We start from the raw sequence: 72,089 nt of genomic DNA on the forward strand, positions 1-72,089 counted from the left end.
CCTGATATTTTCTCAAGTACTCCAAGAAAAGTATTGGGTAAGTGGCCTGCAAATAACCAGTCTCATAGGAATAAATTAAAGATAAATGATAGAATTTAGAGAGCAAACCAAATCTAACTTTTTCAAGATCTCACATTCCCCTAGCACTGTGGTAGCTGTTTTTTTTTTTTTTTTAATCACAGTAGTTGATAAGAATGGTGTCTGTTAGTGCTTGGTTTATTTTAGTAACATGTTGTACTATTTGGACACATAATTTTTGATGTTACAACAACTCATTCTAGACTCATTGAAATGCTATGCCATAGATACACCTTTTTCTAATTGTTGACGCCATCTTGTTTTACTTGTAGTCTGTTCTAGATCTGCTATTGACTACTTGCTTGACCTGGGGTAGATCTTTTAGCTTTTTTTGGATTTCACTTTCACATGTGTAAACATAAACAAATATTAGGTGGCCTCCATCCTTCATTCACTCAATAAATATTTATCAAGCATCATAGCTAGGGATGTAAAGATGACAAACACATCCCTACCTCTGTAACGCATACAAGTAACAATTTAATTTTTAAAAGTGTGATTAATTTCTACATAAAGACAGGAAAAGGGAGCTAAGCAGGTATTGGAGGTAGAACTGAGGAATGGGAAGGACAGGGAAGGAGGGGCTGTCCCCAAAGCTCTTTAGCAGGTGTGGCATTGTATCTGAGTCCATCGATTCAGGAGTAAGTCAGGCAAAGGGGGCCTCGTGTTGGAAAGATGGTGAGGGGGATCAGTGAGGACCCAGTGCTGGCTGGGAAGTGTCAGTGCTTCTGCACAGTTGCAGCCTAACTGTGAGAATGTAGGTGTTGCTGTTTGTTGTTCAGTTGCTCAGTCATGTCCAACTCTTTGCAACCCCATGGACTATAGCACACCAGACTTCCCTATCCTTCACCATCTCCTGGAGCTTGCTCAAACTCATGTCCATTGAGTCAGTGATGCCATCCAACCTAGACAAGCTGGAAAAGCTGCTCAACTAACCATCTTTCTCTCTGAAAATACCCAGCACAAGTGTCCTCAATGTCTAACCTCTGGAAGGTACAAGAACCTGCAAATCAATGGGCAGGTACATCCACAGACTCAGCTCCTTTCAATCTTGTTCAAAAGTTGACTCTTCATGGACCCCTCCATTATCTATTTATTGAATTAAATTTCTTTAATTTAAAATTAAAACTGCCTGACATTATTGACTTATTCTGCTCTATTTTTAAAAAATATCTGTCATATTCTATAAATGTTGTATAATTTACTTATTTATCATGTTTGCTATTTATTTATTTAGTATGTCTTCTCCCAGAATGACAAGCATTATAAAGTTAAGGATTTCTTTTTATTTCTGTTTTGGTGATTTTCTCTATAGCAGTACCTGGCACATAGTAGGTGCTCAGTTGAAAGAATGGTCCACAGATGAGTTCAAACTTAAAGGATATTCAGTTTTTAATAAATAGATATAGAGGAACATTGTGGGTGATGCAGTTTAGGTAAGTGAAGTGAAGCCGCTCAGTCGTGTCCAACTCTGCGACCCCATGGACTGCAGCCTACCAGGCTCCTCTGTCCGTGGGATTTTCCAGGCAAGGGTACTGGAGTAGGTTGCCAATTCCTTCTCCAGGGAATCTTCCAGACCCAGGGATTGAACCCAGGTCTCCCACATTGCAGGCAGTGGCTTTACTGTCTGAGTCACCAGGGAAATAGGTAAGTGAACATACATCAAATTTGGGTTGATGGTTGACCAGGAAGACTTATAAGAGCAATGGGAAACTGAAGGCACTCTGAGGCCTCTGACTGTCTGATAAGAAATTTGGATTTCACTTATATCCACATCATTATGTTTAAGAAAGAGTCTAAATAAAAATTTAGAATCACAATTTGTTAAGAAATTACAGAACTGTAGTTTAATCTGAGCTCTCAGATATCAATGCTAATGGTGAGACCCTTTCAGAATTCTAAATAGACTATCACCTCGCAGTGTTAGGTCAAAAGGAAAGAGATATAAATAAAATGAAAATGTATGGTGCTACAAAAGCAAAATATTTAGGAAAAAGAAAAGAATGTCTAGATACAAAACATCATCTAGGAGAAAGACTAAACAGAAACAAATAAAAATAACATAATTGAACAAAGAAAAGTTTTACAGAATGTAGACTTTGATATGAAAAGGCAAAATGAGAGGATACCAAAAGAGGAACTCCCCAGGTCATTAGGTGCCCAATATGCTACTGGAGATCAGTGGAGAAATAACTCCAGAAAGAATGAAGGGATGGAGCCAAAACAAAAACAATACCCAGTTGTGCATGTGACTGGTGATAGAAGCAAGATCCGATGCTGTAAAGAGCAATATTGCATAGGAACCTGGAATGTCGGGTCCATGAATCAAGGCAAATTGGAAGTGGTCAAACAGGAGATGGCAAGGGTGAACGTTGACATTCTAGGAATCAGCGAACTAAAATGGACTGGAATGGGTGAATTTAACTCAGATGACCATTATATCTACTACAGCGGGCAGGAATCCCTGAGAAGAAATGGAGTAGCCATCACGGTCAACAAAACAGTCCGAAATGCAGTACTTGGATGCAGTCTCAAAAATGACAGAATGATCTCTGTTCATCTCCAAGGCAAACCATTCAATATCACAGTAATCCAAGTCTATGCCCCAACCAGTAATGCTGAAGAAGCTGAAGTTGAACAGTTTTATGAAGAACTTTTAGAACTAACACCCCCCAAAAGATGCCCTTTTCATTATAGGGGACTGGAATGCAAAAGTAGGAAGTCAAGAAACACCTGGAGTAACAGGCAAATTTGGCCTTGGAATACAGAATGAAGTAGGGCAAAGACTAATAGAGTTTTGCGAAGAAAACGCACTGGTCATAGCAAACACCCTCTTCCAACAGCACAAGAGAAGACTCTGCACATGGACATCACTAGATGGCCAACACCGAAATCAGGTTGATTATATTCTTTGCAGCCAAAGATGGAGAAGCTCTATACAGTCAACAAAAACAAGACCAGGAGCTGACTATGGCCCAGATCATGAACTCCTTATTACCAAATTCAGACTCAAATTGAAGAAAGTAGAGAAAACCACTATACCATTCAGGTATGACCTAAATCGAATCCCTTATGATTATACAGTGGAAGTGAGAAATAGATTTAAGGGCCTAGATCTGATAGATAGTGTGCCTGACGAACTATGGACAGAGGTTTGTGACATTGTACAGGAGACAGGGATCAAGACCATCCCCATGGAAAAGAAATGCAAAAAAGCAAAATGGCTGTCTGGGGAGGCCTTACAAATAGCTGTGAAAAGGAGAGAGGCAAAAAGCAAAGGAGAAAAGGAAAGATACAAGCATCTGAATGCAGAGTTCCAAAGAATAGCAAGAAGAGATAAGAAAGCCTTCTTCAGTGATCAATGCAAAGAAATAGAGGAAAACAACAGAATGGGAAAGGCTAGAGATCTCTTCAAGAAAATTAGAGATACCAAGGGAACATTTCATGCAAAGATGGGCTTGATAAAGGACAGAAATGGTATGGACCTAACAGAAGCAGAAGATATTAAGAAGAGGTGGCAAGAATACACAGAAGAACTATACAAAAAGATCTCCACGACCCAGATAATCATGATGATGTGATCACTAATCTAGAGCCAGACATCTTGGAATGTGAAGTCAAGTGGGCCTTAGAAAGCATCACTACGAACAAAGCTAGTGGAGGTGATGGAATTCCAGTTGAGCTGTTTCAAGTCCTGAGGGATGATGCTGTGAAAGTGCTGCACTCAATATGGCAGCAAATTTGGAAAACTCAGCAGTGGCCACAGGACTGGAAAAGCTCAGTTTTCATTCCAATCCCAAAGAAAGGCAATGCCAAGCAATGCTCAAACTACCACACAATTGCACTCATCTCACATGCTAGTAAAGTAATGCTCAAAATTCTCCAAGCCAGACTTCAGCAATATGTGAACCGTGAACTCCCTGATGTTCAAGCTGATTTTAGAAAAGGCAGAGGAACCAGAGATCAAATTGCCAACATCTGCTGGATCATGCAAAAAGCAAAAGAGTTCCAGAAAAACATCTATTTCTGCTTTATTGACTATGCCAAAGCCTTTGACTGTGTGGATCACAAGAAACTGTGGAAAATTCTGAAAGAGATGGGAATACCAGACCACTTAACCTGCCTCTTGAGAAATCTGTATGCAGGTCAGGAAGCAACAGTTAGAACTGGACATGAAACAACAGACTGGTTCCAAATAGGAAAAGGAGTACCTCAAGGCTGTATATTGTCACCCTACTTCTATGCAGAGTACATCATGAGAAACACTGGACTGGAAGAAACACAAGCTGGAATCAAGATTGCCGGGAGAAATATCAATAACCTCAGATATGCAGATGACACCACCCTTATGGCAGAAAGTGAAGAGGAACTAAAAAGCCTCTTGATGAAAGTGAAAGAGGAGAGCGAAAAATTTGGCTTAAAGCTCAACATTCAGAAAACGAAGATCATGGCATCCAGTCCCATCACTTCATGGGAAATAGATGGGGAAACAGTGGAAACAGTGTCAGACTTTATTTTGGGGGGCTCCAAAATCACTGCAGATGGTGACTGTAGCCATGAAATTAAAAGATGCTTACTCCTTGGAAGAAAAGTTATGACCAACCTAGATAGCATATTCAAAAGCAGAGACATTACTTTGCCGGCTAAGTCCGTCTAGTCAAGGCTGTGGTTTTTCCTGTGGTTATGTATGGATGTGAGAGTTGGACTGTGAAGAAGGCTGGAGCACTGAAGAATTGATGCTTTTGAACTGTGGTGTTGGAGAAGACTCTTGAGAGTCCCTTGGACTGCAAGGAGATCCAACCAGTCCATTCTGAAGGAGATCAACCCTGGGATTTCTTTGGAAGGACTGATGCTGAAGTTGAAACTCCAGTACTTTGGCCACCTCATGGGAAGAGCTGACTCATTGGAAAAGACCCTGATGCTGGGAGGGGTTGCGGGCAGGAGGAGAAAGGGACGATCGAGGATGAGATGGCTGGATGGCATGATGGACTCGATGAACATGAGTCTGAGTGAACTCCAGGAGATGGTGATGAACAGGGAGGCCTGGCGTGCTGCGATTCATGGTGTCGCAAAGAGTCGGACACAACTGAGCGACTGAACTGAAGACTTTGATAGACAGTGTAACAGGAAATGAGAAATCTAGTGAAAAGGTTGGAAGATGTTTGACATTAACAGTACAACAAAACCTATGAGGCAAATTTGATTAAAAGTATTTTGAAGCCATTTTCTCTTTTGTCCCTTTTCCCCACTATATTCATTGGAAAAATGTGACTTTCCTTGTTCTGTGTGTTATTGAATTATAAAGCCTTGGGGGACAAAGACCCTTCCCCTCGTCTTATTTGTTCACTGCAATACAAACTATACACTGGCAACAAGCACAGAAGATCCTCTCACTAAGCACAGACACAATGTCATTTGGAAAGAAGTAGAATAATCTAGTAGATTGATTATTAACCTGAAATTCATAAACAGGTTAATGACCTCCTGGAATTTCATGGAACATTTGTGAGTATGGATATTATTCTAAATGAAGGGGTCTACTCTTTTCATTACAGTTTTGAAAGAATCTAGGGTACCCAAGATGTCCATGATTATTAGAATCTGACCAACTATCTCTGTTTGCCTGGATGCAGAACTTTCAGTTTTAAAATAAGGAAAGATCCCAGGCAAACTGGGCCAAGTTGGTCACCCTAATATTAATAACTACTGTAATCAATATATATATAAATAAACATATATATGTGTGTAATCCATACACATATAAACATATTTGTATATATGGAAACATATATGCGTATATGTATATGGAAACTTAAACCCAGAAGAATGGCACTGATTTCCAAATTTGCTGGAAAATCTGGGGCCTGACTGTTCCTGTCTTTTTCCATGTGACTAGGTAACTCACATCTTTTCCTCTATACCATTTTCTCCTCTAAACTGTTGAATGTGAAAATATAGTTTAGTTGCTAAGTCACATCCAACTCTTCTGCGACCCCATGGACTGTAGCTAGCTAGGCTGCTCTGTCCATGGGATTTCCCAGGCAAGAATACTGAAGTGGGTTGCCATTTCCTCCTCTAGGGGATCTTTTAGCCCAGGGATTGAATCCAGGTCTCTTGCATTTCCTGCACTGAGCCACCAGAGAAGCCCGTGAAAAGCTTACCACAGGCAAAAATATATATTCTAAATTTCTCTATATAATTTCTCTCTATTAGAATGTATATGTTCAATATATTCTCAATTTAGATTTAGAAGTACAAATATTTAAAAGTGTAAGTGAATAGACAGAAATATGGTTTGAAAAGAAAATTTTAGCCAGGTTTTATACTATTTACTTTTTCAGTGCCAACTACTTTAATACTGGTTTACTGCAAAACTAATTATAGATGAACTACAAAATATAGCCTTCACTTTGCGATTAAAAGAGAGTTAAATGACTACTTGGACTGGATATCATTGCAGAAACGAATTTTCACCTACAATGTGAGTTTTAGAGTAAGTTTGAGCACTGTGTAATCTATTGCTGTTAATGGACTCATCTACAATGGCATCCTCTAAATCATATTTAATGGGATATAGTCTAAGTTTCTCAACATGTGTTTTTTTTTTTTTTATTCATAGAGAGACTGTATTATGAAAAATATTATCTTAGAGTAGTAGTTTGGTTGTTAGGCTGACACACATGTGACAGTACTGAGGTTTCAATTATCCACTTGCATCAATCAATCTTTTTGTTTTCAACACTGTTGCCTGCAGTAATGTCACAGCTTTTCTGTCAGACAGAAGAACTTTGTGGGAAATGTTATTCATTACAGCTGCAAATCTGTCACCGTGCCTGGCATGTCTTGTTAATGACAACATTTATTTCAAAGAGCCATGTTTCGCTTTGTTGCAGGAGAGTTGACTTTGTGATCGTAAAGTCTAATGAAATGCCAAGAAGATGAAGTGAACAAAGTTTTCCAAAAATATGCTAAAGTGATCCAAATCTGTTTTTTTAAAAAGGAGAATACATTTACATTCATATTTTCATGCTCTTACTTGTGTTTGCAAACGAGTACCCTTAGAATCAGGAAGGCTGTATTTGGGTGGCTGTAGAAAGGTTGTTCTTCCCCTGTGTTGCAATAACATTTCCGGTGGACACAAGTTAATTGTCCAGGCTTGGATGAAACATAGAAAATGCTTAGTAATGTTGCATTTCTTTCTGAAAACCCTTTGTGAAAGCTGCATAATGACTAGTAGCAGTGCATAATGATTCATGAAAACTAATATATTCTTACTAATTTATGTGTTATTTAAAAAATTGTGTGCTAAAAGTGATATGTGTTACTGAGATGAGCGCTAGAAGAAAAGGGAGGGATATTCCTCAATTTAACTGAGAAGGTTAATTTCTGTTTTTTTTCCAATGGCTAGATTAACATGTAAATTGCTTTGAAGTGAAAATAACACTGCTGGTCGTAAAACTTCTGTTTGGAAGTTAAGTTGAGAAAAGAAGTGTGCAGTTCTTTGCATCTCCTTCCATCCAGGGATGGGAGGTGGAGCCCATTTCTCTACCCCTTGAGACTGAATTGGCCTTGTCACTTGATCAACAGAATGGGAGAAGCAAAGTTGAACTGGTTTTAAGCCTTGAACTTGTTTAAGCCTTAAGAGGCCTTGCACACTTCCTCCTGTTTCCCTGGAGCCCAGCCACCAACCTGGCCTCCCTGGTGGGGGACCAGGTGGATCTGAGATAAGCCACAGTGCTAGCTGAATGATCTTAGCCCAGCCAGCCCCCACTTCATCTTGGCAGCTCACTCTAGAGTTATGAGTGACCCAGCCTAGATGAGCAGTCAGTGCAGAACACCTGTCAACCCACAAAATAGTGAGTTAAATAAATGATGCTTGTTGTAGCCTATGAAGTTTTAGGAACGTTTATTATTCAGTTTTCTTATACGGATGACAAACTATTGAATCAAATGGTCTTTTAGTTTGTTTCAAGATTTGTCTTTTGTGGATCATGTGAACCAAGCTGAAAAGACTATTATTAAAGATTAAGGTTGCAGGTGTGATGTAAAAAGTTCATAACATCTTGTAAGAAATTAAAATATCTAAATGCATATAAGTACTATTATCTGTTCAATCTACATTTTATCTTGATTCTTTCTTTGTTTATACCTCTCTCTGTATATACCTATTTTCTAAAAGCCTTTACTGATTTCCCTCTTGCTGTAGCGTTAATTCTAAGCTCTTTAGCAGGTGAATCTTTTTCTTGCCGTTTTACTGTTATATAATTGACATATGACATAGTATAAGTTTAAGGTGTACAACATAATGATTGATATATGTATATATTACAAAGCAAGTGAATATTTACATTCTTCCCCAAAATTGATATGTCGAAACCCAACTCCCCAATGTGATGGTATCAGGATGGTATTGGACCTTAGGGAGGTAATTAGGATTAGATGAGATCATGAGGGTGGAGCTCTCATGAAAGGGATAAATGCTCTAGTCCCTCATTGCTAGGTTGGTAAAGGATCTACCTGTAATGCAGGAGACCTGGGTTCAGATCCTGGGTCGGGAAGATCCCCTGGAGAAGGAAATGGCAACCCACTCCAGTATTCTCGCCTGGAGAATCCCGTGGGCAGAAGAGCCTAGCAGGCTACAGCCCATGGGGTCGCAAGAGTCAGACATGACTTAGCGACTAAACCAGCAAGAGTCACAAGAAAACTTGCTTTCCTTCACTGCTCTCAGACATGTGAGGATACAATGAGGATACCATGTGCAACCTGGAAGATAACTCGCCAAAAACCCTAACCATGCTAGCATCACATTCTTGGATTTCCAGCTTCTAGAAATGTGTGAAAAAACCCTTTCTGTTGTTTCTAAGCTACCCAATCTACTGTACTGTCTTTATAGCAGCCTGAACTAAGACATCAGGACATATAAAGCACTAGGATCCCCGTTCATTCCTGAATATGCCAGATTTGTCCTCCCTTCTTGGCTTCGTATGTGCTTTTATCTTCCTTGGGAATACCCTCCTCCCTCTTCCTCACCTGATGAACAACTTACTCTTCAAAGCTCATTTGAAATGCTATCTCTTCTATGAAGTCCCTCCTAAGTGTCCTTGTTGGAGATATCTGTTGCATTGACAAGGCTCCACTGCATGGCTTGTGATGTTTTTGTTTGTTTGTTTATATGGTTGTTTCTTCTCTCAGATTATGCATTCTTGCAGAACTTCAGATATTAGGTAGAACAAATAATTACTTTCTACACTGTCCTTGCATAAAGATATGCATCTTAATTTAATATTCACAAATGAGAAGGAGTAACTGATTTGTCTTTTAGATACTATCCAAGGAGATTTCTAAGTTCAGTGTGGATAAAATTCATGTACCACCCTTCTCTATGATCTCATTGATTTGTCTGAAGCATGTTACTAAAACTAAGTGCTAACAATAAAACAACAGTATATTAAAGGAGCCGTTCACTCAGTAGGTTTTTCTTCAGAGTCTTGAACACTGAATATTCTATCGGTAGAAAAATGTTCAAGACTGAAGGAAATCTAAGGTAGCAGCCTCATTGGGAGTACTGTGTACACACAGAGGATACCTTGAAATCATTTAAACACAGAAGATTATTATCAATTGATTTGTCATCTTCCAAGAACTTGAGTTACTGAAACTCTTGAATCATCCCTTGAAAAAAGTGGACAAGCTGCATAATTGTTGCTTGCTAATTTCCTTGGGAGAAAAACATGAACTCACTTTGTCTAGACATGCTGATTGTAATCCATCAAGCAATGATTAAACAGTAATACTTTTCTTCATTATACAGAATGTTAAAAAGACCTTTGAATAACAAGTAGAATTCTTGAAACACAGAAGATAAAGGGTCTCAGCCCATAAACAAAGGCTTTATAGAAACTCATATGCAAAATAAAAGTGAGGATAAATTCTTCATTCTAAGAAAAAGAAGCAACAGCCATGTTGTAGGAACCTGATTCCAAGGAATTTAAAATTAAATATCTCATAATCCAATCTTGGGAATAATTTTAATGTAACTATTTAAGTAAAATCTAATATAAGTTAAAATATATAATTATGTGATAATTATGTATATTTTATATATAAAAAATTTAACACCATGTGGATTAATCATGCCATTCTCTCCAGCACTGATATCATGGGCTCCATACAAATGTACAGATTTTATTTAATTATCTTCTCATTTATTTTTTCTCATATATTTCTTTGGTTTCTTCTGCTGGGTTTTAATCTGTTTAGCAGTCAGAGTATATCTTCTTCTAGGACTTTTGTTGTCGTTACAGCTGAGTTAATGTCTGTCCAGTTCTAATCAATAATGTATTGATTGAAGAAGAAATGTTAGAGAATGTAAATTATCAGTTTCTATTGTTCCTCACGCATATAATTTGTCATTTTATGCAGTTAAACTATCCCCACCAAGCCTTGCTCAGATAATTCCTCCCCCATAAAAATGTTCTCATCTGCATCTTAAAAATGCCGGTCAATCCCAGCCACCTCAACTTGTAATATTAACCCTCTACGAATCTCCTTTTATTTTTTCCAAAGACCATGCATTGCTATATTTATTGTATTTTTCTTTATCTGTTATTAACAAGTGTTTATCTCCTCTTTTTCATTAGATTGGGAACACCTTGATTGCAGAGAATAAATCTTATTTATGTTTCATCTACAGTGCTTTCCTCAATTCCTCTCATATGCCATAAATGGTGCTCAGAAAACATCTATTATTTCTAAAAACAAATGACAATAGCTGATCTATAAATTTTCCACTAACATTTTCATAAATCCTGACCATGTTTATCTCTGCCAGCCCCATTCTAATTGTCTTTTCTTCCAAACTTTGTGGGAGTAGGTTTAATATTACTAGTGTCAAGGTGCTGGTGCTAAGTTGTTTCATTGTGTCTGACCCTTTGTGACCCTATGGACTATAGCCCACCAGGCTCCTCTGCCCGTGAGATTATCCAGGCAAGAATACTGGGTTGCCATGTCCTTCTCCAGGGGATCTTCCCAACTCAGGGATCGAACCCATGTCTCTTATGTCTCCTGTGTTGGCAAGCAGGCTCTTTACCTCTAGCACCACCTGGGAAGTCCAGTATAGGGTTAAAAAAAAATGCTTCTTTCCCTCCAAAATGAGCAGGAATGTGTTTGGGAAGCAGAAAGGTGTCATGATAATAAACATAAGAATTATATATTAATGGAATACTGGATTTTTAAAGTATCTACCATACTTTAAGGTTTGATATATTAGACTAATATGTACTCAGTGATATCAGGAGTAACACCCAGAATAAATGATTTGTTATGGTCCCCTCTGGATACATGCAAGAGTCTGTTGGCCAGTTCCATTGCCTCATCTTTGAGTACGCCTCACTTTAAGACCAGAGCTGCACTCAGGATATGACTGAATGACAGTTATCAACTGTCCCCAGACCATTCAAAAGTGAAGTGCACTTGCTGCCAACTGTCAGTGCCAGATGCAATGGCAAATCACTTTACAGACTGCTGACAAATTGCACTGATATGATTTCTGAAGAGCCTCCATAATTTACACTAATTAGAAGTGGGCCAGTCTGTGAAATATCTGACTTACTTAGGGAATCTTTATAAGAAGTGAAATTTCTTTTAAAAAATAAACATTTGTTTATTTTTGGCTGCACTGGGTCTTCAATGCTGTGTGCGGGCTTTCTCTAGTTGCAGTGAGTGGGGGCTAACTCATTGCAGGGCATGGATTCTAGGGTGTGCTGGCTTCAGTAATGGCAGCTCACAGGCTCTAGAGTGTGGCTAGGTAGTTGTGACGCAGAGGCTTAGTTGCCCTGCAGCAGGTGGGATCCTAGTTCCTGGACCAGGGATCAAACTGTGTCCCCTGCATTGGTAGGCACTGGGCAACCAGGGGAGTCCCCTAAAAATGCAGTTTCTTAACTTTTAGGTTTAGTGAATTGCATGAGCTTGGCTAAATAGGGATTTTAGGGAGTATCAAGGCTTCCCTGGTGGCTCAGATGGTAAAGAATCTGCCTGGAGACTGCAGGAGAACTGGGTTTGATCCCTGGGTCAGAAAGATCCTCTGGAAAAGGGAATGGCAATCCACTCCAGTATTCTTGCTTGGAGAATTCCATGGACAGAGGAGTTGACGGGCTATAGTCCATAGGGTTGCAAAGAGTTGGACATGGCTGAGTGACTAACTTTCTCTTTCAGAAAGTATCAGTGTTGATGAGTGATTTATCAGTGTATTCATAAACAAATGGAGAAATGATGCTGGGGGAATGACCAATATGACAGAATTAAAAATATAAGTGACTTTTGATAGGCTGAAATATTGAGTAAGTATAGTAAAATAAAATTCTTTAGGAATAAGTCTGTAGCTTCCTTTCTACTGGAAGGAAGAAATTCCTTTCTGCTGTAATTTTTTGAAAAGCCCGCAAATTGAAGCAACATTATTATATGGCTGCCTCTTCAAAGTAAAATGATGAGATATCTTAACAGAAGATTACTATCTTCTTCAATGCAGAAGTAATAGTTTCAATCTCTGCTCTGGAGAGACCTTAAAACTCTAGTTTTAAATCTAGTTTTTAAGTTTTAAGAGACCTTAAAACTCTTGTGTCCAGTGGATAACACAGAGGAGAAGAGATATTGACAAGTAAATGGAGGTCCAGAGGAAACTAACTGATAGTGAGAAGACAGGAAACCATAGCCTACCATGCAGAACCTGGAGACATTTAGTCTAGGCCAGAACTAATTTAGGAGTGGTAAAATATTTTGACCTCTCATAAGGAAGAGTTGATTAGATGTCTTGTCTTTGTCTCCATAAAACAGAACCATGGCAAATGAGTAAGAGTAACTGAGAAATAGATACCAGCCCAGTAATTAGAGTAATGGAAGCACACAGGTGCTTGGGATATTATTCAAGACCTTCATCCATGGACTCAGATCCTTTTCAGCCATGAGATGTGGTTATTGTAATAGTTTCAAAATTGTGATTTATTAATCAGACCAATATTGATCAGATTCCTTTCCATCATTTTATATTTATCTTGGCTGTAATAGAAACTTCCTGCTTCACGTTCTTGCTGCCTCTGATTTGCCTGCTTGCAGGCTCTTTGCATTCATGCTCTTCTCTCATCTAAGGTGGGGTCTGTAAAGCTCTTGGAGCATGTCTTACTGCTAGCATCTCTGTGTCTGGGGTAGCTTAATCTAGGAGAATAGACATCCTATTTCAGACTCCAGTATCAAGCTATTTTTCAATTCTACTTTACTCATAAGGGCCTTGTTCTTGTATTATTAAGATTCTACTGACTGGGAGAATAGAACTGCGGTTCAGTTTCGGAATTGAAATGGCTGGTTTAAACTCCTGTGACCTCAGGCAAGTTTCTTAACATCTTTGTACTTCTGTTTTTATTTTCATTTTTGTTCTTTTCACTTGTAAATAGGGAATAATAGAGGTACTTATGGGTTTTGTGAGTATAAAATGACTAAATTTATGTAAATCACAGTGAATCAGCCTGTCACATGCTAAATGTTAGCTATTATTAATATTTTAGACTCAAAAGTTCAAATTTGAATTGGAAAAACAGTTATAGAAAGAAATTAAATAACTGTACTCTGTTTTGGATGTGACGTGGGAGGCCAGAGTTAGTTTATGCAGAAGATGATTGTTATCATTATTGTTCAGTCACTAAGTCATGTGTGACTATTTTTGACTTCATGGACTATAGCTTGCCAGGTTCCCCAGTCCTCCACTGTCTCTTGGAGTTTGCTCAAATTTATGTTCATTGAGTCAGTTATGCTATCTAAGCAACTCATCCAATTGAGCCCCCTTCTCCTTTTGCCCTCAATCTTTCCCAGTATCGGGGTCTTTTCCAATGAGTTGGCTCTTTGCATCAGGTGGCCAAAGTACGGAGCTTCATCTTCAGCAACAGTCCTTCCAATGGATATTTAAGGTTGATTTCCTTTAAGATTGACTGGTTTGATCTCCTTTCTGTCCAAGGGACTCTCAAGAGTCTTATCCAGCACGACATTTTGAAATCATCAATTCTTTGGTGCTCAGCCTTCTATATAGTCCAACTCTCACATCCTTACATGACCACTGGAAAATCATAGCTTTGACTATATGGACCTTTGTTGGTAAAGTGTCTCTGCTTTTTAATTCACTGAGTTTGTCATATGAGAGGATGATGGATGATCTTAAATTGTGAGTAGCAGTTTTTCAGGCAAAATGGGGTTGTGAAATGCCCTTTCCATCCAAGTAGGGTAGAAAATATGGTCAAAGACATGGACTGCAAAAGGACAGGGCAAGTTCAAGGTGAGAGCACAGGCAAGGAGGTAGAGGGGAACAGAAGGTGCTAAAGAGCGCTGCACTTTGGGTTGGCTGCCCTTTGCCACACTTTGTCTTTTGGGATGTTGGTCCTTAACTGTCCCAACAGTACAGGAAGAAGTTGTGTAAACCAGAGGTTGGCAAACTTTCCCTGCAAAAAGCCTGAGAGTAGTTACCTAGGCTTGGTAGGCCACTTAGGTTTCTGCTGCATATAATGTTTTTCAACCATTGAAAATGTAAAAATCATTTTTTAGTTCAAAGGCTACCCATAAACAGGCAGTGGGCCAGATTTGCTGGCCCCTGTTCTAGACTCTTGAGTCAGTATGGCTTCTCTATCCTTAGAAAACTTGGTTGGAGCAGAATATATATGTCAGGAAATGCCTTGAACTGGATCACAGGATTGTCAGTACTGATGCTGGAAATCCAGAGCAACAGAAGGATTTTATCCTGGGGCAGAGTCGTGTCAGTGATCTTTGAGAAAGATCACTCATTGCAGCACCAAAGATGAATGAGATGACGAACTGAACTGGGATACTGAATAGTTCGGATGATGCCACCAATCAGTTCAAGGGAGTCCGTACCCCTGGGACTTTGATCAATAGAACACAGGAAGTATGAGCAGTCAAGGAGATCAGATCTTCTTCCTTCTTCTCTCCTGTGTGCTACTTGGAGGGCAATTTCTTCTGTCAGCCGTCCCAAAGAGTCTCACTTGCCAAGTCAATGCACCTACTGCTCTTGGTCTTCATTGCTAGGAAGCCTTAGAAAACAAACAAACAAAAAGCAACTCTCTCTAACTGGACTTGTACCTGCTGCTGCTGCTTGCTAAGTCGCTTCAGTCATGTCCAACTCTGTGTGACCCCATAGATGGCAGCCCACCAGGCTCCCCCATCCCTGGGATTCTCCAGGCAAGAACACTGAAGTGGGTTGCCATTTCCTTCTCCAATGCATGAAAGTGAAAAGTAAAAGTGAAGTCGCTCAGTCGTGTCTGACCCTTCGAGACCCCATGGACTACAGCCCACCAGGCTCCTCCATCCATGGGATTTTCCAGGCAAGAGTACTGGAGTGGGGTGCCATTGCCTTCTCTGAGGACTTGTACCACTCAAATAGAAATAGCACTTTAAGCCTTGCCTCAACTTCCTTTCCTGGAAAACCAGATTAAGATACAGGTGGATGAAGAAGGAAGAACCTGAAAAGATCTGAGAATAAAGGTTAGCAAGATGGGAGGAAAAGTAGTAGAACACAGATGGGAGCAATAGAGAGAATTTCAATGAGGAAGTGATGGGAATGCCATAGAGAGACTAAAGGAGGCTTATGTAGCTCAGTAGTTGGGAGGCCGTGATGCTCTTGCTGGAGTAGGTTCTTGGTGAGGTAGACGTGTCACACTGCAGAGGATTTAAGACTGAAGGGAAGTGAGGAAATGGACATGAGCTGCATGTGGACTTGTCTTCATGAAAGCCGGCTTTGAAGGCAAGGAGAGACAGTGGGTGGTAAGTTCAAGGAAATGGAGTTTTAGAGACACATTTCAGTTTGGAGTTTTATGTGTTATAAGTAACAACACTATTAGGGAAGTCATCTAACCATGTTTAATCTACCAGTTACTATCCTACATAAAAGTAACATCCCTTCTAACCTTACCCCCGAACTTTGGCATTTTCTGTCACCTTAACCCAGTATTATTTTCCCCATTTTATTTTTCTAGATACAAACTATATTTTTGCAGTTAAATTTTTTATTTCATATCTCTCTCCACTCAAACACAATCTCTCTAGGGGCAGGGTTTTTGGCTTACTCTTTTTGCTTGTTTGTTTATTCTCAATACCTAGAGAATTTCTGGCCCACAGGAGGAATACAGTATTATTTTTGTGAAATAAGCAGTGGCCACAGGACTGGTAAAGGTCAGTTTTCATTCCAATCGCAAAGAAAGGGGATGCCGAAGTATGTTCAGACTAATGCACAATTGTACTCATCTCACATGCTAGCAAAGTAATGCTCAGAATTCTCCAAGCCAGGCTTCAACAGTACGTGAACAGTGAAATTCCAGATGTTCAAGCTGGATTTAGAAATGACAAAGGAACCAGAGACCAAACTGCCAACATCCATTGGATCATTGAAAAAGCAAGAGAGTTCCAGAAAAACATTTATTTCTGCTTTATTGAGTACGCCAAAGACTTTGAATGGGTGGATCACAATAAATTGTGGAAAATTCTTCAAGAGATGGGAATACCAGACCACCTGACCTGCCTCCTGAGAAATCTGTATGCAGGTCAAGAAGCAACAATTAGAACCAGATGTGGAACAACAGACTGGTTCCAAATAGTGGAAAGGAGTAGATTAAGGCTGTATATTGTCACCCTGATTATTTAACTTTATGCAGAGTACATCATGTGAAATACCAGGCTGAATGAAGAACAAGCTGGAATCAAGATTCACTTCAGTTCAGTCACTCAGTTGTGTCCAACTCTTTGCGACCCCATATCCCTGTCCATCACCATCTCCCGGAGTTCACTCAGACTCATGTTCATCGAGTCCGTGATGCCATCCAGCCATCTTATCCTCTGTCGTCCCCTTCTCCTCCTGCCCCCAATCCCTCCCAGCATCAGAGTCTTCTCCAATGAGTCAACTCTTCACATGAGGTGGCCAAAGTACTGGAGCTTCAGTTTCAGCATCCTTCCTTCCAAAGAAATCCCAGGGTTGATCGCCTTCAGAATAGACTGGTTGGATCTCCTTGCAGTCCAAGGGACTCTCAAGAGTCTTCTCCAACACCACAGTTCAAAGGCATCAATTCTTCGGCACTCAGCCTTCTTCACAGACCAACTCTCACATCCATACATGATCACAGGAAAAACCAGAGCCTTGACTAGACAGACCTTAGTCGGCAAAGTAATGTCTCTGCTTTTGAATATACTATCTAGGTTGGTCATAACTTTTCTTCCAAGGAGTAAGCGTCTTTTAATTTCATGGCTGCAGTCACCATCTGCAGGGATTTGGAGCCCCCAAAAATAAAGTCTGACACTGTTTCTACTGTTTCCCCATCTATTTGCCATGAAGTGATGGGACCAGATGCCATGATCTTCATTTTCTGAATGTTGAGCTTTAAGCCAACTTTTTAACTCTCCTCTTTCACTTTCATCAAGAGGCTTTTTAGTTCCTCTTCACTTTCTGCCATAAGGGTGGTGTCATCTGCATATCTGAGGTTATTGATATTTCTCCCGGCAATCTTGATTCCAGCTTGTGTTTCTTCCAGTCCAGTGTTTCTCATGATGTACTCTGCATAGAAGTTAAATAAGCAGGGTGACAATATGCAGCCTTGACAGACTCCTTTTCCTATTTGGAACCAGTCTATTGTTCCATGTCCAGTTCTAACTGTTGCTTCCTGATCTGCATACAGATTTCTCAAGAGGCAGATTAGGTGGTCTGGTATTCCTATCTCTTTCAGAATTTTCCACAGTTTCTTGTGATCCACACAGTCAAAGGCTTTGGCATAGTCAATAAAACAGAAATAGATGTTTTCCTGGAATTCTCTTGCTTTTTCCATGATCAGGCGGGTGTTGGCAATTTGATCTCTGGTTCCTCTGCCTTTTCTAAAACCAACTTGAACATGTGGAAGTTCACGGTTCACATATTGCTGAAGCCTGGCTTGGAGAATTTTGAGCATTACTTTACTAGCATGTGAGATGAGTGCAATTGTGTGGTAGTTTGAACACTCTTTGGCATTGCCTTTCTTGGAATTGGAATGAAAACTGAGCTTTTCCAGTCCTGTGGCCACTGCTGAGTTTTCCAAATTTGCTGCCATATTGAGTGCAGCACTTTCACAGCATCATCTTTCAGGATTTGAAACAGCTCAACTGGAATTCCATCACCTCCACTAGCTTTGTTCGTAGTGATGCTTTCTAAGGCCCACTTGACTTCACATTCCAAGATGTCTGGCTCTAGATTAATGATCGCATCATCATGATTATCTGGGTCGTGAAGATCTTTTTTGTACAGTTCTTCCATGTATTCTTGCCACCTCTTCTTAATATCTTCTGCTTCTGTTAGGTCCATAATATTTCTGTCCTTTATCAAGCCCATCTTTGCATGAAATGTTCCCTTGGTATCTCTAATTTTCTTGAAGAGATCGCTAGCCTTTCCCATTCTATTGTTTTCCTCTATTTCTTTGCATTGATCACTAAAGAAGGCTTTCTTATCTCTTCTTGCTATTCTTTGGAACTCTGCATTCAGATGCTTATATCTTTCCTTTTCTCCTTTGCTTTTCACTTCTCTTCTTTTCAGAGCTATTATTAAGGCCTCCCCAGACAGCCATTTTGCTTTTTTGCATTTCTTTTCCATGGGGATGGTCTTGATCCCTGTCTCCTGTACAATGTCAGGAACCTCATTCCATAGTTCATCAGGCACCCTATCTATCAGATCTAGGCCCTTAAATCTATTTCTCACTTCCACTGTATAATCATAAGGGATTTGATTTAAGTCATACCTGAATGGTCTAGCTGTTTTCCCTACTTTCTTCAATCTGAATCTGAATTTGGTAATAAGGAGTTCATGATCTGAGCCACAGTCAGCTCCTGGTCTTGTTTTTGTTGACTGTATAGAGCTTCTCCATCTTTGGCTGCAAAGAATATAATCAATCTGATTTTGGTGTTGGCCGTCTGGTGATGTCCATGTGTAGAGTCTTCTCTTGTGCTGTTGGAAGAGGGTGTTTGCTATGACCAGTGCATTTTCTTGGCGAAACTCTATTAGCCTTTGCCCTGCTTCATTCTGCATTCCAAAGCCAAATTTGCCTGTTACTCCAGGTGTTTCTTGACTTCCTACTTTTGCATTCCAGACCCCTATAATGAAAAGGACATCTTTTTTGGGTGTTAGTTCTAAAAGGTCTTGTAGGTCTTCATAAAACCGTTCAACTTCAGTTTCTTCAGCATTACTGTTTGGGGCATAGACTTGGATAACTGTGATATTGAATGGTTTGCCTTGGAGACAAACAGAGATCATTCTGTCATTTTTGAGATTGCATCCAAGTACTGTATTTCAGAATCAAATTGCTGGGAGAAATATCAATAACATCAGATATACAGATGACACCACTCTTATGGCAGAAAGGAAAGAAGAACTAAAGAGCCTGTTGGTAAAAGTGAAAGAAGAGAGTGAAAAAGTTGGCTTAAAACTCAACATTCAGAAAACTAAGATCATGGCAACCAGTCCAGTCCCTTCACTTCATGGCAAATAGATGGGGAAACAATGGAAAGAGTGAGATACTTTGTTTTTGGAGGGCTCCAAAATCACTGCTGATGATGACTGCAGCCATGAAATTAAAAGATGCTTGCTCCTTGGAAGAAAAGCTATGACCAACATATGCAGCATACTAAAAAGCTGAGACATTACTTTGCCAACAAGGTCCATCTAGTAAAAACTATGGTTTTTCCAGCAGTCATGTATGGATGTGAGAGTTGGACTATAAAGAAAGCTGAACACTGAAGATTGATGCTTTTGAGCTGTGGTGTTGGAGAAGACTCTTGAGAGTCCCTTGGACTGCAAGGAGATCCAACCAGTTCATCCTAAAGGAAATCAGTCCTGAATATTCGAAAGACTGATGCTGAAGCTGAGATTCCAATACCTTGGCCACCTGATATGAGGAACTGATTCCTTGGAAAAGACCCTGATGCTGGGAAAGATTGAAGGGAGGAAGAGAAGGGGACAACAGAGCATGAGATGGTTGGATGGAATCACCGACTCGATGGACATGAGTTTGAGCAAGGTCCAGGTGTTGGTGGTGGATAGGGATGGCAGTCCATTAGATGGCAAAGAGTTGTACGTGACTGAGTGACTGAACTGATCTGAACTGAACTGAATACTTATGATAGTCTAGCATATTTACTGCCTTTAGAAAGATAAAATATTTTAAAAAGAACTAAGGTATATCAGGTTTTTCTAGATATAAATAGCTGGGACAAAATGTGGGTATAAGATTTATTGAGCTAAGCCTGATTCTTCTGATTAGAACAAATGAAGGCCAATTTGCTGAGAAGATTTTTACAACCATATGGCAGTGACAATAAATGTCCTTTTTTGTAGTCTGCATTGTATATTCCACTCCAGTTTCTTCCCCTAAATTCCTTAAAATGCAGAAGTCCATGTGCCTAATTTTTATCTAACAAATTAAATTTGCTAGGCACGCTGTATAGCTGGAAGAAAGGGAGAGGCTGCATCAAGAAGTTCATATGTACATACTTATGTTTTCAAATTATTTGTGTAGACCCCGCATCAAAAACTTGGTTAAGCATTGGTGAACTTCATTTCAGCTCCAGGTGCTAAATGAAAGTTATGGTTATTGTAAAATAAAGAGTTAAGAAACTGAAAGGAGAAAATGGGTACAGAAAAAAAAAAAAAAAAAGAAGTGGTGTATAATCCCTGGCTCCACAACTTCACATTAAATGAGGAGGCGAACAGTATATAATGAGAGAAAAATCAATGAGGTAGAAATACTCTTCCTCAGAAAGTGAATGAGGCAAAAATGGACTCTTTTCCTTTTATTGAATTTGGGTGCTGCTGGGATCTTGTTGATTTGTTGATGTTAATTTTATTAGCTTTCAATATCGATTTATTTACTTATTTAATCAGGATCAGTGTGTCTCACATGCCTGAGCGTAGAGCCCAGAGTGACCAGGGACCTGAGGATGACAGAGTGTGGTCTGTTAGAGGTCTGTGAAATATGGTGAGTCACCCAAAGAAGGTAGGAGAGTGTACCAATTACCTCTGATCTTCTTAAAATGAACAGTTATTTAAAAATGGAAAGGACTTTTTCTCTCTTTTAAATACATGTTAATTTTGAAAAAAAGGGAAGGTATGATACTTGATTATCATTTATATTTCCCACCTAGAGGTAACTTGATCAGGACTTGGGTGCATACTTTTGTGGACTCTTCAGCGCATTCACACACATGTGTATATACCCACATACATTCAAGCACGTGTAACTTCTTCATGCTAAAAATGCTGGGATATAAACTCCCTTTTTACTTTGATGTTGAACTGAAATAAATAAGATAGCTCTTTTTATTGGGAGCTAAAATTTAGGAGGATGTGCTGCAGGTGATCCTAGTGGTTGATCTAATCAGAGGGAAAGATTGGTTTACAGTTGGGAGTTAGTGACAGACTGCTTAATGTTTTGGCTAGTGCACTTTCTAGGTGGTTCTGTAGGTGGTCATTCATGTTTGGGAACATATTATTTAAATCTTATATTTTATTGTGAAAAATAGAAATGCTTAAACCAGTAGAATAAAAGAACATGACTTGATCATTAAGAAAAGTATATATTTTTCTTTTTCTTAAAATTTATTTTATAGAAGTATAGTTGATTTATAATGCTGTATAGTTTCTTCTGCATAGCAAAGTGATTCACTTATATACTAATATATATGTTCAGCTTTATATATGTATTATTTTTCATTGACAAACCTAGACAGCATATTAAAAAGCAGTGACATCACTTTGCTGACAAAGGTCCATATAGTCCAAGCTATGGTTTTTCCAGTAGTCATGTATTGATGTGAAAGTTGGACCATTAAGAAGACTGAGCACCCAGGAATTAATGCTTTCAAATTTTGGTGCTAGAGAAGACTCTTGAGAGTCTCTTGGATTACAAAGAGGTCAAACCAGCCAATCCTAAAGGAAATTAACCTTGAATATTCATTGGAAGGACTGGTGTTGAAGCTGAAGCTCCAATAATTTGGCCACTTGAGGTGAAGAGTTGACTCATTGGAAAAGACCCTGATGTTGGGAAAGATTAAAGGCAGAAGGAGAAGAGGGTGGCAGAGGATTAGATGGTTAGATAGCTTCACTGACTCAATGCACATGAATTTGAGCAAATTCTGGGAGATAGTGGAGGACAGAGGAGCCTGGCATGCTGCAGTCCATTAAGTTGCAAAAAGTCAGACACGGCTTAGTGACTGAACAGCAAAATTCTTTTTCCTATTCTTTCATTATGGTTTATTACAGGGTATTGGACATACTTCCCTTTGCTATACCATAGGGCCTTATTGTTTATCTATTCTATTTATAATAGTTTGCATCTGCTAATCTCAAACTGCCAAACCATCTTTCCCCACCCCCTTCCCCTTGGCAGCCACAGGTCTTTTCTCTATGTCTGCGAGTCTGTTTCTGTTTTGTGGAAATTCATTTATGTCATATTTTAGAGTCCACATATAAGTGATATCTATAACAGATATGGTATCTGTCTTTCTCTTTCTGACTTACTTCATTTAGTATGATAATCTCTAGGTCCATCCATGTTGCTACAGATTGGCATCATTTGTTCTTTGATATGGCTGAGCAGTATTCCACTGTGTATCTATACCACATCTTCTTTGTCCATCCGTCAGTGGACATTTAGGTTGCTTCCTTGTCTCAGCTGTTGTGAATAGTGCCACTATGAACATAGGAATATGTGTATCTTTTTGAATTATAGTTTTGTCTGGATATATGCCCAGGAGGGGATTGCTGGGTCATATGGTAGTTCTATTTTTAGTATTCTGAGGAACCCCCATACTGTTTTCCATAGAGGCTGCACCAGTTTACATTTCCACCAACAGCATAGGAAGGTTCCCTTTTCTCCACACCCTTTCCAGCGTTTGTTATTTGTAGATGTTTTAATGATGGCCATTCTGACCAATGTGAAGTGATACCTCATTGTCGTTTTCATTTGCATATTTTCTAATAACTAGCAATGCTGAGCATCTTAAAAGAAGTGTATTTTGGTCAACAAGCTATTTGGAATCACATGAATAGGAAGATGTGAAATTCTTGAGACTGTCAGAGAGAGAGGAACTAGAATGTGGAATGTGCAGAGGACAAACACTGAGGTTCTGTGGGAAATTATTTAGGTCAAGGATACCAGAGCTGGTGGCATTCTGGTCACTGATACACCTGCTGTTCCCACAAATGATGTAACTAGAACAAACGTTTCTTTCCCTGTCCTTGTTAGCCTAACTATCTGGAGGAAACCCAGATAGTGGGGGATGATGGAGTTCATGTTGTTACCTAGCAATTCATCACATAATCTTTCTATGTCATTAACTTTTTTGATGTTGTTTTTAATGATTGCCAAGAAATCATTATAAGATTATACAATGGTTTATTAAGTAAAACCATTCTTGATAGTCTTAGGACTGTGGTAGGCAGAATAATGGTGCTCCAATTATGTCTACATCCTTATCCTGGGAACCTGTGAATGTTATTAGTTTACATGGCAAAGGGAATTACAGTTGCAGATAAAATTAATGTTGTTTATCAGCTACATTAAAAAAAGGAGATTATGCTGGAATATTAGGATGGTCTCAGTGTAATCACATGGGTAGTTAAAAGTGGAAGGGGAAATGTAGAGAGAGTTAGAAAGGTGGCAATATGAGAAGTGCTTGGCCAGATAGTCTGTAGTTGCTGGCTTTTAGGATGGAGGGAGGGGGCCATGAGCCAAGGAAAGCAGGCAGCCTCTAAAATATGAGAAAGGCAAGAAACTGATTCTCTTCTGTAGTCTCCAGAAAGGACCCCAACTAGATCTTGGCCCAGTGAGGTGCTTGTCAGATGGTGACCTATAGAACTATAAAATTATAAATTTGTGTTATTTAAGCACCAAAGTTTTGCTAAGTTGTCACAGCAGCAATAGAAAATGAATGCAAGGTCTAATTATATCTCTCTAGAGGCTTTCCAGATTTCAGTCTAGAACCAATCCAGTTCTCAGAGTATTCTTTTAAAATGTAAACTTCTTCACTTTATAGTTATTCTTGAAACATAACATTATAAAGCAATTATCCTCCAATTAAAAATAAATTTTAAAAAGTAACAAAAAGACAGAAATAATATATTAAAAATTAAAAAAAAATCAAGTGCCTTCAAATTGCTCTTGAGCATAAAATTTAAATTTTGCAAGAACCTATAAGGCCTTGCATGAACTAATACCTAATAATACACTTCCCCTACCCTTCAATTCATTTTTCTCTTCATTCTCTTCCCTCGTCTTATAATACTTAATTAAATTTCTTAAACAAGCCAAGCTCTTTCTAAGCATAGATGGTAGGCATAGTGGTTAAGCACACAGATCCTAGAACCAAAGTGCTTGAGTTTGAATCCTTAGTCTCTTGCTTACCAGCGGTGTAACCAAAGCAAAGTCACTTTACCTCTCTCTCTCTTCTCTCGTCTGTTAAACTGAAATAAATATACATTTATATATTTACAAAATGTGGAGCTGCACCTGGCACACAGTAAGCATTTTGACATTATAATATGTAGAAAAAGCATATGCTTGCAGCACTGATCTTTCTGATCTTTGCATCGATAGTTCTTTCTCACCCATCAAATCTCACCTTGAATGTTATCTCAGAGGGGTCACCCCTGATAACCTTGTATAATCTGTTCTCCTCCTTGTTATTCATCATCCTGTTTCCTACAAGTACTATTTCCTTCAAGTTACTTATCACCATTTGAATTATTTCTGCATTTGTTTTTTTATGTATAAATTATGCTTCTGCCTTTATATTATAATTTTTTTGGAGTTGAGAGTTATGTCTTTTCTTTTTTTCAACTTTTGTTGACTTTTTTTCAACTTTGACTTCACCTTACCACCTTACCTTAACTTTGGTGAGTCCAGTAAAGAGCATGTAGTTGGTGTGGGGCTGTTTTCTTGTTCTTCTTGGACACAAGATGTTTATCTTTATTCAGTTCAGTTCAGTTCAGTCACTCAGTTGTGTCCGACTCTTTGTGACCCCATGAATCGCAACACGCCAGGCCTCCCTGTCCATCACCATCTCCCGGAGTTCACTCAGACTCACGTCCATCGAGTCACTGATGCCATCCAGCCATCTCATCCACGGTCGTCCCCTTCTCCTCCTGCCCCCGATCCCTCCCAACATCAGAGTCTTTTCGCATGAGGTGGCCAAAGTACTGGAGTTTCAGCTTCAGCATCATTCCTTCCAAAGAAATCGCAGGGTTGATCTCCTTCAGAATGGACTGGTTGGATCTCCTTGCAGTCCAAGGGACTCTCAACAGTCTTCTCCAACACCACAGTTCAAAAGCATCAATTCTTCGGTGCTCAGCCTTCTTCACAGTCAAACTCTCACATCCCTACATGACCACTGGAAAAACCATAGCCTTGACTAGACAGCCCTTTGTTGGCAAAGTAATGTCTCTGCTTTTCAACATGCTCTTTAGGTTGGTCATAACTTTTCTTCCAAGGAGTAAGCGTCTTTTAATTTCATGGCTGCAGTCACTATCTGCAGGGATTTTGGAGCCCCCCCAAATAAAGTCTGACACAGTTTCCACTGTTTCCCCATCTATTTCCCATGAAGTGATGGGACCAGATGCCATAATGATCTTCTTTTTCTGAATGTTGAGCATTAAGCCAACTTTTTCACTCTCCTCTTTCACTTTCATCAAGAGGCTGTTTAGTTTCTCTTCACTTTCTGCCATAAGGGTGGTGTCATCTGCATATCTGAGGTTATTGATATTTCTCCCAGCAATCTTGATTCCAGCATGTGCTTCTTCCAGCCTAGCGTTTCACATGATGTACTCTGCATATAAGTTAAATATGCAGGGTGACAATATATAGTCTTGACGTACTCCTTTTCCTATTTGGAAACAGTCTATTGTTCCACGTCCAGTTCTAACTGTTGCTTCCTGACCTCCATATAGGTTTCTCAAGAGGCAGGTCAAGTGGTTTGGTATTCCCATCTCTTTCAGAATTTTCCACAGTTTATTGTGATCCACACAATCAAAGGCTTTGGCATAGTCAATAAAGCATAATAGATGTTTTTCTGGAACTCTCTTGCTTTTTCTATGATCCAGCAGATGTTGGCAATTTGATCTCTGGTTCCTCTGCCTTTTTCTAAAACCAGCTTGAACATCTGGAAGTTCATGGTTCACGTATTGCTGAAGCCTGGCTTGAAGAATTTTGAGCATTACTTTACTAGCATGTGAGATGAGTGCAACTGTGTGGTAGTTTGAGCATTCTTTGGCATTGCCTTTTTTTGGGATTGGAATGAAAACTGACCTTTCTCAGTCCTGTGGCCACTGCTGAGTTTTCCAAATTTCCTGGCATATTGAGTGCAGCAATTTCAGAGTATCATCTTTCAGGATTTGAAATAGCTAAACTTGAATTCCATCACCTCCACTAGCTTTGTTCATAGTGATACTTTCTAAGGCCCACTTGACTTCACATTCCAGGATGTCTGGCTCTAGGTGAGTGATCACATCATCGTGATTATCTTGGTCATGTAGTTCTTTTTTTGTACAGTTCTTCTGTGTATTCTTGTCACCTCTTCTTAATATCTTCTGCTTCTGTTAGGTCCATACCATTTCTGTCCTTTATCAAGCCCATCTTTGCATGAAATGTTCCCTTGGTATCTCTAATTTTCTTGAAGAGATCTCTAGTCTTTCCCATTCTGTTGTTTTCCTCTATTTCTTTGCATTGATCACTGAGGACGGTTTTCTTATCTCTTCTTGCTATTCTTTGGAACTCTGCACTCAGATGCTTACATCTTTCTTTTTTCTCCTTTGCCTTTCACTTCTCTTCTTTTCAGAGCTATTATTAAGGCCTCCCCAGACAGCCATTTTGCTTTTTTGCATTTCTTTTCCATGGGGATGGTCTTGATACCTGTTTTCTGTACAATGTAAGGAACCTCAGTCCATAGTTCATCAGGCACTCTGTCTATCAGATCTAGGCCCTTAAATCTATTTCTCACTTCCACTGTATAATCATAAGGGATTTGATTTAGTTCATACATGAATGGTCTGGTGGTTTTCCCTACTTTCTTCATTTTCAGTCTGAATTTGGCAATAAGGAGTTTATGATCTGAGCCACAGTCAGTTCCTGGTCTTGTTTTTGTTGACTGTATAGAGCTTCTCCATCTTTGGCTGCAAAGAATATAATCAATCTGATTTCGGTGTTGACCATCTAGTGATGTCCATGTGTAGAGTCTTCTTTTGTGTTGTTGGAAGAGGGTGTTTGCTATGACCAGTGCGTTCTCTTGGCAAAACTCTATTAGCCTTTGCCTGCTTCATTCTGTACTCCAAGGCCAAATTTGCCTGTTACTCCATGTGATTCTTGACTTCCTACTTTTGCATTCCAGTCCCCTATAATGAAAAGGACATCTTTTTTGGGTGTTAGTTCTAAAAGGTCTTGTAGGTCTTCATAGGACCGTTCAACTTCAGCTTCTTCAGCATTACTGGTTGGGGCACAGACTTGGATTACTGTGATATTGAATGGTTTGCCTTGGAGACAAACAGAGATTATTCTGTCAGTTTTGAGACTGCATCCAAGTACTGCATTTTGGACTCTTTTGTTGACCATGATGGCTACTCCATTTCTTCTGAGGGATTCCTGCCCGCTGTAGTAGATATAATGGTCATCTGAGTTAAATTCACCCATTCCAGTCCATTTTAGTTCGCTGATTCCTAGAATGTCGACGTTCACTCTTGTCATCTCTTGTTAGACCTCTTCCAATTTGCCTTGATTCATGGGCCTGACATTCCAGGTTCCTATGCAATATTGCTCTTTACAGCATCTGACCTTGCTTCTATCACCAGTCACATCCACATGGGTGTTGTTTTTGCTTTGGCTCCATCCCTTCATTCTTTCTGGAGTTATTTCTCTACTGATCTCCAGTAGCATATTGGGCACCTAGAGACCTGAGGAGTTCCTCTTTCAATATCCTATCATTTTGCCTTTTCATACTGTTCATGGGGTTCTCAAGGCAAGAATACTGAAGTGGTTTGCCATTCCCTTTTCTAGTTGACCACATTCTGTCAGACCTCTCCACCATGCCGACCCATCTTGGGTGGCCCCACAGGGCATGGCTTAGTTTCATTGAGTTAGACAAGGCTGTGGTCCTAGTGTGATTAGATTGACTAGTTTTCTGTGATTATGGTTTCAGTGTGTCTGTCCTCTGATGCCCTCTTGCAACCCCTACTGTCTTTCTTGGGTTTCTCTTACCTTGGACTTTGGGTATCTCTTCACAGCTTCTTCAGCAGGCGCTGCTGCTTACCTTGGACGAAGGGTATCTCCTCACCGCTGCACCTCCTGACCTCGAGCATGGAATAGCTCCTCTAGGCCCTCCTGCACCCGCACAACCACTGCTCCTTGGACGTGGGGTAGCTCCTCCCGGCTGCCGCCCCTGGCTTCAGGTGTGGGGTAGCTCCTCTCGGCTGCTCCTGTCCTGTCGCAGCCTGGCACTCTCTGCCGCCCACCCTGACCTCGGACGCGGGGTAGCTCCTCCCGGCCACAGCCCCTGACCTCCGACGTGGGGTAACTCCTCTTGGCCACCACCCCTTGGGCATGGGGCCCTCTTGGTTTCTGCCCCTGACCTCAGACGTGCGGTAGCTCCTCTCAGCCGCGCTATGTGTGCCAGTTGCAGCCGCCCGCGCACATAGGTTGGCCCCAGGTAAATAACTGTTTATCTTTATTAGCTCTCTTAAACTGGGAAAAAGCCATCTTCCAGACAATGGCAGCAACAACATCATAATTGCTATGTGAGACCCTCCAGGGTGGAAAATCTTAAAAGTAATGTGTTGGGCTGAGGGTGCCATAAGATGGAAACAGCCTGAAAGGCCAAGCCACTGCTTAGAGGACAGCCTCCCTGGAGAGTGCAAGAGAGATTGTGTGTGAGAGAAATGCCTCTTGTTGGAATAAAATTCTGCGGTGATATGGGTTTCATCCGTTATTGCAACATAACCTAGTCTATGTCACTCATACAGGTGGTGATTGTATTAGTTTGCTAGAGCTGGTGTAACAAAGGACCAAAAACTGGGGTGGAGGTGGGGCTTAAACAAGAAGCATTTGTTGTTTCACAATTCTGGAGAATGAAAGTCTGGAATGAAAATGTCAGTAGGCTTGGATCCTTTTGAGGGTTATGAGGGAAGGTTTTCTTCTAGACCTCTCTCCTTGGCTTGTGCATGGCTGTCTTCTTCCTATGTGCCTGTCTCTTCATATCATTTCCCCTCCTATGCTTGTCTGTCTCCAAATCCTTTTTATAAGGACACCAGTCATATTGGATTAGAGGCCCAGCCCACTCCAGTATGATCTTACCTTCATTTAACTAATTATTAATACATCCACAATAATCCTATTTTCCAATAAGGTCACATTCTAAAGTGGTTAGGACTTCAATATTTGAATTTTGGGAGATACAATTCAAGCCACAACAAAGATGATTATATACACACACTGAGTGGATGACTAGATAAAGGTTTTCTTTTTTTTAAGTATCTCTAATTCTTTGCTTTCTTATAGCTTATTTTCTCCATCATAACTAAAATTTCTAAAGAATAGAAGTATGTCCTTTCAGATATCAAAAATGTAGAAAAAAATTAACCTTTTTTTGAAAGAAGCCTGTCCAAATGACACTGCACACTCAGGTTTGCTTATCTCTGAAGACTGTGTTCTAAAACATTAAGTTTAATGCCCTTCTCATCCTGTGGTCAATGTCTGATTTCTACCTTTTCCTCTATTGTTAATTCTTAGTGATTTACTTATTTTGAACTGGGGACTAAATGGCATGATTTGGGGCTAGTTATTTTTTGAATCTAAGATTTTAAATCCACAGCATAAAGACAGTAACACATCATAGAATTTTTGTGGAGATGGAAAAGAGATGATGAATCAAAAGCATCTAACACAGAGGTATGCACACAATGGATGCCTGAATGCTAGCTATCAATACTACTACCATCAACAACAATAATCACAATTGCTAACATTTATTAAATGTTTCCCATGTGCTAGGAACTTTTCTAGGTGCTTAATAAATATCAATTGATTTTTAAATTTTCACAATTACCTTAATGATATTGGTAATGATGCTGTTTCTCTTAATTTTCAAATGAAAGTGAACCACAGAGGGTTTGAGGAATCTGCCCAAGGACACACAAATGGTATGCAGCAGAGTCAGGATTTAAACTCATATAGTTTGTCTCTAAAGCAATGAAAAACTAAGCTTATTAAAACTTACATAGAAAAAAAAAACCACAAATGAAAGCAACAAAAAAAACTAAAATCCTGGAATAGCTGAAGTAAACTTTAGAAGTCTAACGCCTTTAGATTGCCAAGATTTTGGTCTCAGAGGAAATTTTCACTTCTATCCAAGTGGAGTTCCATGGTTTTGAAGTTAGCTAACCAGTGCTGTGACCTCAGGGGACGTGGATTTTTACTCTATGCCTTTTTACTAAAAGTTGAAATCCATTTCCCATCTGCCAGACAGTTTCAGACAGGGAGAACAAATGATGAGTTGGCAAACTAGAGATCACAGGAATTATCCATCTGAGGAAGACCACAGTGTGACAGGGCTTCCAGCAAAATTGGAGGAGATGATACCTGATGGTGGTCCTGAGGTCGGGGTTGTTCTGGTTTCTTCTAACAACCTCAGTGCATAGCCCAGAGCTGGTCGGTCCTTGCAGAATGTTTGTTGAACTAATTTAAGCTGAAGTTTATCTTGGGGGCCTCCAGCCAGTCCTGTCCCAGCTGACATTTCTCATCTTTTCCAGGTTAACCTGGATCACATTCTTCCTTCCAGGCTGGGTTTAAATCCTTATCATTGGATAAAACTTCATGTCCTGGGAGATGTGAACATTTTAAAAAGGAACTCTGGATCAGTGATCCTCACCTAGGATTCATTTTGTCTCCCCAGAGGACATTTGTCACTGTCTGGAGAAACTTCTTGCTGTCACTCTTGGGGTGATGGCGTGATTGATCTATGGGGTACAGTTTAGGGGTGCTGCTTAATGTCCTACAGTGCACAGAACCACCTCCCCACCCCATGCCTGCAGCAAAACTGAGCTGCACGTCAAAGAGTTGGACTGGTATTTCGAGGATGGTGAATGAGTTGATAGCGTGGCACCATGAGATCCATGGCTTCTTCCTTGCTAGATCAGGCTGGGGCTGGAGAAAGAATGTGAAGTATTCCAAGGGCCATGCATATGATCCATGTGTCAGTTGATGATTCACTTTAAAAACTGTCAAGTACTGGAGCGATTATGGTAAAAGAGGAGACAGTCCTGACAATAGTTAAGGTTTAAGCTTTTTAGACAATATGATTTGTGTTCATTTCCCAGCTAAATTACATGACTTTGGTAAACCTATTTAGGTTTCCTGGGATTCAGTCACTTCATTACTAAAATGCAAGTAAGACTGTTGTCATATGTCAGCAGCTAGGATTAAATGGGCTAACATATATGAAAGGCTCAGCACATTTAAACACTACATAAGTGCTAACCATATTAACAATAATAGTAATTTTTGCTATTATTGAAACAGTGTGGTGTATCAGAAAGAACACAAAATCTACAGTTAGAGAAGTTTGGTTTCCTCATATGTAATATTGTGATAATAGTTCTAAGGGAGTATAACAGCTAATAGCCATGGCAACAATAACGTTAATAGGCTTAATACATACATAATATTGTATATACTGGGTACTATTTCAGACTCTTTGCAGGTTTTAACTTTAACGCAGTTCTATGATGTGGGTAATATTATAATCACTATTTTGCAGAAGAGGGTTAAAATGCAGTGTAAACTATAAATCCCATCAAAATATTGGCTGCTATTGCCAGTCACATATTTCAGTCTTCTCTGCACACCATCTTTTTGGTTCTATGTGATGTCCCATGACATTCTTAGATGATATTTGATGTCTCTTGATGGTGGTTGGGTCCAATTCTTTTGCCACCCCATGGATTGTAGCTCACCAGGTTCCTCTGTCCATAGGATTTCCCAGGCAAGAATACTGGAGTGGATCGCCTTTTCCTTCTCCAGGGAATCTTCCCAACTCAGGGATTGAACCCTGGCAGATGATTCTTTACTGCTGAGCCACCAGGGAAGCCCCAAAGATATTTATACTAGACCTAATATCCATTGAAAAATGCACATGCTTATTATTTAATGGAAGCAGAGAGACTACCATCCATTTCCCACTGTTGACTTTCTTCCAGATTATAAGGAAGAGAACCAACTCTTTGCCACCTTGGCCCAAAATGATTGTTCAGATGCAAAAGGGCCTTTCTGACAAAAATCACATAGACCTCAATTCTCCCTTGCCAAGCCTTACTCAAAATGGGTATAGGGAAAGGAGTGTGAATTAAAGGAGATTTTGTGACATTTTTATTATTCCAATGTGACGGGTCAACACTCACCAGTAAATTTCACCCCCAACTCTGTTTTAGTTCTAGTGTGTTTGGAGGTGGGGAAGGGAAGATAAATATTATACCACTGTCTTCCTCCATGGCTTCCTTATGCTGTGGGTGGCTAACTGCTGTGATAGGTGACTAGCATCTAGATTCCTTCAATTCTGTGCTGGTGACATGCTCCTGTCTCACGGCTGCCACAGCACCACTTCTGTTCTGACATACCTGATGCGTTACTTTTTTTTGGAATTTGTTTTGTGGGTGACTTCTGAGACTCAAAAAGAAATTCTCTGCTGGTTCAGGGCAAACTTAGCCCAAATTCTGGTAAGAGTAGAAAGAGATCTTTTCCCCCTACTCTGTATGCCTAAGAGAAAGTATTGTTTACAGTCTGTTTGAAAGCCGAGAGGAAAAATCACATTGGTGTTATTTTTAGTGTATTGTGAATTAAATAGTCATGCTTGACCCAAGACAGGGAGGAAAATTTTATTACGCCAACTTTTAATATCCTTTGGACCCTCTAATTTGGTAATATTTCTTAATTGTTTAATGTTACAGTAATGCATGCATTTCCTTCCCTCATTTTCTTATTTAAGTGGCAGCCATTGATTAGAAAACATTTCTGGTAATCTACCTACATTATCATATATTGTCTTTGATTATACTTGGTATTGTTAGTAAGATTTCTACTAGGAAAGAAAATATATTGATGAAAAGAGTAGATAGGTAAAATATTTCTAAACCTAAAGAGGTGTGTATATTTTATTCTTCTGATAACATCGAATTCTTATTCTTCTAATATAGAATATTACATATTTTTTGATGTATATTTAGTGCTGAATCTCCTGTTTTATCTAGAACAGTTCTCACATTTACAAGTGAGAACTGAAACTGTGCTAAAAGGGCATAGTTTTAAAAAACTAATTTAAAAAAAGTCCTTGTGAGTATTTTCCTTCTTGTTGGCTTTTCTTTAATTTTAAAAACATACTGATTTTTCAAATGTAACTTACGATTTTGTGTCAGTGTTTAAATAAGACAGCTGATGCTTTTCCCCTTTGAATTAACACTGCCTATTGTCATTTTATGGTCTGTTAATTTAATGGTGATTTTCTGAACCCTATTTTTGTTGTATGGCTATTGTACAAATGATTTTTTTTTCTTTGCCTGTAATTTGTTCCAGATAATAATCCCTGATATCACACCAGGAAATTTCTGTGTAATGTAAATTTCAGTGTTAAATTATTTATTGCATATAAATTTTCTATCAGAAGAGGATCAACGCACTGAATCCACTAATGCTGGTCTAATAGAAAGTTAATGGCTTATTCCAACTGATTTTGCAAGAACAAAGGGATACCAGAAACTCAATGACAGTGTGCAATTAGCCAAACGCCCAGGGAATAGGTTTTCTATAGTCCACATTAAGTCTGCAGAAACTACAAAGGTAGCAACTTCTTTCTAAACCATATTCCTTATTGGATTATCACCATTAAACCTGCAGAAAGATGGAGCTGAAAATCAGTAGTACGCTTGAGTGGATAGAAGTCTTCTGAGATTGGTTATCTACTTGGTGAGAGCCTAATACTAGGGTGTTGTACAGAGACAGGAAGTGTATGCCTCCTTCGAGATGGCATTGCTCTACTTTCCTAGTTTGAAAATTAGATCTGCGGGGGTACCGTGATGACTAGTGATGCATATTCAAATTACTGTTTTTTGAACATGATTTCAGCAATGACTCCACTTCCTTTTGGTAAATCACAAAACAAACAGTTATCCAGCCAGGCAGGATTGTCTAATTCTTCTGCAATATTTAAGCCAGGACTCTGGCTTCATCAAATGAAAAACTATTGCTATTCAAAAAATGCTATTATGAGAACGAAAGGCATATAACAGCGTGATAGGATATTTTTGCAACTCACATATCTGAAGAAGGACTTGTATCCGGAATATATGAAGATATATATAGCAAAACTCAACGATAAGAAATAAAAATAATAAAATATAAGTAAAATATTGAAAGGCTTCTCTGGTGGCTCAATGGTAAAGAATCTGCCTGCCAATGCAGGAGAGGTGGGTTTGATCTCTGGGTCAGAAAGATTGCCTGGAGAAGGAGCTAGCAACCCTGTATTCTTACCTGGGAAATCCTGTGGACAGAGGAGGTTGGCAGGCTACAGTTCGTAGGGTTGCAAAGAGTCAGACACAACTTAGTGACTAAACAACAATAACCTTGCTCTTTTCTAGAATGTGCTATGTGTTTCTATGATACCTCAATAAGGCTATTTATTATTAATACAAACAATAAAAAGCTTTTCAAAATAATCATGCCCCTCCTTGAAGAAACAATTCAACAATATATGATTTTGGAAAAAAAAGTCTTCCACTTAGTGAATTTTCCCTTTATCTTACCAACTAGATGCATAACCATCTTTCTGTCTTCTTATTTTATCTCTCTTCATTGCTTCTTACTATCTTTTAGTCATTGGTGTTCATTTGTTTAGTCATTTGAAAACACTTATTGAGGATGTTCCCTGTACCAGGCACTATTCCAGATTTTGGGGCTGCATTAGAGAACAAAGAACAGTGAAATCCTGATGAAGCTGGTGTTCTTGAGGAAGACAGACATTGACATCATTTCAAAACAAGTTAATGAGAGATTGTCGCAGAAAGTGCTACAGAAGGGAAGTGATTGATGCTATGAGGGAGTGTCACAGAGACCTGATCTGGTCTGCAGGGTGCTTAAAATCTTGCTTGAGGAAATGACATGATGTAAATTCCTTAAGGCATAGGCTCCATTATGTCTACAGGTAGAACTGTCTCCAGGTAGATGCTCTATATGGCTTCCCAGATTACGCTAGTGGTGAAGAACCTACCTGCCACTGTAGGCGAAGTAAGAGGCACAGGTTCAATCCCTGGATCAGGAAGCTCTCCCGGAGAAGGGAATGGCAACTCACTCTAGTACTCTTGCCTGCAGAACCCCATAGACACAGGAACTTAGTGGGCTACAGCTCCTGGGGTTGCAAAGAGTCAGACTCAACTGAAGCAACTTAGCATGCCTACACACAGATGCCCTATATTTTTAAATAGAATGGAATATGTCCTTGTCCTATTCATAATTAAGATAAATACTTTTTAAATAGTTTTCCTTTTTTGTTCAAAGTAACCTATTACTGTGCATGCGTGCTCTGTCTCTTCAGTCATGTCCAACTCTTTGTAACCCTATGGACTGTAACCCATCAGACTCCTCTGTCCATGGGATTCTCCAGGCATGAATGCTGCAGTGGGTTGCCATGCCCTCCTCCGGGGGATCTTCCTGACCCAGGGATCAAATCCGTATCTCCTGTGTCTGCTACATTGCAGGTAGATTCTTTACTGCTGAGCCACCAGCAAAGCCCAACTTATTAATACTTAATCGTTATTTTAAAAATTCTTCTACCTGGTGGTAAAGAATTCACCTGCAATACAGGACACTCAGGTTCAATCCCTGGGTCAGAAAGATCTCCTGGAGGAGGAAATGGCAACCCCCTCCAGTATTCTTGCCTGGGAGATCCCATGGACAGAAGAGCAGTTTGGGTAAACTCCGGGAGTTGGTGATGGACAGGGAGACCTGGCGTGCTGTGGTTCATGGGGTTGCAAAGAGTCAGACACGACTGAGTGACTGAACTGAACTGAATCTGATTAAAATTGCATTTATATTTACCTTTTATGTCTTTTTTCAAAAATGAAGGTTATACAACCTGTCTTTTGAAAAGTTTATTATAAACACAAGACAAAATTGTATTAAATGAAGATAGATAATTGAGGGGGTAATGTTTAGGGATTTTTCTTACTAAGAAAGTGAAAGTGAAGTCGCTCAGTGGTGTCCAACTCTTTGTGACCCATGGACTGTAGCCTGCACCAGGCTTCTTCGTCGATGGGATTTTCCAGGCAAGAATCCTGGAGTGGGTTGCCATTTCCTCCTCCAGGGTATCTTCCCAACCCAGGGATCAAACCCGGGTCTCCCACATTGCAGGCAGATGCTTTACCCTCTGAGCCACCAGGGAAGCTATCTTTACTAAGTGGAGTGCCTAAATTGCATGTTTTCTTTCCATGGTTGCACTGATCAATTTCAAGACTGACCTTATCTCTCTTACATTACTTCTTACTCTCTTTTAGTCATTGGTATTCATTTGTTTGATATTTTTAAAATATAATGCATTTTCCCCTAGAGCTCAGGAAAGGTGAACTCACAGACATTGAAAACAAACTAATAGTTGCCAAAAGAGAAGGGTGGGGAGGGAAAAATTAGGAGTTTGAGATTAACATAAACATACTACTACGTATAAAATAGATAACCAATAAAATAGAAGTAGATAATTCTACTGTATAGCACAGAAAACTGTACTCAATATTTTTTAATAACCTATAAGGGAAAGAATCTGAAAAAGAATATATATATGTGTATATATATCTATATCTATATCTGAATCACTCATATATATATATTGGAGAAGGCAATTGCACCCCACTCCAGTACTCTTGCCTGGAAAATCCCATGGATGGAGGAGCCTGGTAGGCTGCAGTCCATGGGGTCACTAAGAATCGGACACAACTGAGCAAGTTCACTTTCACTTTTCACTTTCATTCATTGGAGAAGGAAATGACAACCCACTCCAGTATTCTTGCCTAGAGAATCCCAGGGATGGGGGAGCCTGGTGGGCTGCCATCTATGGGGTCGCACAGAGTCGGACATGACTGAAGTGACTTAGCAGCATATACATATATATATATATATGAAAGTGAAAGTGAACCCACATATATATCTGAGTCACTGCTATATACCTGAAACTAATATGATGTAAATCAACTATACTTCAATAAAAAAAAAAAAAAAAGAAAGGTGGGACTGGAGAACCAAAATGATCATTGTAGCTTAGTCTCCCTGGAAACAGTGTTTCTAAAAGCACAATTTTATGACCAGTTAATATCTTCCTCCAGACAATGGGCCTGCAGTTGGAAGCTTGATGGGAACAAGTCACTTTGGTGCTTGGACCCATTCAGATATTTTCCAGTAAAATTCAACTAATATTTACTTAAGATGAATACTTAAAAAAACGTAAGCTATTTTTCATCTCACATAGACAAATAAGTTAAAGTGGCTGTCTTTTTGAAAGGGTAGTTTAAAAATCAAAGGTAAAGCTGTTTTAGATATGACACTATAAGACATGTAAATACATGATTTATTTAAAAAATCACCTCTAAAATGTTCCTTTTTCTTTTCTTTGTCATACTTAGGTGCTCAGTTCCAAACTGTGAGTCACTTGGAAGATCAGACCACAGCAGACTTCTGCTCTGTAAACTCTGAGAACGCCTTTGACCAAAAGCAATAAGCCCAGATTTGATCTGAAGACGGGCATCAAGAAATCAAGGAGCCTTATTTAATATTTTTCTGTACCACAGCCTGGAGTGAGGGGAGATGGAATTTGATGTCATTTCCCTATTACCAAGGAGGGAGAGAAAAGTCTTGGAAAAGGTCTATTATTATCAAGGAGACTGGACATGTGAAACATTGGGAGGAGTTTTTCAACCAACACACGCTTTCTTTGCTTCTTCCTCCTGGATGAACTTCTGATATGATTACCTGGAGGATGTCCACTTTGTCGTCCTTACAAGCCGCTTGCCATACCAATGCTTTGTGAGTCTCTGTTACCAAAAGGTAGTTTTCTCAGACTTCAGGCTTGTTGGATGGTTGAAAAAAAAAGACAAAGGACACCTGGACAAGGGCATCAACATAGAAGAATCAGAAATGTATAGCTCAGCCATCTTGGCTCTGGCTGCATATCCCTGGGATCACCTGGGGAACTTTGAAACCTGGGAATGCCCTCCCAGAAATTCTGACTTAAATGGCTGGCGCTGTAATTGCTATGAGGCTGAACAAGTCACCAGCTAAGACACTATTGATGCCATCTACTGAAAGTGCTACTTGGTGAGTAATGCCAAGCAGAGTGACCCAGCCCTGGGCTCTTCTCTGAATGGCCAGTCCATACCAAGCACCTTTCTTGTTAAAATTTATTTATTAGTTATTTATTTTTGGTTGCTGCGGGTAGACTGTTTCTAGCTGCGGTGAGGGAGGTTACTCTCTAGTTGCAGTGTGCTGCTTTCTCTCATGGCTGTGACTTGTGGCAGAGCACAGGCTCTAGGGGAGGCGGGCTTCAGCACTTGCAGCTCTTGGGCTCTATGGTGTGGGCCCAGTAGTTGTGGTATATGGGCTTAGCTGCCCCACAGCATGTGAAATCTTTCTAGACCAGGGATAGAACCCATGACCCCTGCATTGGTAGGCAGATTCTTAACCATTGGACCATCTGAGAAGTCAAGGACCTTTCTTTATTGAAGAGAAATTAATTTACTTTTGTCACAGCCTTTAGATGCTTGGGAACGTGGGAGGAGAACTGTGTATTACTTGTGCCTTACAAGCTCCAGGAGTTGGTGATGGACAGGGAAGCCAGGTCTGCTGCAGTCCATGGGGTCACAAAGAATCGGACACGACCGAGCGACTGAACTGAACTGAAGCCCTGGATGGTAATAGGATGGTAATAGACAAGAAATATGTCCATTTTTAAGGCACCTCTCTGAGTTAGGAGTCCCATGATGTACATTAGTAGTGGTAATTGGCTTGGAGGAATCATAGCATGATGGATTTGAGAATAGTATGGAAAGATGAGACCTGGTTTCTAGACATGGTTCTGCCACAGAAAACCTTGGGAGATTCCTTTGACTTTTAATATTTTCTTTTCCTTCATCAAAATGGCCTGGGATGGGATTGGATAATAGCTAAGGCTTTTTATAGCTTTCATATTATATAATCCTTCAAGATATTGGGCTTCCCTAGTGGCTCAGACAGTAAAGAATCTGCCTGCAATGTGGGAGACCAGGTTCCATCCTTGGGTTGGGAAAATACCTTGGAGAAGAGAATGGCTACCCACTCCAGTATACTTGCCTGGAGAATTCCAAGGACAGAAGAGCCTAACAGGCAATAGTCCATGGCGTTGCAGAGAGGTGGACACGACTCGGAGACCAACACTTTCATTTTTCAAGATTTATTGGTGAATATTTACCTACTGATAAACATAATGGGAGATACTGGATGAAACAGGTCCTCTTTACCAGTTTAAACTGGTCATAGAGTGTTAGAGCTAGAATTTGGTCAGTTACACACCTAGTGAACACCTACTCTGAGCAAAGGACTGTGTGATGCTTGGTGGTTGAGCATCATAATACACACTGAGGAAACCAGAATTGAAAGAGACACGTGTACTCCAATGTTCATCGCAGCACTGTTTATAATAGCCAGGACATGGAAGCAACCTAGATGTCCATCAGCAGATGAATGGATAAGAAAGCTGTGGTACATATACACAATGGAGTATTACTCAGCCATTAAGAAGAATACATTTGAATCAGTTCTAATGGGGTGGATGAAACTGGAGCCGATTATAGAGTGAAGTAAGCCAGAAAGGAAAACACCAATACAGTATACTAACACATATATATGGAATTTAGAAAGATGGCAATGATGACCCTGTATGCAGGACAGCAAAAAAGACGCAGATATGTATAGCGGACTTTTGGACTCAGAGGGAGAGGGAGAGGGTGAGATGATTTGGGAGAATGGCATTGAAACATGTATAATATCATGTAAGAATTGAATTGCCAGTCTATGTCCGATGCAGGATACTGCACGCTTGGGGGTGGTACATGGGGATGACCCAGAGAGATGTTGTGGGGAGGCGGGTGGGAGGGAGGTTCATGTTTGGGAACGCATGTACACCCGTGGTGGATTCATGTCAATGTATGGCAAAACCAATACAGAATTGTAAAGTAAAAAAAGAAAGAAAGAAAGAAAGAAAGCCAGTTAGGGTTCTCTCCTTTCCTAGACTGGCCCAGCCATTCATCTGAGTTGGCCACAATGTCAACTCAGAGGAATGATTTAATAGAGGGGCAAAGATCAATGGGGGAGATTAGAGGGAGAATAAAGGTCATTTAGCTTCATCATGATGATTAAGAATGGCTTTACAAAATCTGTGTTTGTTCTTTGGAAGTATTGGAAGACATTTGTGGTGGGAAACTCCTCTGGGAAAGGTACTATGTCCTCCCTATTTGTATGTCCTCCTCTGGTGTTAGCTGGGCATCTGTGTTGGCTGGCTGCTCAAGTATACGTTACTCTCGACTGATCATAAAATAGAAGTTATTGTTGGTATTGTTTTCAAACCTCCTCCATCCAAGAACAGCATTAGCCATAGCCTGGCACCTGCTATATAGATTTGTCATCATATTACCAGTAGCAAAGCCATTTGGCTGTGCCTCACTCCAGGCCTCTTTGCTGAATTCTCAAATCAGAAGTGTGTAATCATGCCAGTGTGTTCCGATGGCACTTTCACAAGCTGTTCGGGCTCTAATGAGGGTGTGGTGATCATAGGACTGGAGTCTGCAGGAACAGCCTCTGAACCTCACACAGCTCCTCTCTCACGGTGGCAGCCCCTGAACACTGAGGCCATGAGCTCTGTCACTGGGGTGTGATGACAGTGCCAAGAAGTATTAGGGGCAGAATGTACCCAAAGAAGCTGGTGGTACTTGTGAGTGCCAAGAGGAACAGATTGCACTACAGAAGGTGTTTAGGAAGGCCATTAGGACAGCTTAAGTTATCAGAAGACACTGACAGGAGACCGGGGCTGTGCAGCAGTGGTAGGCTTAGGTAGTGGAAAGACAAAGCAGTGAACTTGGGTATAAAGGCAAGGTAAAGACAGCAGAAGGCATATTCTGTTCTTGGGGTTTATGACAAAGTCAGAAACTCATTGAAATGATCCATATTGCTTAAAAATGACTTTAGTTAGGGGCAAGAAGGAATATAGCTATGTCTGCATAGGAAGTCCCTTCTATAGCAGTGAATACCTAGCTTCCAGCTAATGGGGATACCTAGGTGTGGTCTGTATGGCATGAAAGGAAGGGGCTATGTAGCAGGTTCATGGTACACAAGTGTATATTGCTCGGAAGGAGCAGCTTACAGCTGCTGTTGTAGCAAGCTGATACACCATGCGAATCACTTCTCTGCCGATGTCTGATCTCTAGATCAGAGCAGAATGTGTGCACACATGGATAATATGAGCTCCAAGAGGCCAGAACCTGGATCTTATTGAGGTTCTAAACCAGAGAGAGGCAGGCAAATGTTGGAGGAATCAGAATCAGTGCTTACACTTCTCCAGACTTCAGGTCATCTCTCAGCCCTGGTTCTGAGACAGTCCCCACTCCCCTCCCTGCCCCGCAGTGGAGGGGTGCACACTGAGCAGATGGCTGCCCAGCAAAGTGATCAGGTCACTGTAAGATACTTTTAACTAAGAGACAACAGTGTTTATAGTGATGCCAGTTTTGAAATTAAAGTATAATAGAATGTTAGGCCTAGGGGTGAACAGCTATTAGTGAACAAAGAATTGTATGTGAGGGTTTGGGATTGAGCATAAAAAGGAGTCAAATCTGGTCCCTCTTTTCCTGGGTGAGACTCCAAGGGAAGGGCAGAGGTGCCCATCTAAATGGTTGACAGAAGCTACATCAATGAATGATGTATTAAGTGTGCAAAATCCAGTGGGGAAATGAGAGAAATAAAATCTTCTAGTCAAATTCTTCAATTAATGGATGAGGAGTGGGAGGTCTAAACAGTTACCTAGTGAGCTGGTGGCAAAAGTGGGATGGAAACCAAGTTTCCTTCAGGGAAAACTGAGCAGGCCATCACTGGGTCCTCTGCTGCAGAACTGCCTTTTTTGAGATTATAATGTTCCCCAAATTATTTCTTAAGTTTGTATTGAATGCAGTCATTTTAAACACAAGTTTTTTGTTTGTGATTAAATTCACGTATTGAGTCACAATCTGGAAGGTAGAACACGAAACAAAACCAAAGGAAGTTGTGCTTTGGGATGCGATCTTATTTCTCTACAGTTTAAGGACCACCTTGGCTTGTCCATATCTGAGACTCATTCCCTCAAATGTGAGGAACCCTATTTGAACAGTTTATTCTTCATTTTTAGTGGGAGGCCTTACTGTTCAAAAGGTCTTCCCTGGATCTGCAGCATCGCCTGAGGGCTACTGGAAACACAGATCTCTTCTCTCTGCTCTTACAGACCTACTGAGTCAGAATCATCTGTTAACAAGGTCCCTTCCTTAATGATTTCTATGCACATTAAAATTTCAGAAGTTCTGCGTTAGATTCCTTTCTAACTCCAGATTTGTGGTTCCCAATACTGACTTTATGTCTCCATCTGGCTGAATCAGAGGCAGCTTTTATCCCCACCACAAATGGAATTTATGATCATTCTCCCCAAATGGCCCTTCCTATATTTTGAACTCAGTTGATGGTGTGACTTCCCTACCCAGTTCTAAACTCCAAACAGCAGGGTCATCTTCAGCTCTGTTTTTAAATTTTTTTTTATATATACCTTCCATATCCAGTGAACCAAATGCAACCAGTTCTATCACAGAAATGCCTCTCTTACCTGCCAAGACATCTCCCCACCTCTGTTCCTTCAATTCTGGAAGGACGTTTTTCCAGGAACAAAATCTTTTTCAAGATCTCACTTTTCCCCCTTGAAACTCATGCCTACAACTTCCAACCCATCTGAATTTCCTTTGAGAAATATTTCCATTCAGCTAAAACTGCTGTAGGTATTTTGTGATAGCTATGGTCAACATCTGTTTTTCTTTTTTTTTTTGCTAGAAAGACACATACATATGTACTCACCACCACCCTATCACCTCACCATCTCTAGCTCTATTTTCCTATGTAGGTATGTGTGTGTATATATATATGTGTGTGTGTGTGTGTATATAGATATTTGTATATATCTATATATAGATATATCTATATCTGTGTCTATATCTAGTGCAATATATTATATAAAACTTTTCAACAATTTAAGATCCAAGTTACAGTGGGAAACCAATTACTCAATCAGTTACTCAGTTACATTGAAAACTGCAAAACTGTCTCTCTAGCTCTAAAATAACTAGAATGCTCCAGTTGTGCTTGTGCCATCATATTAATAGCAATAAGCTCTGTTCACTTCTCAACTGAAGTTTAATAAAATAGATTATGCTTTCTGACCAAAATAAGAATCAAGAACTACCTCAAGGATTTTTGTGTCCCCCTTTAGGGAGAGAATATGTTATTAAAAGTTACTCAGGCTTAATAGCATTAAAAATGGAGTTATTCATTTAATAAATTTTAGTGCTGCCATATGGGAATGACGGGTTAGTCCTAAGTGAAATACATTTAAAATTTTATTTTTCTGAAGCTATATTGTGATGTGCTACATTTATATTTCTGCTTTTAATTTTAGAATAATTTTTAAAATATTGGAAGGCAAAAACAACAATGCAGTTTTCATTGGGAAATCTTGGAGGTTCTTGCATGAATTAAGCTATCTAGCTGCAGTTTTCAGTTGAATCATCTCTTTATATTAATATGAAACATGCATTATAAGAATTATGTTGATTGCATTATCGGCTTTAGAGGGGAGAAAAGACATGATTTTCTTTACTTGGTATGTGGAGAATTTTATCTCCTTCTTCTGACTTTTTAACCTTATCCCTATAAGTTATATCTACAGTTCTTAAGTATAATAACAGCATTGGTTTATTTTCCTAGCTATATGAAATCTGACTTAAAATGGTTCTTTTCTTGCTTGAGTATGCTGCCTATTTATTTGTTTAATGAAAAACTGCACCCTTTATTGTGACATTCAAATATTAATGTTTAATACAGGGAACATGAAAAATATATCAAAGGTATTGCTTGTGATAAAACCTGAATCAGAGTCTGATCTGCTCAATATGGACACTAATGACTCTGTGATGGTTTTGCAAGGCCAGAGTGCTTGCTCCACAAGATTTTTAGCCGCAAGCTGAAAACCTTGGCCAAATGAGTTTAGCACATCCCTCAGGATTTATTATATTAGGCTGGCTGACAATGCGTAAGGGACAGATTTGTTCAGACCAGAAAGGGCACACTGTTCCAACGCAGTTAAAAGTGGCCAAACACTCCTGACCTCACATCTCCATTTCCATTTGGCAGAGCTTTTTCTGATTCAAACCTAAGTGAAATTCCACATTGCGCTTATACATTTATCATTTTCAAACTGAGGGAATGCTTTTGTGCTCTTTCCCCATAATAATACCTTTTTACATACAGCAATTTGCAATCTTCACAGTTTTTACTTCTGCTATCCCTTTTAACCCTCGCAATAACTCCAGTAGTTATTGTCTTTTTGTTTTCACTTTTATGGATAATGGAGTTGATGCTCTGAGAGCATAAGTGATTGTCCAAGGTCAGATAGGTGGTAATTGAAGTCAGAACTCAAACCCAGGTCTTTTGGCTCTGAGTACAGCTGAGGGTTCTTTTGACTATAGACCATTTTACACTAGAGTGGGATGTCTTAACCTTACGAATTGCAAAAGGTTTTCAGATTTCTTTAGAAAGTGGATTGAAACACAGGAACATTTGTAATGAAAGCTTTCCTTTCAGCTAGAACCAGCCGTGAATCATTTCACCGTTTTCCCGCAGAGCATTCTTATTTTCCATTCTACACGCAAAATATGGTGTTCATTACATTTGATGGCTCTTTGGAAAAACTTGTTGTTAATATTAAACATTTCACTGGTGAATATTCAAATGGCTTATGCCTGGTTTTGTGGATAACCTGCTGTGTGACCTTGATAAGGTTACTTAACCTTTTTTATGTCTCCGTAAATTTAGGGTAAAATCTTTCTCTTACTTGGCAGTTGTCATACATAATTAATTAGTGCTACTGGAGTGAAATCAAAGGCTTTGCCACTAACAGCAAGGAAAATACAGCACACAGTATTACCCTAGGTAATCACTGAGGCTAACCACTCTGAGCCCATGACTGCAAATTGGGATCAGAGATCCATTTGTTGTCACTGATGGCAGTAGGTAATACAATGCAGATTTGGTACTATTTTTTTTAACCACTATCTTCCCTTTCCAATATGGCTCAATACAACAGACAAAAACTCACGGAGTGACGGCAAGATTTTTCTTTGTGTTCAGGACTTTCAACCTCTTCTACATGTTCTTATTTTATACATGGTATACTTTCCAAAAAATTCCATTCTCCTCAGAGGGATACAATTACAGTTTTTGCTGTTATTTCTTCTTTTTTTCTAGAGTTTTTTGTCTGTTAATGATTTTATAGTGGCAGTAATGATAGTATTAGTTATTGCTTCAGAATTCTCTGCAGACAAAGTCTGCCCCATCATGGGACTGGTGTGGGGATATCTTTTCTTTTTGTGCTCTTCAATTCTGTTGTCTGATGGAAAGAATTACAGAAATGGTAGTCCTGAAGATAAGGGCTGAGACAACATATGTTACTATATCTGTTTTAACTGATATAGTAACCGAGGAACTAAGGAACTAAGGGAATATGTTCACTGTTACAGAGATAATAAAGAGTCAGAATTTAAATTTGGCTTTGGCAGATGTTAAAACCCTTGAGAAAAATACAACAAAATAAAAACAGAGCAAGACAAAAGAATTAGAAATACTCACAGGTTCTATGGAAGGTCAGAGGACAGCATGGCTTACCTGTGTAGATTGCTGCAGTGATGATCATGGTAAGTCACAGAGGAGTCACATTTGAAGCTCATGGAGGGGCTAGCATCTGAGCTGAGTCTGGAATGATGAGCAGGTATTCAGTAGGCTGTAAATAGAGGGAAATGATTCTGGCTACAGCAGTATGTATGCTGTGTGCTGAGTTGCTTAGTTGTGTCAGACTCTTTCTGACCCTATGGAGCCTGCCAGGCTCCTCTGTCTGTGGGATTCTCCAGGAAAGAATACTGGAGTGGGTGGCCATGCCCTCCTCCGGAGGATCTTCCCAACCCAGAGATTGAACACAGTTCTCCTGCATTGCAGGCAGGTTCTTTACCGTCTGAACCACTAGGGAAGGCCAGCAGTATGTATAGGAGCACGTGTGTAAGGGCAGAGAGAATTGGTGGTGCTAGAGAGTCTAAGCAACCTTGTTCTACTGAGAAGCAGTTGTGTTTGCGGATGCTCAGTCGAGCCTCTGTGGTCTATGGAGAGGACCTTGACCCCCTTGACCCCGTAACATTATAGGGTTAGTATTTGTGGCTCTTGAGAAATAATTCTGTGGGTAAAATGCAGAATGAAATGAGCAATAAGTAGATAGGAGATAAATAATATCGATGGAGAAGACATACCCAGATTGAAGAGATATTTAGAAATTACCTATGGAGGTTCAGAGGCAGGCTCTTTGGTCTGGAAGAAAGAGCCAATGAAAGTATATTGATGAACATGCTCTAAAAACATAGCCCTTTATCCCGTCAGTCCAGTGGCCCATATTATAAGTCTTCCTTTCAGAAACTTTTAACCCACTTGTGGATGTCTTCATAATAATACTCACCAGATGAAACTGCAGCCCTGGTTAGGTAAAACTTACTTAACCATTTACTCTTTGCTTGCAGTTTAGCTCTGAATATGGCTGGGGAAAAACACAGAACCATTTAGTCTAGCCCACTTGAGTTCATGATGGACTGACAGCTTACATCAGGCTGCTTGGTGTTGTCCAGCACTCCTACTACATTTCTCCATTCCATTGTCTCTCCCACTTTCTCTATCTGCTGCTGCTAAGTCGTGTCAGTCCTGTCTGAGTCTGTGCGACACCATAGACGGCAGCCCACCAGGCTCCTCTGTCCCTGGGATTCTCCAGGCAAGAACACTGGAGTGGGTTGCCATTTCCTTCTCCAAAGAATGAAAATGAAAAGTGAAAGTGAAGTTGCTCAGTGGTGTTCTACTCTTAGAGGCCCCATGAACTGCAGCCTACCAGGCTCCTCCACCCGTGGGATTTCCCAGGCAAGAGTACTGGAGTGGGGTGCCATTGCCTTCTCCACTCAATCCGCTAGGTAATTATAATGTTTACTACGAAACTATGTTTTGTTTCAGCCATTTGGAATGAAAGAATTTCAGCCTTTTTTCCCAAAGTGCTTACCTTCTTTTTCATTTGTCATGAAGAACTTCATCAGAACAAGAGTATTCTCCAACATAAACATAATAACCCTATCACATGCAGAACTTAGACAGTTATCTGTTATATAGTCCAGTTTCAAATTGCTCCAATTATCTCCAAAACGTCCTTTATAGCTGTTGTTGTTTTAAACTCTAGGCTCCAAGTAGAAATCCTTTATTGGTTTTGGCTTTCAAATTTCTTTAGTTTCCTTTATTGTACAGGAGTCTTGCACCTTTGCTTGTTTCTCAAGATATTACAGCTTCCAAATGCATTGTTTTGTAGAATGTTCCTCTGTCTGGATTTGTCTGATTGTTTCCTAATGATTAGATTCAGGGTAAACAGAAATATTATAGGTGATGTGTAATCTCGTTGCCTTGAATCAAGGGATACAAAATTACAGTTTGCTTGATCATCTTTGGGTTAAGGTGAGTCAACCAGATGCTTCCATTATAGAGGCAGCTTTTCTTCTTTATAATTAATATGTATTTGATGGAGCGCTACTCTGAGAATGTATAAGTGTCTTGATTACCAATATTGTTCAGATGATGAGTTTAGCATCCATTGATGAACTTTTCCTCCATCAGTTATTACATCAGATGAATATAAAATTGGGATTTTTCCAATTCATTATTTCTTTTATATTGATTAGCTGGCATTGTTCTGATTAGGTAGTCTCCCTCTTTCCCTCTTTGAATATTATAATATTTTTTGCATTTTTATATTCAGTAAGTTATAACTCTGTTTAATGTTGAAATTCTTTAGATTTGTCAGTGGGAATCCTTTAAGTTGCCCTGGTGTTTTTCTGACATTCCTTTCTTTTTTCTTGGCATAAGATATCCTTTTGCTTTCTTGGTCTTAACATGGAACCTGCCATTTCTTCAGGGGTGACTTGTTCATTTTATTTATCTTAGAGTTGTTTAACAATCCATTTTAAATATCCCTTGATAAGACTTTTTGACTTTATTTTTAATTTATAATTGTACTGCACAGCAATTAGAGAATATATTTTGGATTATTTCTGCCTTATGAAACTTACTGGAATTTTCTTTGTAATGTAATGTATGTTCCAAGTCCACTTGAAAAGAAATTGTATTTTCTACTTTGGGGATGTCTAGGAGTTTGCATCCCATCTCACGGTTTCACATGCCATATGTTAATAGATGCTTTAACTCTAAGAGATGTAGCTCCAGCCTTGACCTCTCTCCCAAATTCTAGTTCCCTTCTTACATCTCTCTTGGAGATTTAATAAACATTTCAAATGTAAAATGTCCAAGATGAAATGTTTTATTTCCTACTTTAGTCTTGCCTTAGAAAGTAAACATCTATAGCCTGCATGGAGGTGTTCAGGTCAAAAAACTTGAGTTGTCATTGAATCGTTTTTTCTCTTCTACTCTCACATTCAGTCAATTGACAAGTTCTGTTTGTTCTATCTTTGAAGTACACACACACACACACACACACACACACATATATATACACACATATATGTTTACTTTCACCACTCTGCACTGTTCCAAGCAATTATCATCTCTGCATTTAATTGTTGCAAGGGCCTTTGAGTGACCTGCCTGCTTCCCTTTTAGCTCCTCTTATCTGTTATCGTCTCAGCAGCCTGGTTGATGTTTTAGTATGCATATCATACTATATACTTCCTTCATTCAAAAGACCATCACACAACTTGCATGGTTTGGCTCTTGCTGTCACTCTGATTTCATCTTCTGTCTTCAGCTAGATCGCTGAGCTCTAGTCACACTGGCCTTTGTGCTGTCCTTCAATGACACTAGGTACACTTGACCTCAGAGCCTTTGCATTTCATGTGTTCTTATCTTACCGTGCTTTTCTCGGAGACATTTTTATGGTCAAATCTCTCATCTGCAAGGCTAGAGAGACCTCATTGCTATCTAAACCCTACCTAATATGAAACTTCTCACAACTATTCCTATTAAAGTCCTTGACCTGTTTTACTTTTCTTTCTAGAACTTATCACCACTTGGTAGGGGTGTGTGTGTGTGTGTGTGTGTGCTTGTGTGTGCACATGCAAGAACAGTGCCTGGAAGATATTAGTAAATATTAGTTGAATAAGTAAAGTTGCTTTATTGAAAAACATATATTTTTATTAAATTTTAAAATGTTACCATTAGAAGAGATACATTGGCCAGTCTCGGCATGGTGTTCTATGTGTTAGGCTCATTTTATTTGAGTTGGACTCAGAAAGATCACTGAGGTCTGATACAAATCTGTATTTGTTTCTTTAAAATGGTTTTCTCACACATGCAGATACCACTTTAGGTTAATGGGAAAATATGGGTCTCTATCTGAGAGAGCTAATCTTACTACTTAAATCAGAATACCTCAGAGTATTATTGAGCTCACTCCACTAGTACTGACAAGATTTTCAAAACAGTAGCTACCCCTGAGAGAATAATATTCCTACAAGGAGACTGTCAATTTTGCATCTGAGAAAACAAGTGGAAAATATTCCTTAGTTCTCAGTATTGCAGAACTCTTGAAAATGTATAAGTGTTAGTCACTTAGTTGTGTCTGACTCCTTGCAATCCCATGGACTGTAGCTGGCCAGGTTCCTCTGTCCATGGGATTCTCCAGGCAAGAATACTGGGGTGGGTTGCCATGCCCTTCTCCAGGGGATCTTCCTGACCAGGAATCAAACCCAGATCTCCTGCATTGTAGGCAGATTATTTATTGTCTGAGCCACCAGAGAAAGACCAAGTATTGCAGAAATCCTGTATATTGGAAATATATTTGATTTTTTGTATTTCTCTTCAATCAAATCTCTTAGCTCATTTTTTCTGCTTTGACTGAATACTCAAGAACTATTTCTTGCATTTCTTTAAGGTTTTCTTTGCTCGTCCTCTTTCATGGTCACCACTGATCTAGTAAATATAGACAAGAAGTATGATGCATTTTGTAGGAATACTGATACTATTGCAGCTGATTGCAATCTGGATCATATAAATGAAAGTGCAGAAGTCAAAATGTGCTATGTATCAATGTTGTCAAGTTTGTTATGATTACAGTTACTATCATTGTTATTATAGCTATGAACTTTGCTTGATAACCTCAGGAATATAAGAAATAATAATAGTTCTTATTTTAAAACATATCAATTTAAACTTATTTCAGAGGTCTCCTCTAGCTTGTGTGTGTGTGTATGTGTGTGAGCGCGCGCGCACAAACAATTGTGTCTGACTCTTTACAACCCCATGGACTGTAGCCTGCCAGACTCCTCTGTCCATGGTATTTTCCAGGCAAGAGTACTGGAGGGGATTGCCATTTCCTCCTCCAGAGGATCTTCTCGACCCAGGAATCGAACCCACATCTCCTGCCTCTCCTACCCTGGCAGGCGGATTCTTTACCACTAGCGCCACGTGGGAAGTTCTCTGTTCTTGCTTCAGTTCAGTTCAGTCGCTCAGTCGTGTCTGACTCTTTGTGACCCCATGAATCTCAGCACGCCAGGCTTCCCTGTCCGTCACCAACTCCCGGAGTGCACTCAGACTCATGTTCATCGAGTCAGTGATGCCATCCAGCCATCTCATCCTCTGTCATCCCCTTCTCCTCCTGCCCCCAATCTTGACACTGTTGTTCACCCCTTCTCTCAGCCAGAATTGTGTACATGTTCTCAGATCTTTTCCTGAGTCAAAGCACTGAGCTGGGCCTGCTGGCCACTGGTGATCAGTCAAACTAACAATGGTTACTGATGCAACTGCAGATTCCTTTCTGTCTGATTGTTTTGCTGCTTGCTTGCCATTGTTGGGGCAGAGGACACTGATGAGGCTGGGAGCTCATGTGCCTAGAATGCAACATTCTCATCTTGTGAAAGGTTTAAGAAAAATCCTCTCTACTTAGTATTGTATCAGTTAGAGTTCAGATTTGCTGAAACAGAACTGACTTTACCAGGTTTAAGCAAATGGGTATATTATATGAATATACTGTGAGGCTATAGAAGTTTATCTCTTGTTTTACTGTCCTCTGGTGGCACAGTAACATTTGGGCACAGACATATATTGGTTGATACTGGTGAAGCTTTTCAACAGTTCGATTACATTGTGTCTATTTGCATCAATGAACTTGGAGCAGAATCCACCCTCTTTTCCTGCTGATTTTCTAGGCACCCTCAGAAAATGGTTTGGTTTGATTTGTGCCATCAAGGGTCCTTTACCTACTTGGGAAAGGAATAGAAAGCTCTGAGAGATATAGTCATATTAGATTTACTTAGTAATTTGCCTCAAATTAAGCAGACTGAAATCTTTAGTGCTGTCTTTAGTGACAGAGCCAAGATGACTGTTTCATGCAGATGCTGTTCATCACTTGCATGGACAATTCCAAATAACTCCATTTCATGGATCAATTCACAGAGTCATCCGGGGGGACATTTAGCAGCTAGCTGATCTTGGTTGACCAATCAGCATAAAGTCTATTCAAGACCAAATGTGCTGCAGTGGCCGGACTAAGGCCTTGAAAGATCGAAACCACTGATTTGTGGCTCCTACCCTCAGGAAGTTTTAGGACAAAAATTTCTGCCTTCTGGAAAACTGTGGCTTTCATGATGTAGATTTTCATAGGTTTAAGCAGATCTAAAGCTGCTTCCTTAGGGAAATCTGGTCCTTATCTTCTGCTGTTCCTGTAGTTTTCACTCTGGAAAGGTGAAGTGGCAAGAACATGTTAAGTAGTTAACTTTCTATGAGAAAATGCCTGTTTTTCTACCGAGAACTTATCTGATCAATACATGTCTCATTTTAAATGACACAGAATGTATATGCTTCAGGCATTTGCTTTTCAGCCACAGCTGTGATGTCATTTTAATTTTTGTTTGCTTGTTTTCTTTCTTTGTTTATCTGCACAGCATTTTAAACAAATGTGAATTAGTTGCTGAAACTTAGGCATTGAAAAATTTTACACAGAAATTTAAACTTGGTTTTTGTCTTGAAAAGTTGGAAGCTCTGGCAGTAGCAATGAAGCAGCCTTGCCACCTCACAAGTGCTGAGGAGCTGAGCCTTCTTCTCCCCAAGCCTCATGGTCTCACACCATATTCTTCTCAGCCCACTTCGCTCTGCTGTATGCTGATCTCCTCAGCAGTTGAGTTTGTAAACTCTAGCCTTGGCACATGGTTATTTGCACCCTTCAAGCAGGGGCTTTGAGGAGTTTTTCCATAAATGAGCATTTTTTGTTTTTGTCTTTAACTTTGGATGTCAAAATGTGCATATCTATATTTTTCTAAGGGGGAGATTTACAGCTTTCATCAAAGCTTAAGAACCATTATTTTGCATGTTCTAAGACTCTCTTCCTCCCATATTTTAATTATCTGATTATATTTATATTTCAACATAAATGTTTTCAGTCATCTTTGGAATTAGGTATAATAGAAATAATACAATAGAAATAATGCTAATAATACATAGTAAAGAAAAAATGTCATCCAGAAGCTAGCTTGATCATAAAGCATGTTCCAGTCTTATTCCATATCTCTAAGTTGCATAGTGCTTGGACTCACCCTGGGGCAGTGGTGAAAAATTGTAGATTCTGCAGTTTAGTAATGTCAGTTTTTATTCATATTGACTTGAGTGGTTTCTAATACTGTACCACTCTTCAACTAAGGAAAGTCCACCATAACAAATTGTCAGAGACTTGATTGTTAAAGGGAGAAACACAACACTCTCACTAGCTGACCAGCCAGGCATAAAGTAGGGACTTAAAAATAGAGAGCTGAGGTGGATAACAGTGAATACATACCACACAGGACACCTGGTAGGGTTAAGCTGCTGCTGCTAAGTCACGTCAGTCGTGTCCGACTCTGTGCGACCCCATAGACGGCAGCCCACCAGGCTCCCCCGTCCCTGGGGTTCTCCAGGCAAGAACACTGGCGTGGGTTGCCATTTCCTTCTCCAATGCATGAAAGTGAAAAGGGAAAGTGAAGTCGCTCAGTCGTGTCTGACTCTAGCGACCCCATGGACTGCAGCCTACCAGGCTCCTCCGTCCATGCGATTTTCCAGGCAGGAGTACCGGAGTGGGGTGCCATTGCCTTCTCCAGTCTAGAGGGAACCAAAGTCTGGTGAAGAATACCACCACCCAGAGTCTCTGACAGCATCTGTAATTAATTTTTCTCAGGTATCCATCATCTTCCGCAATTCTATACATGCTCTTCTTTTTACTCTAAAAGGCAAAAAATTCCTTTACTTACACTTAAAACTTCTAAGAGCTAAAGGAATTGGAGAAGTGTAGCATACTATTTATAGAACAATATGAAAGTGAAAGTCACTCAGTCATGTCCAACTCTTTGTGACCCCATGGACTGTATGGTCCATGGAATTCTCCAGGCCAGAATACTGGAGTGGGTAGCCTTTCCCTTCTCCAGGGGATCTTCCCAACCCAGGGATCAAACCCAGGTCTCCTATATTGCAGGCAGATTCTTTACCAACTGAGCCACAAGGGAAGCCCTTAGAACAATATACAGATCTTTAAAAATACCTTCAGAAAGAAAGCACTGATATATTTAGAGAAAAAAATACTATAATTTACCTTCCTCCTTCTTGCTCATATTAGAAGCCTCTGAGTGACTCATTTTTCCATGTGAGTGAACACTTGGAGTTCATGATAAATAATCTGAAATTTCACCAAACTCTTGATCTGACTGTAGCCCTAGCACACCACCATGGCAGCTTTGAACATTGTGCTTTTGGGGGTATAAATCTGTAAAGCTGTACAAAGAAAGAGTGAACTGATATGCCCTCTGGTATATATATTTCTGAAGAATATCTACTTTAGGAAAAAGCATTTTGAGAAATCACTTCAAAAAAATAGAGCAAGAAAAGGATGACACAATACTGTTTCCTCATAAATTAGTGAAAGTGAAAGTGAAGTCGTTCAGTCTGTCCGACTCTGTGATCCCATGGACTGTAGCCCACCAGGCTCCTCCGTCCATGGGATTCTCCAGGCAAGAATACTGGAGTGGGTTGCCATTTCCTTCTGTAGGCTTAGTTACCTTTATCATTTTTATTTTTAGTTTTGTTAAATACTGTTTTGTTTTTTGACAGAAGGTCTGAGTCAATTTTATAAACATAGTGTTGATTGGAACTGTAATAACTCCCAGCAGATGGCATTTCCTAGGGGATGACTTAGGCTAAAAGGTGAGTCACTCCACTTCAAATTCTCAGCTCCATGTGAACTGACCTGGCTCTGAGTGGGTGGAAATGATTATTTATGCGTGTCATCAGCAGAGAATTTTGCTCTTCAACAAGGATGAAGAGATGTTGGGCAGGGTATCAAGGCAAGTACCCTGGGGTACAGAGAGGGCAACGGTAGGCTGAGGGGAGTGAATGAGGTCTGAGGCTTCCAGCCAGGGCACAGGAGTGGGTATGTTGCCTGTCTGGCTTGTGGAGCTGGGCGGAAAGCTCACCAGCTGCATTCCTTCCCATTTCCTCAGTCACTGCTACTTTCCCACCTGACCCTGTGCCCAGAACCAGGGCACAGGAGGAAAGGTCCTGTCCATCATCTGTGAACAAAGTTCATCTCCTGCTGTCAAACTCCCAACTCTTTTTATTTTCTTGGGCGCCAAAATCACTGTGGATGGTGACTGTAGCCAGGAAATTAAAATAATCTTGCTCCTTTGAAGGAAAGCTATAAGAAACCTAGACAGCATATTAAAAAGCAGAGACATCACTTTGCCCACAAAGGTCCATATAGTCAAAGGTATGGTTTTTCCGGTAGTCATGTGTGGATGTGAGAGGTGGACTATAACGAATGCTGAGTGCCGAAGAATGGATGTTTCCAATTTGTGGTACTGGAGAAGACTCTTGAGAGTCCCTTTGACAGCCAGGAGGTCAAACTAGTCAGTCCTAAAAGAAATCAACCCTGAATATTCACTGGAAGGACTGATGCTAAAGCTGAAGCTCCGATACTTTTGGCTACATGATGCAAGGAACTGACTCATTGGTAAAGACCCTGATGCTGGGAAAGATTGAACGCAAAAGGAGAAGGGGCGGCAGAGGATGAGATGGTTAGATAGCATCACTGAGTCAATGGACATGAATTTGAGCAAATTCCAGGAGGACAGGGGAGCCTGGCATGATGCAGTCCGTGGGATTCGCAAAGAATCAGACACAACTTAGTGACTGAACAACAACAAAGGGAGTCTACGGCTGACTGGGCAAGTTCTTGATATTTTGAAATTTACATATCATTGTAATGAGATAATCAGAGTATAGTTCTGTACAGAGAAGTTAGGCATTCTAGGCTTTAAAAGAGAATTCTTCAGAATTTTATGAGTAATTAACGCCACCTCAGGAATCCTTCTTCCAGATTATTTCATCTAGTTCCAGAAAAGGAGAAGGAAATGGCAACTCACTCCAGTATTCTTGCCTGGAGAGTCCTGTGGACAGGGGAGCATGGTGGGCTGCTGTGCATAGGGTCGCATGGAGTCGGACACGACTGACATAACTTAGCATGCATGCATGCATTGGAGAAGGAAATGGCAACTCCAGTATTCTTGCCTGGAGAATCCCAGGGATGGAGAAGCCTGGTGGGCTTTATGGGGTCGCAGAGAGTCGGACACGACTGAAGCCACGTAGCAGTGCCAGAAGATAGAACAGCCTTTTGCCTCTTGCTTGTATTCATTCTGTCTCAATAGAGAAAAAATTTTGTAGGGACAAATTGAATTATAGTTCTAAACTAGGAAAGCTGCTAAGAACACAACCATAATTGCAGCTCTCAGGAGTGGAAATAGTAGAGGTCAACCAGAATTGTAAGATGTAATTTGTAAAACACCAGAACATGTCAACCACAATTGTAATTGCAAATCAAAGAATTCTTGTTTTCTTCTGGGTAGAAAGGAGGGAGGGATCATGGGATTCCTTTCTCCTATATCACAGTGAACAATAGTGACTTACATGAAAATGGTCATCTTTAAATTTTATACAGGAAGTAATTTTTGGGAAAACAAATTATGTGAAAATTATTTTCAGTACCAAACCTCCTGTTTTAAAGTAACCCCACCCATAAATGGCTTGTCTTCTATGTGCAGCACACAGCCAAAGTCAATAATCGCACAAGACCCATAAATTACTGAGAGATGGCTTTTTGCAATGTTCTAACTCCAAATTTAAAGCTAATTATCTTAATCAAATTAAATACATTGTAAATGGCTAAGAAAGAGAAGATGTGAATTGAATTAGTCTTTGTTCTTATCTCTTGATCAGGGTGAAAAGGAGAATACGTTATTTTGATTCAACTATAATCTTTGATTTAGGTAAACTAATAAAGCCTTGATTTCAGCCCAAAGTTTTGTTTCCTCTTTAATTTCGAAACACATTTGTTAATTTTCTCACTTGTGGAAAAGCAAATTGTAAGCTTTGTGGATGATTGCTTCTCCAACAGAAGACCCTAAACCATTTCTGACAAGAAGCTATCTGTTTTTTCCAGGTGTTGCCCAATCACTGCAGGGGAGTAAAAAGAGAAAAGCACAATGTAAATGCAAGCTAATGAGGAGGTTGCTGGGGACATTTTCTAGGAGACTCTCTTTAAGCCACAGGACTTGGGGAGCTCTACCAGGTAAGCCTTCCAGATATACTGGTAGGGAAGCTTATTTCACCTGTCAGTTTGTAAATTCCCCCACACAGAGCTTTATTGTTTACAAGTCTGAACTAGAGGTGACATGGTATCAACATTTTCATCTAATATGCATCTGTTGAGGTATTAGATGATCAAAAAATGACCACTCTGCCAAACACATTTGTGTTTCAAATCTATCAAAAAGATATTTATTAAAGGGATAAAGATGTCAAAGATAATAAGGTGATAAATAAGTCCTTCCCACCATGAAAGCCATCAGGATTTTAGTGAATTCCCTTTAATTCATGTGATGGTAATATTAGGGAAGTAAGACCATGTTATTGAGGAAACAGTGACGTTGGTAAGATGAAATATATACTCATACATATAGACGCACAAAGTTGAATTTTGTAGCTCATAATGACAAATTTGTTTGATTTAGTTTTCAGAAAAGTTTTTCTTAAGTCCAGTTAAGAATACAGTTCTTTGGCTTTACCAGTATTTGTCTATTTATTCATATAATAAATATTGATAAAATAAAACAGAATTTCATCCAAATATTGAAGGTCATTTATCTTTCTGACCTGTTCATGGACTTGATTCTGGTAAGAAGCATGCTTCCCCTGAGATACTTGGGTAATAAAGCTCTACTCCAGTATTGGTAGTTATATAGTCTTGTGCAAGAAACATAAATCTTATCGTGCACACCAAGACTGAAAACTCCTAGGATTTTAAAGGTATGTTGACAAGTGATTACCATATGAGTGCTTATAGGGGACCAGGATGGGACTGTATTATTAATAAAACAAGTTAGTTCGTAATATTGGGATAACCAGTGGATAACTACCAGTCAGCCTTAGTGCAAAAAATACTGTGTGATTGAGTTCTTGCCGTTGACTAAAGTGGCTGTATCTTTCATTCATTATTTGGTTCAGCATCTACCAGACTCTCTCTAATAATGGCACCCTCTTGGAGAGGAACAGAAATGTTTAGGGTAATATTTTCCAACACGGTAACAGATGTTTCTAGATGGATATGTTATCTTATGCCAAATATACAGAAAGCATGAACAATATTCAGTTCAGCTCAGTCACTCAGTCGTGTCTGACTCTTTGCGACCCCCATGAATTGCAGCACGCCAGGCTTCCCTATCCATCACAGACTCCCAGAGTTTACTCGAACTCATGTCCATTGGGTTGGTGATGCCATCCAATCCAATTAATTTAACTACACTATGAAAACTTAAATTTCTTAATTTTATTTTATTGTTTTGATTATTACATTTTTGAGTAATTCTAAATCATATAAAGGTACATGAAATAATAGAAGGATGTGTGTTCTTTGGGGTCTATATTTCCACATTTATTTTGTTTACCTTTCCTTTTCCATTTGCAGACACATTAATGCCATTTTTCAATCTAAGCGTATAGCATCTTATTTATATGTCAAAGCAACATCATAAATTGTGTGAGCTATTGAAAACAATAAACTAAATATGTTACAGAATATTAGGGGTATACAAAATGGTTAAATGGAGAAAAATAGCATTTTAACCAAATGGGAGGACATCCTCTTAGATTCTTTTCATTAAATGTCCAAAAAGTAGGCGTCACATTTGGCCTATTGTTCAGTCACTTTGCAGTCAGGGTTCTTAAGTGATTCCTTAGTGCCATGAGACGCATGTTGAGAGGGGTCCTTTTCACTCTGCTGTGGCCTCTCCTCTTGAATTGACATTACACAGTGCACGTCACTGTCACTCTCACAGCTTGAGCTGCATATTCTGGGTGAAACCTCTTTCTTATGTCAGATACGCCAGCCAGTGCTACATGTTCAGAATTCAGATCTTTCATTTTAGAAAGAAGTTTTTCCACTTGGTTATATTGATTCTTTAAGATTCATTATAAAAACATGTTCAGTGGGCCCTATAATTGGTGAATTTTTGGAAAAGGCTAATATAAATTATTTTATTTCACAGCAAATAAGTAATGATAGTGTGGCTAGGGAATATCCATTATTTTAGCATCTTAGAATCCAAGACTTTTTACTTGCCATTCTTTTGTATACTTGGGTTGTGTGTGTGTACACACGTTTATGTAGCAAATGTCTCTGTTAAACATATTGTCTTGGGCACAGCCTAGAAAAAAATCAGAGATTTAGAATCAGTTATAATTGGTTAGATACACTGAGGATAGTTTTTTTTTTACAGCCTTTCTTTTACAGTCTTTCTTTGTTAAAAGCCAAACCTCTGCCCACTGAGTAGTGGAACTCACAGACTTTGGCAAATACATTAACTGGTATCTTTCTTCCAGGTCTGATATTTGATCATATAAAATCAGTCTTAGAGGTAAGACAAAAAATTTTACCTCTGGCATTAATTTGCCATATGACTTTGGAAAAGTCATTTAACCTCTTTGAATTTTATTTACCACATCTATTAATATAAAATGTTGGGTTTGGACAGGTTTAAGATATTATTTTGAAAAGTAGCATTAACTGCTATTTTAAATAATAATAAAAGATTCAGGAAAGGAAAAAAAATTTCAAAGCTCTGTGTTCAGACCCAAGGTAGAAATTTAATTCAGGGTAGAATTTCTTCCTATGGAGGATATGACTAATTGAGAAACATTTCTTTCTCCCACCCAAACTGTCACAAAAAGGACTGCTTGACAGAAGATGTCATAAACAGGGTATATGAACCAGGAAATGCATACTGGTGTGGTTAGTTTGATGGAGCTTGGTATCTTGAAACATAAGTGGCAGATCCATGAGGATGTATGGGCAAGCAGTGGCTATCAAGGATGTTTAACTTAGCTAATAGATGGAAGCACGTGGTTTCATAAGGCAGAGAGAGAAGCATCTGGAATCTTAAGATCAGTGCACATTCTGTAATGCAGTGACTCATGGTCAGGATCAGGGAAGTAGCCGTAAATATCAAGGGCTGGAAATGATAACATGATGTGTACTAGACTGTGGTGACTAGAAAATGCCAGACACAACTCCAGACTTGAAGTTTATAGAACTCCAGCCAGATAATGAAAACTTGCAGTTAAGGAAGGGGAAGATGAAAATTTCCTTCACAGTTCTGTGAGCTTCCTTGCAATGCTGATTAGACCATGGACCATGTATATCATCTTTGCCTCCCTGGTGTCTACCCCAGTGCTTGATATTCATTATATACCTAACAAATATTAAAAAGCATTAAATTGAAGGATTCAGATGAATGGTGTTAATTTGATCTTAATAAATCAGAGCCATATAAGTAGGTCACAAGTTAGTTATTCTGAAAACAATTTTTTAGGGGGTTGGTTTCAAAATAGTGAAATGAGAGAAATATATAAATACATATATTTATAAACATATATGATATAAATATATGATATAAAGATCAAAATATTGCTTATGAGTCAGGGATGCTGCTCATATCCTATGAGTCTTAGGATACTGTGTGAATTGTATTGTTTAATAGAAGTTTTATATTGTGTTTATAGTAATAAGTGATCTTGTTGCAATTGAATGCTGGTTTGATGCATGACACAAAATAACTACATGATAAATATCAATGAAATAAGTAAATTAGTGGAATTTACAATATGCTTTTTCTCAACATTGATTTAATTTATAAGTGTTTGAAATAATCACATTAATAGAATCATTGTGGAAAAATGGGACATGTAACTGATAATATCTGAAGAAAATATGTGAACTGTGAACTCCCAGATGTTCAAGCTGGTTTTAGAAAAGGCAGAGGAACCAGAGATCCAATTGCCAACATCCGCTGGATCATCAAAAAAGCAATAGGGTTCCAGAAAAACATCTGTTTCTGCTATATTGACTATGCCAAAGCCTTTGACTGTGTGGATCACAATAAACTGTGGAAAATTCTGAAAGAGATGGGAATACCAGACCATCTGACCTGCCTCTTGAGAAACCTATATGCATGTCAGGAAGCAACAGTTAGAACCGGACATGGAACAACACACTTGTTCCAAATAGGAAAAGGAGTACATCAAGGCTGTATATTGTCACCCTGCTTATTTAACTAACATGCAGGGTTCATCATGAGAAACGCTGGGCTAGAAGAAGCACAAGCTGGAATCAAGATTGCCGAGAGAAATATCAATAACCTCAGATATGCAGATGACACCACCCTTATGGCAGAAAGTGAAGAGGAGCTAAAAAGCCTCTTGATGAAAGTGAAAGTGGAGAGTGAAAAAGTTGGCTTAAAGCTCAACATTCAGAAAACTAAGATCATGGCATCTGGTCCCATCACTTCGTGGGAAATAGATGGGGAAACAGTGGAAACAGTGTCAGACCTTTATTTTTTTGGCTCCAAAATCACTGCAGATGGTGATTGCAGCCATGAAATTAAAAGCCACTTACTCCTTGGAAGAAAAGTTATGACCAACCTAGATAGCATGTTGAAAAGCAAAGACATTACTTTGTCAACAAAGGTCCGTGTAGTCAAGGCTATGGTTTTTACAGTGGTCATGTATGGATGTGAGATTTGGACTGGGAAGAAGGCTGAGCGCCGAAGAATTGATGCTTTTGAACTGTGGTGTTGGAAAAGACTCTTGAGAGTCCCTTGGATTGCAAGAAGATCCAACCAGTCCATTCTGAAGGAGATCAGCCCTGGGATTTCTTTGGAAGGAATGATGCTAAAGCTGAAACTCCAGTACTTTGGCCACTCTATGTGAAGAGTTGACTCATTGGAAAAGACTCTGATGCTGGGAGGGATTGGGGGCAGGAGGAGAAGGGGACGACAGAGGATGAGATGGCTGGATGGCATCACTGACTTGATGGACGTGAGTCTGATTGAACTCCGGGAGATGGTGATGGACAGAGAGGCCTGTCGTGCTGCAATTCATGGGGTCGCAAAGAGTCGGACATGACTGAGCGACTGAACTGAACTGAAGAAAATATACTATCATCTGATTTAGTCCTGGGGTTAATAAGATAATTGAAAAATTATTTTGTTCATTTCATCCATTTTAGCAAAGTTAAAATGTTTATAGTTTCCTTTAAAGGCTGAGTATACCTTAATAGTCAGTTTTTATAAATAACACATAAGTTTTGATAAATGTAACAAATTTTAAAATTAATTATCTGCTCCAATAATCTGATATAAAAGAAACTTCTTTTTGTCAAATGGTATTTTAGAGTAATTGCAAATTAAAATTTAAAATCTATCTGATGTTAAAATTTAGCTTCTGAATATAATAACATTTATAGGTATAGAAAAGAAAAACTCATTTAAACATTTAATGATAAAATTAATAATTTTATAATACAGTATATATAATCATTGTCACAAAGTTCAAATATTCTATTGAAATTAGAGTACTGTAGACAAAAGCTATATGCTCTTGGTTCTGAGTCCTTGGAAGAATGAAATGTGCTCTAAATATTGCCTGATTCTACCTTGTGTCTTTAAATTTTATCCGCAGCACTTAGGTTATTTGGTCCATTTTCTAACTGGGTTTGTTTATCTTGTAGATAGTTCTTCATGGTTTATTTAGTAGCTCTGGCAAGGCCTGTTAGGTGTATGTGATTTGTTTGTTTAGCACACTTTTAAGCAACTAATTCCAACATAGGTTACAGGTATCATTAGAAAAAAATGGTTACTACAGTATATTTTTGTTAAAGTGTGAATTTTCACTTAGTGACTTTGCCTTTTAAAAGTTTTATCTATAAACTAGAAGGATTAATAAACTTTGTTCAGATTATTTTATAGAGTTTCCTATTTTTAATGTTTTCTGATTTGGAGAAGAAAATGACTACCCACTCCAGTATTCTTGTTGGGCTAATCTTATGGACAGAGGAGCCTGGTGGGCTGCAGTCCATGGGGTCTCAAAGAGTCAGACATGACTGAGTTACTAACACACACAATATGAGTTGAACACTAGGTAAAATTAACATTTTGCACTTCTGCTTTTCCTTTTATTTGTACTGTGGTTATAGTAATCACTTCAGCACATAAATAGACACCAGAATTGACTGACTAATATTAATAGATCTTTCTGATTCCTTCATGCAGTGTTGAGGCACTGTACTAGACTTAAGAGAAGCATAAACATTGTTCTCTGAATTTATGGTATTACTCAAACTAGACAACATTTGCATGAATCACCTTGGCCTTGGCTACCTCATTTTCATTTCATTTTCCTCCCTACCTGCAATTTCCTCATCTGTGAAAGACTGAATTTACACTAGAGTCCTAGCTTCTGGCTGAAACATTCTAATTCCATAAATTGAAATTCCAATTCTCTTTCTCTCTATCCCCTTTTTAATTTTAAAATATTTGTTACCAAAGACTTTGTTACTCTTTATCTTGTACTACCAGATCACTTATCCCTTATGAAAGTGGAGATGACATTGACCCCTTCAAGGTAACCAGGCTCAAATTTGCTCAACCAGTTACTCATCCAACATGAAATATCTACCTGTGGGAGCCCTTTGCTCCATTCTGTGGAGGGTTTGGAAAGCAAACAGTTCACATTGTCAAAAAACTTGAATTCTAATCCTGTGGTCTACATCTTTTTAAAGGTCGGGACTCCTTTTTTCACTTTACAAATAATTGGCATTTATTGAATACATGTGGCCTGCCAGGTACATGCATAATTGCCATGCTAAGTTCTTAATATGCATTTTCTCTAGGATGTTTATTGACTTGCAGGTGTGTGTGTGTGTGTGTTTGTATGTATAGTATGTTATATTTAAAGATTTTGGTAAAATAGATATAATTTTTACTATTTTTACTATTTTCTAAGTGTACAATTCAGTGGAATTAATTACACTCACAATGTTATACGATTATCACTACTATCAGCCCAGCGTTTTCATCAACCAAAATGAAACTCTATAGTCATTAAATAACTACTCCTTATTTTTCTCTCACCTAAGATATTGGGAATCTCTAATCTACTTTCTGTCTCTGTGCATTTGCCTATTCAGATATTTCAGATAAGTGGAATCATGAAACTTTTACTCTTCAGTATCTGGCTTATTTCAATTAACATAATGTCCTCAAGGTTCATTAATGTTGTAGCATGTATCAGAACTTCATTCTTTTTTATGTTTGAATATTTCATTGTATGCATGTATTACATTTTGTTTATCCATTCATCTGTTGACGGATTCTCCTCTGATTTTGTTAAGCTTGCAGGTTTTGTAAACAAAGATTGACTTGGTGTCCTGGCGTTTTCATCTCTTCGTGGTGCTGATGCCACAGCGAAGCCATCCTTCCTCCAAGTTTGTCTTTACGTTCTTTCTATTCCATGTTAGTGTTTTCATTGCCTCCTTTCATTCTTACTGTGTTGTCTCTTTCTGCTGATGATTGTGTTAGCAAATGTATGACTGTTTTTTAGAGGGTATAATTTCATTGTTCCGGTGTGTTTACATAGGTACCCAGATTGTTAAACAATTAGAATATATTGAAGCCATGATTAAGATTCCTTAAAGTTAAATTTCTTCTAGAATTAGTTGCAGTGAAAATACGAGTGTGAATTTTATTTCCATCAACTCGTTGATCTATTACCATTTTCCTCCCAAATAATATAAGGAATGTAAGATATTTTTATAATTTAATGAACTATTAGCAGCAATGTTTGGAATAATTACTTATTGCTATAAAATGAAAACTTATTGCTATTCATGATAAATATATTTTTTACATTTTGTAAGATTATTCTAAATATCATGTGTTTAGCACGTTCAAATTGCAGGAATAACTAAGGCTGTGCCTATGTAGAAAATTCTTCCAAGGTTGTTGAAATTTCTAAAAAGCTTTGTTGCCTAGCTAAATTTAAAGATTTCTTTTACTGATCAGCTATTAGTAAATTAGGTTTAGAAAATAAGTGTTTCATATATTTTATTCTCAAGAAAAAATAGTTTAGACCAAGCACATCAATGAATTAAGTTTAATAAGGACATTTGTGGCAATAATGATGGAGTGTCAAGGTTTCTAAGATGCCTCATGCTAACTATTTTTCATTCTCTTTAATTTACACATGAAGGCTTAAAGAGCTGTGGGCAAAGCTTTTTCAAAGAAAAGAACATCACTGCTGAACCAAAGCTAATGCAAAATTATTTGAAAACTAGAGAGTCCTTTTAACACACAATAATAGAGGAATACAGAGCTTTTATATAACAAAATATAAGCTCCCTTGTAAAAGATTTTCCCTCTTTACTGTTTGTATCAAGTACACCCAATACATTTTTTATTCAGTCCACAAGTCTTAAGGCTGGTAGATATATTGGTTTGTGAAAAAAATGATATTAAAAACAATTCTATGTTTCAGTAACCAGCTGAATTTGGTTTGACAATTCTTTTACTTTCACTTATTTTATATAATAATGTGCATGAAAATACAAGTAGTATCTTCAAACAGTATTTGGGATGAATAAAGTAAGGCAAGGAAGGAGGGTTTATATCACTCTAAATTGTGGTTGGAAATCTGATGCCTGGGATTATCTATATGTGTTAGGGGAAAAGCACAAAGAATAATTAGTCCACCCTTTTGACTGTCTTCATAATCGGTACTTATTTCTGTGGTTTCATTGATCTGGTCACAATTCACACTGAATCTTAGCTTGGAAACAACAAACACTATCTCTCTCTTTCTCTAGCTGATTACCTTGTGAAAAGGAAATGCTCCCTAAATGTTTGTGAAAGAACAAAATAAAAGAGGGCCTTGATCATTTCCCAAAACATGGCGAAATTGTACATTACAGTCCAATGCAATTTGTACTTTTTATTCTTTTGACGTCTTTTTTTTTAATGGAATAAAGCACAATATAATATAAAGATGCTTTACTACTTCCCTGTCAAATGTTCTGTGGAGGCTCAGCAAATACAAAAGCAAAAGCAGAAATAATGTATGTTTGAGTTAAATTTAACTGAATTTCTTGTTCAAGACAAAATTGGTAGAGAAGACATTGTTAGCTGGGCTTCCTGGGCCCAGAACTACATAGTAGTGAAGAGCTTCAGGGCGTCTGTGAGGACTCGGAAAACACATGCAAATTTTGGAGTGTATTTTTCTGAGATGATATTGCTTAACAGTGATTGGAGCAGTTTCTGTTTGTTTGGAGCTGTTCTGATCTTTTTACAAGTTTTCATTCTCCTGGCCCTCATGATACTCTTAGGATATATGTTCCCACTATCTTCCCATGACAGATGAAAAAATATGGTATACAGATATTTCATGTAACTTGCTCAGGGCATCACAGCTAATATATGGGGTCAGGCTAGCATTAGAACCCAGAAGTCAGGCTGCAGGGTCTGAACTCTTGATCAGCACACAAAATATGCTGTCTTTTGATAGGGAATAGATTTTTTAAACTTTTCTTTTCATATTTTCAAGAGGAGTTTGTGATCAAAAGACATAAATATCTCCTGGATTAGAGGAGACATCTAGACCACAGACATGCCACGTTCATTAGACATGCTATTGCTTCCAGTGCAGGAGGTTTGCCGTAGCTAAGGAAAATCAGATGTAGTCAGATGTGGCTTACATAGAGGTTGGGCATTTTAAAGGTTTGCTGATGACTGTCCCCACAATTTATTTAATCTTGCCACCTAGGATGTCATATTTCATATTACCTACAATATTACCTACAATAAGATGGATAAAAAAATGATAAAAATAAATCAAGATTCGGACAAAGCAGGTAAAATAAATTGATCAAAATCTGGAAAAAAAAGTGTTAAATTTTTAAATAGAGTCCATAGAATAAGCAACGTACATTTACTTAAGTTGAGCTTGAGAATCCTGATGATCAAAGAAAAATTCAAAACATGATCAGTTACATGATTCACAGTGTTCCTAAGAAAACCTATCACATCCTCAGAGGGAATAATACATTACTTTGTTGGAAGTCAGTAATAAATGTTCATAAAAATATATATTGAATACTTTTTTCAGTATTTTTATCTCTTTAATAAATGTAACAACTGCTGTAGTAGACTGACTTATGTTTCCTCAAAATTCATAGGTTAAATTTCTAGCTGCCAGTATCTCAGAATATGACTATACTTGGATTTAGGGCCTTCAAAGCAGTAATTAAGTTAAATAGGTTAAATAAGGGTGGAAAGTGAAAATGTGTCATTCAGTTGTGTCCAACTCTTTGTGATCCCATAGACTGTAGCCTGCAAGGCTCCTAAATCTGTGGAATTCTCTGGGCAAGAACACTGGAGTGGATTGCCATTTCCTTCTCCAGGGGATCTTCCTGACCCAGGGACTGAACCTGGGTCTCTTGCATTGCAGGCAGATTCTTTACCATCAGAGCCACCAGGGAAGCCCTAACCAATATAACTGGTCTCCTTATAAGGGACACCATATGGGTGGGCTCTAATCCAGTGTAACTGATGTCCTTACAAGAAGAGGAATTTGGGGCATAGACATTCCCATGCACAGAGGTGCAATTGTGTAAGGACACAGTGGTAAGCTGGTCACCTACAAGCCAAGGTGAGAAGTCTCAGAAGAAACTGATCTTGCAGACACTTTGATCTTGGACTTGTAGCTTCCAAAACTGTCAAAAAATAGATTTCTGTTTCTTAAGCCACACAGTCTGTGATATTTTATAATGGCAGCCCTAGATGACTCATATAAGTGGTTCCTCAAAATTGGAGAAGGCACTGGCAACCCACTCCAGTACTCTTGCCTGGGCAATCCCATGGACAGAGGAGCCTGGTAGGCTACAGTCCCTGAGGTCACAAAGCACTGGACATGACTGAGTGACTTCATTTTCAAAATACTTTATAGTAATTGGTCTTACAGTGTTGTTCTGGTTCTAGAAGTATTCTTTTCCTGCAAGTTGAGGCAACAGTGCAAGTTAGTCGAGGACCTCCCAAGAATGCAGTTCAAGCACAATGCTGCCTCTGGGACATCTTTATTTGGAAATGAGACCTAGACTATTTAGAGTAATGGTTGAACTCTATGTGTGTTTGTGGGTTTCTGCTTTTGATCAGTCATATTGCTGGAGAGAGCACTTAAATTTCATAGTAAGGCATGAAATAAGATGGTGTTTCTGTATTGCTAATTAAGGGTTAAAAATAGATTGTTGGGGAAAAGAAAAATGGAAGGGTTTCACCAGGGGTTTGGTCCCTGAAGCTCAGGATCACTTTGGCTCCAAACCAGGGAAAAACCTCCTCAGGAGCAAGAATTTTTATTAGAAAGAGTGTAACTCAAATCTGACACATGAAAAAGTTAATGAGTGACATAATGTTAAAGTTGCACACCACAGGTTTGTGCAGAATGTTTTCAAGGAAAGAGTGACCGGAATCACTATGACCAAAGAAAATCTCATTAATATAGGCATATAAATGCAAATTTAAAAAACAATTAAATTTAATGGTGATTAAATGTATAAAATGATTTCCTATGAAAGTCTCATGGTACTTTATGAATAATATTATGAATAATTGTACTTTTTTATACCTCTGATGTAACATATGTCACCAGGTTTATAATTAGCTTTTGAATTGGTTGTGTCCTCAGTACTCAGTTATACCTTTGGGAATATGAATCTCATTTAATTTTATTTTCTATCAGTGATGCTCAGTACATGTTTATTGAATGACTGAGTGAATTAAAAATGAATTAAATGAAAAATGAACACATGATCAGCTAAAGTATGTACAGCAGTTAGATTCTTAAACTTTTCATATATTATATCTTTTAGAAATAATTAACAAACTATTTCAGTACACTTTTTTCTATAATGTGAAATTTGATTTTGGAAGATGATTTAAAGATGAAAAAATGCTCTCAGTATTGTTAAGTACAGAATACAAAACTATATATAGATGATAAAACACACACACACACAGAAATAAAAGTAAGTAAACTAAAATATTAGCTGTGGTTATTACCTGGGTTAAGAAATTTATTCTGGAATCCTCCTTCACAGGTTTATTGAAAAAAATTATTATATAAAATTCACCATTTCAATGCATAGTTCTATGAGTTTTGATGAAGGCAGAGAGTTCTATGTTTTTTTTTGCTGGACATGTGCCCACAACAATCAAGTAAAAACCACTTCCATGATCCTGAAAAGCTCCTAAATGTTCCATTGCAGTCATTCCTCCCAGTTCCAATACATAACCCATGGCATCCACTGATTTCTTTTGGCTTTGCCTTACTCTGAAATATCATATTCTGAAAGCATAAAATATGTAGTTTATAATGCTTTTGATATACATCTATATTGTTACATGTACCAGTCTTCATTTTTTTCTAGTTCTATAGTATATGGAAAATCTCCTGCTCTATTCCTAATCCGTTTGTTGAGTACTCATTTGAGGTTTGTGGATAGGAATCAGAGAGTGGATGCGAACTCCTCTCATATCTGAGCTCCCATGGGTTCTGTATTTTTGCATAATTTGGCTTTTATAAGCTTGTTAACATTTTAAATGATTCTTTGTGTGATCTACTTCTGTGATGCCTTGTGTCTTGTACTCCTGTGCTCTGCCACAAGTGAGCCAGTGCTCACATCTTGCTGTTCTTTCCTGAGGTTTCAAGCCACTTGGTTTCTCTGGTCTTCAGTTCTCTGAAGGGCTGAGAAAAGGCCTCTCTTTTAGAGTTTAAGTACCAAGAAGGAAAGGCTAGAGTCTTGGAGCGTGTGAAGTGCTTACTTTTTGTTCCATAAATGAGTGAGCAAGTGGATAAATGAATGACTGTTGCTTGAGCAATTCCATGTAAATTTCATTACTTCTTTACTGACTATTAGCTAGCTTTTGGGAAACCTATTAGAAACTTCTCTGAGCATTTATGCTCAAATAAATTGGTTTCTGGACCCATAGATATAGTGGAGAGAGTCTTCATCCAGCCCCTACTGAGGAAATTATAATCTGAGTATAGGATACCAAGGAAACTGGTAGAAACAATGAAAAATTTGATCAACAGGTTAGTTTGAATAACTGATGCCAGATAGCCAGTTGGTTTGATTTTTACCCCTCACTAAATTGACTTATAATTGACAGTTTGTTTTCTTACTCTGTAGCTGACTTTATGCCTATTGACACACAGGATTATCATTCACAGTAAGCAAAGATCTCCCCTGAGAACCAGAATTTGACTACTCTATTACTCTGATTATAGTTTCTACCTTTTTTTTTTAAATATGGCACAATTTAACGATTTGTTCTTGTTGGTGTACACTAAAATATTATCAGTTTAAATACACATTTAATGTAGAACACTTTGTTTCTAACATTCAACAAATATATATGATTTTAACTTAATTCTAAATATTGGAAAAATGTATAAATAGATAATAAGTTGCGAAGAACTAATTCTTTTAGTTTCTTGTAAAACTGTATGCAACAAGCTACTCACGTCTATGAAATTACATTGTGTGATACAATTATTTTGATTATATTTTCATGCTTTTTGGTCCTTTTTCTTTTTTCATTTTTTGCTATAATATCTGAGAATAATTTCAGTAACATATTACGAATCTTACTACACAAGAAGTTTTTGTAACGATAGACGAATAGACTAAGATCATTTTATTCATACACTGATGATACTTTTGAGTAGTATTTAGTTCTATTGATTTATAAGTTTTTGGTTCTTTACTGAGGTATCAAGCCACTTAGTTTCTATAAATAGAAAAAACCAATTTTAAAATTCTTTAAAATAACTTGTTTTAAAATTGTGCAAATTGACATGTTTATGGGTCTAGTTTGGCCTTGGAGTACAGAATGAAGCAGAGCAAAGGCTTATAGAGTTTTGCCAAGAGAATGCACTGGTCATAGCAAACACTCTCTTCCAACAACACAAGAGAAGACTCTACACATAGACGTCACCAGATGGTCAACACCAAAATCAGATTGATTATATTCTTTGCAGACAAAGATGGAGAAGCTCTATACAGTCAACAAAAACAAGACCAGGAGCTGACTGTGGCTCAGATCATGAACTCCTTATTGCCAAATTTCAGACTTAAATTGAAAAAAGTAGGGAAAACCACTAGACCATTCAGGTATGACTTAAATCAAATCCCTTATGATTATACAGTGGAAGTGAGAAATAGATTTAAGGGCCTAGATCTGATAGACAGAGTGCCTGATGAACTATGGAGTGAGGTTCCTGACATTGTACAGGAGACAGGGATCAAGACCATCCCCATGGAAAAGAAATGCAAAAAAGCAAAATGGCTGTCTGGGGAGGCCTTACAAATAGCTGTGAAAAGAAGAGAAGCAAAAAGCAAAGGAGAAAAGGATAGATAAAAGCATCTGAATGCAGAGTTCCAAAGAATAGCAAGGAGAGGTAAGAAAGCCTTCCTTAGTGATCAATGCAAAGAAATAGAGGAAAACAACAGAATGGGAAAGACTAGATATCTCGTCAAGAAAATTAGAGACACCAAGGGAACATTTCATGCAAAGATGGGCTCGATAAAGGACAGAAATGGTCTGGACCTAACAGAAGCAGAAGATATTAAGAAGAGGTGGCAAGAATACACAGAAGAACTATACAAAAAAGATCTTCACAACCAAGATAATCATGATGGTGTGATCACTCATCTAGAGCCAGACATCCTGGAATGTGAAGTCAAGTGGGCCTTAGAAAGTATCACTATGAACAAAGCTAGTGGAGGTGATGGAATTCCAGTAGAGCTGTTTCAAATCCTAAAAGATGATGCTATGAAAGTGCTGCACTCAATATGTCATCAAATTTGGAAAACTCAGCAGTGGCCACAGGACTGGAAAAATGGTCAGTTTTCATTCCAATCCCAAGAAGGACAATGCAAAAGAATGCTCAAACTACCACACAATTGCACTCATCTCACATGCTAGTAAAGTAGTGCTTAAAATTCTCCAAGCCAGGCTTCAGCAATATGTGAACAGATATTCAAGCTGGTTTTAGAAAAGGCAGAAACCAGAGATCAAATTTCCAACATCTGCT

Source organism: Oryx dammah, unplaced genomic scaffold (assembly GCF_014754425.2).
Source record: "Oryx dammah isolate SB20612 unplaced genomic scaffold, SCBI_Odam_1.1 HiC_scaffold_4, whole genome shotgun sequence".
In the NCBI taxonomy this organism is placed as follows: domain Eukaryota; kingdom Metazoa; phylum Chordata; class Mammalia; order Artiodactyla; family Bovidae; genus Oryx; species Oryx dammah.